Source organism: Hemicordylus capensis, chromosome 3 (assembly GCF_027244095.1).
Source record: "Hemicordylus capensis ecotype Gifberg chromosome 3, rHemCap1.1.pri, whole genome shotgun sequence".
Lineage (NCBI taxonomy): Eukaryota > Metazoa > Chordata > Lepidosauria > Squamata > Cordylidae > Hemicordylus > Hemicordylus capensis.
Genome location: NC_069659.1, coordinates 248899181 through 248971269, shown reverse-complemented (window position 1 = coordinate 248971269; position 72089 = coordinate 248899181). Strand labels below are relative to the sequence as shown.

General features: G+C 43.0%; 1 long non-coding RNA gene across 1 annotated transcript; it reads left to right on the top strand.

Annotated features, from left to right (window-relative positions):
- Nucleotides 1-22067: 22067 nt before the first annotated feature.
- On the top strand, nucleotides 22068-34496 carry LOC128348723 (uncharacterized). The gene is made up of 3 exons (XR_008318278.1): nucleotides 22068-22206; nucleotides 26012-26067; nucleotides 32490-34496. It is a non-coding gene; the product is annotated as an uncharacterized LOC128348723 (long non-coding RNA).
- Nucleotides 34497-72089: the final 37593 nt, after the last annotated feature.

The window sequence follows — 72089 nt, the reverse complement described above, 5'->3', positions numbered from 1 at the left end:
GCTCCGCCTCCTGCTTCTTCTCTGTGTGTGCTGCTCTTGTGCTTAGTGTGCTGCTCCGCTGCTGCTGCTGTGCTGGCAGGCAGCACAGCTGTGGCCTTTTTGTTAGATCAGAGAGTGGGTGTTGTCTCTCTGAGTGTCCTCCTCTTACTTGCTTGGATAGGAGTGGTGGTAGTAGGTAGGCATTAAGATGGACTGACTAGGTGTTACGTGTTAGGGCGCCCAGAGAGAGGCGCCAAAAAGATGGGGTGGCAATTGTTGGGTTGCTCCTAGTATTATTGGTGAATTTCTGAAGAAAAATTTTTTTTCCATTGGCTAGAATGGGGGTTCGGGGCTGCCCCAGACCCGCCTCTGTGGGGTGGCAGCACCCCCAAAGTGGGTCCGGGGCCATGGCAAAAATGCCCTCAGTCCCTCCCAGCAATCCCCGTAGAGATAGGAGTGATGGTTCTGTTGTTTTTCTGAGGTGTTCTGAGTGAGTGTGGATTCTGTGATAGCAAATGAGAGTGGATTCATGGTGTCTCATTGGAAATCTCATAAGCTATCATAGAATCTACACTCAGAATACCTCAGAAAAACAACAGAACCATCACTCCTATCTCTACGGGGATTGCTGGGAGGGACTGAGGGCATTTTTGCCATGGCCCCGGACCCACTTTGGGGGTGCTGCCACCCCACAGAGGTGGGTCTGGGGCAGACCCGAACCCCCATTCTAGCCAATGGAAAAAAATTTTTTCTTCAGAAATTCACCAATAATACTAGGAGCCACCAATTGCCTTGGGATTTTTGGGGTGGAGGACACCCATGGGTGGCTACCACCCACCCCAGCTTTTTTGCCCCTAAGGGCTCCACATTGTGAGTTATGGGCAAAAATTTATTTTTTGAAAAAAATTTGTAAAAAATCAGAGGAAGGTCCAATCGACTTGAAATTTGGGTGGCAGGTAGAACACAATGTCCCCTTCAAAACCAGCCACTTTTTGTGATCCGAACCAGTTCGGTTCGGATCCGAACCGGTTCGAAACCGAACCGGACCGGGGGGGTGGTCTGGCAAAACCAAAACCGAACCACCCCGGTCCGGTCCGGACCCGGTTCGGACCCGAACCGAACCGGGAGAACCGGTTTTATGCACATCCCTATGCAGAAGATCCTCCCACCTTTTGCCTCAGGATAGATCATAGCTGGTGCTATAAGAAATTAAGACATTTTTCAGCCTACTCTGACATGCCCTTTCCCTCTGCTTCAGATTTAATCATACACTAAATATATGGTGTAATATTTGATAAAGAAAAATTACTTACCTATATAAGTGATGTTCTACTAGAAGGGGTATCATTATGAAGCCAGATGCACTGAAAGCTGCTTCAGATATTACATTTTTCTGAATCAACATGGATCTTAAGAGCCATGCCTGTGTCATATGGATGCCAGTAAATTTCATTTCACATCTCACTCTTAAGACATACATGGGGATGCAGGAAGCCAGACCAAGCAGAGGTTTTTTATTAACCTCCTACACTTTCCAAAGCTGGTTCCCTTAAAACATAAAGGAGTAGTATCACTTGTCACCAGCATTGACTGGGGTCACTGGGGACATCTCAAAAATATGGGGCCTGGAATTGCCCTGTTTGCCCCAGCAACAATTGGTTAACTTGCCCTTGTTAATCTGGGCATGAATCCATTTCAGAATATAATCAAGTCATTTAAAGCAGGCTCCTATTCAATATGGGTTGTATACCTGTAGATAACTACACTTTGATATCTGTAGATGCTCATGTCAGAATAGAAACAATTTATTATGAACTAGAAGCACACAAAAACCTCATAAAACTACAAACTACAAGTTCACCTGGGCAAATTGCCTTTCAACATTGACTGGCTAAAATGTTATTGTTAGCAGGTCCGACAAATGATCCAAGTTCTATTGTCCTTATTTTGGGCTATTTTCTAAATACAGCAACTCTTGACTTTCCAGTCCAAAGAGGTGAGCTCCGGCTTCATTGGGAAAGTAGAGAACTGACTTGCCCTGCAGCCTAGAGTCCTGCCCATGAATAGGGAAAACCCATAGAACTGGTCAGACAGACTGTGTTTAGCCTCACTGGTGATGTTTATTTTATTTATTCATTTTATATGCTACCCCTCCTAAAGTGGCTCAGGGGTGTTCACACCAAAATAAAAAACACATAATAAAACAATTTAAAAAATGAAACATTTAACCATTTAATTGGTTAAATTAAACCAATTTAAACATTTAAACTCACTAAAATTAAAATTCAAACTAGATATTATTAAAAGCCAGGCTAAAAAGATAGGTCTTTAAGGTTCTCCTGAAGGCCTCCAATGTTCCTCTTATTGGAGCGTGTTCCACAACCTAGGGGCGACAACTGACAACGCCTGGTCCCCAGGTTGCCACCAGATGAATTGGTGGCACCCAAAGATGGACCCCTCCTGATGATCTTAATGAGTGGTGGGGATCTTGTAAAGAAAGGTACTCTCTCAATTAACCCAGACCTAAGCCATTCAGGGCATAACCACCACTTTGTATTTTGCCAAGAAATATATCGGCAGCCAGTACAACTATTTATGAACATGCATAATGTGGTCTCTCTGGGATGCCACAGAGACCGATCTGGCTGCTGCATTTTGAACTAACTGATATTTCCAAACTATGTACAGAGGCAGCCCTACATAGAGCGCATTGTCCAACCTGGAAGGTTCTAGCTGGTGTACTACTGTTTTCAGATAATTCTCCTCAAGGAATGGGTAGAGTTGTTGACTCAATGTAGCTGCTAAAAAGTGCTCCTAATCACAGTGTCAGCCTGAAACACCAGGGTGAGACCCAGGTCCAAGAGCACTCCCGAGCTACCTCTTATCTCTGGGAGAGTGTAAACTTTTCCAGAACAGGAAGTTCTATCTTTTCTTGCAGATTTCAACCCCCAACAATGAACACCTCCATCTTGCTTGGATTAAGCTTCAGTTTATTATCCCTCATCCAGCCCATTACTGCCTGTAGACAGGCATTTAAGGAGCTGATGCCATTTCCTGATATTGATGACAAGGAGAAATAGATGTGGGTGTCATCCACATGTTATTTATGTATTGTATTGTATTTCTATACTGCCTGCTATAGAAATCTCCAGGTAGTGTTCAAATTAAAACATAAAACAATATAAAACAGTTGAAATTCACAAAACAGGTACAATCTCAATAAATAAAAAATACATTAAAATTGTTGATAACATTCAGCATATTGATAACACCCTGTACCAAATCCCCTGATGACCTCACCCAGTGGTTTCATGTAAATGTTACAAAGTATTGGTGCCAGAGTGGTGCCCTGAGGGACTCCATACACTAGCTCATGTTTTGAAGAGCAACTTCACCATGCACCACCACCTGAAATCTACCCAAGATATAGGAGTGGAACTACTGTAAAACACAGCCTCCTATCCCCAAATCCCTCAGGCGATCCAGAAGGATACCATGGTTGAAGGTATTGAAAGCCACCGAGAGATCCAAAAGAACCAGCAGTCACACTCCCTCTATCAATTCCTAGGTAGAAGCTGTCCATCAGGCCAACCAAGGCTGTCTCAACCCCATAGCCGGCAATAAAGCCAGTTTGAAATGGGTCTAGATAATAAAGCCCACTTGGAACTGGTCAGTCATCACCGTCTCAATCATCTTACCCAATCATGGGAGGTTGGAGACTGGCCTATAATTATACACCACCAGGGAAGGTAGTCTTCTTGAGAAGGGGTCTAACCACTTCCTCCTTCAAACAAGGTGGCAATCTGCCCTCTCTCAGTGAAGTATTAATGATATCAGCTAGGTGAGCTCCAACAGCCTCCTTGGAAGATGAAATCAGCTATGTGGGGAAAGGATCCAAAAAACAGGTGGCAGGTCATACTGCTCCAAGCAGTATGCTCCAAAACCTTTCTCCAAAACCCATAGGGTTTGGGGAAAAGGTCTTGGGGGTTTATTTTATTTATTTTATTTTATTTTTGCATTTTTATACCGCCTTTCGTTAAAATATAGCCCCAAGGCGGTTTACAAAAGTTAGTGGGAAAGGGTTAGTGGGAAAGGTTAAAAAAAATTGCTTAAAATTGCCCGCTTGCCCCTTTCTTTTGTAGATTGAGAGGTAGGTAGCACACATCATGCCCTCCCACCCAACACACCTTGGTGTCCCTAGGAGCTACCCATGGGAAACAATGGGGTGTTTTGAGTTTCTCCATTGTTCCTTATGACCGGAACAAGCTGCACTCACAGAAGGCACACAAATTTTGCACTGCAACTTGCAATGGATTTGGCAGCACTGCCTTGAAAAACACTATAGAAGCACACAGCTCTGTGGGCGCCAGGAGTCGAAATTGACTTGATGGCACACTTTACCTTTACTTACTTCCTAGCATTGCAACAGCTGCCACAGCAGCACTCTTAGCAACAAGCATAGCCATAAGCTCAACTTAGAGCAACTTTCTCCTTTGCATGGGAAGACCAGTAGTGGGTTAACCTGCCTTTCACAGGAGCCATTGCCAGTCTTCTCATTGATGAGTGCCCGATAACCTTCCCAGGAATCCCTGGTTCCCCCGAACACTGTTTAAAACCACCAGTGTCCTCTATGTTCACAGAAGTTTTTGGTCTCAGCAGTTTCTTCCTCCTGTTGCACTGTGGCAAGGAAAGTACATGTGGCACAGAGTTGTGCCACTGTTCTCAGTTCCCAGGTCTATAGAAAGCTGGCTCATAAGACACAACTGCTGTGGTCCTTAAAAATGATTGCTTTGGCCCCGCTTTGGATTTTTCATTCTTGGAATGCCTTCTAGCCATTCTGACTCCTCAATTCTCTCTTCCCTTCCAGCAGACTCATTCACTGCTTTTGAAAACCTACCCTGATTCTGTGGGAACTGATATTATGTGGTAGAGTCTCAAAGATGCTTCAAAGAATTCTGGAGTGCACTCTCCATCCAGTGGAATGAACTGGAAGCAATACATGACCCTAGACTTGCACACTGCTTCCAGCATGGTGGGTAGCCCTTGAATTGTGCTGTGCTGTCTTAGTGCCATGCTGACACCCTTCCAGTAATCATGAAGAGCTTTATTCTGACAATCATTAGGCAGATCCACTCTAGCTCTGTACTGCAAAAGAAGCTATGAATCAGCATTATGTATATTCCTGGGTTGCGTGTCATGCTGAGATGCACCAATTATGCACCAGAGTGGCCAAAGGCTTGAATTCATAAAAGTGAATTACTTAGAAGTGTTCCAGGTAGTTTCAAAGCTCCAGACTAGTAGAAAATGCATTAAAGACTGAAATATGGATTAGTATCTGTTCCAACATATATTTATTTCTTACTATGTGAAGTTAAGCTCCAACACTGCAAACACTTATGAAAGAATGTCTCCACTACAAAATCAGAGCCATCGTATGCAGAAGCATAACTAATCTTGTTACCCAGAGCTCTGTGTTATCCATACATAAATGCTTCTTGTCCTCTCAAATTGCTGCAGATTAACTAATGACGGCAACCTTTTTCATACAAGACTGGTCACAATTAAAGCTGAAAAGCTGTTAATAAATCACAAGCTATGGATGACCATTGCTCATATGTTAAAGCCAACTGAAGTTGACAGATGATGTTTGTAGTTCAGTTCATTTTGTGTATGTCTCAGTATGTATGTCAGTTCAGGGCTGCACTGAATTTTTGCAATATTGGATTTGCAAAAATCCAATATTGGATTTCAGATGCAAAAATCTCGTTTCAATGGAGCTAACTTTCCATTGCTCTCTTTTGAAAAATCAATTTTTGCGTTGAAAAATAGTTGTCCTTGGTTTAAATGGTTAATAGTCACTTCTGAAATTCAGTTCCCACAGTGCTTCAGGTTTTGCATTGATATTGTGGTATCTCATACTGGTTGCTGCTCCTTTTTTGCACTACGGTTCTATAGTGATTCAGATTCTTCATCAGTGTTGTGGTCTCTCATGTTCTCTATTAGTGTGCTCTATTTAAATATGTGCAGAGAATGATATTTTATTCTCCTTTTTGTGTTTTTGAGTGAATAATCATGTGATAAGACATCAAGTTCACACATTCAGCTGTGAATATTCAATTGTTAAGTAATCAAGTAATGAAGCATCGAGCGTGGTGTAGAGTGGTTAGAGTGCTGGACTAGGACCGGGGAGACCCGAGTTCAAATCCCCATTCAGCCATGATACTAGCTGGGTGACTCTGGGCCAGTCACTTCTCTCTCAGCCTAACCTACTTCACAGGGTTGTTGTGAGGAGAAACCTAAGTATGTAGTACACCACTCTGGGCTCCTTGGAGGAAGAGTGGGATATAAATGCAAAATAATAATAATAATAATAATAATAATGATGATGATGATGATGTACATCCATGCATGAATCAGCCTTAAGTCATTTTAATGAAGGTTTCATTCCTGAATGGTTTGTTATAATCCCATACCTGCCAAAATGTCCCTAATTTCCCATGCAGGTGAATGGGAAAATAGGCACATGTTGGCAGTTATGCAATCCTGTCCACATAAAATCCAAATAAAAAGGCTCCTACAGACAATCTTACCTTCTCCCCATTGCTTGTTCTAAGCATAGAAGCTGAACTATAACCTTCAACATCAACACAAAAGCTACTCTTCTGTTGAATAAAGCTTTACAGTTTTATTAATCTTACTTGCCATTTCATTTGCCTTTCTAATAGCTTTCTTACTACTATTCTCAAGCTTTCCACTGTGTCTGTGTGTGTGTGTGTCTGTGTAGGGGAGGCATTTACAAAAAACTAGGGGTGTGTGTTTCGTTTTGGATACAAAACATTTTGTGCCCAAAACAGGCCGTTTCAGCTGTTTTGTAGCTGAAACAAAACATTCAATGCTCAGAACAGAAAATTTTGTAGCCGAAACAAAACATCCCTGTTTCAGATTCAAAATGTTTTGTTGTTTTGGCTGTTTTGGAACTCAGTTTTGCAATTGTGAAAAGTCTTTCTCCTTCAGTCTCCATTTTGAGTTTTGACATCTGTTTGAATTTCCGGCCCTTCCAGACTGCAGATTGGCCAGCGAAAGAATGGGCTGATCTTCTGGAAATTGCCTCCTTATTCCTTTTAAGGAAATTGAAGGGTGAAATTTACCTTCATTGCCCAGTGGGGCAGTGTGCATTTACCCTCATTGGCCAGTGGGGCAGTGTGCATTTCATTGTTGTTGTTTCACACTGCTGTGTGTAGATCAATTGCATTTCTGGGGGGGATGGGCATGTGCATGACCTTTGGAAATCTGCCTGGTTCTTTGCAAAGCTCTGCTGTTGTTGATGATGTATGATGTTGATGTTATTTTGGGTGGATTCAGGGCAGAAAAGGGGCTTTGGGGGCGGAAGAGTGGGTCGGGTAGTAGTGCCCCAATGGGTGCCTGCTGCCACCCAGATTCCAAAGGAATTGGGGAAAGGGCTGATTTTTAAAGAATTTCTGAAGTTGACATGTCTTTGGGGCAGAAAGAGGGCCTGGCGGCAAAACAATGGGTTGGGTGGCAGTGCCCCGAGGGGTGCCTGCCACAACCCAGATTCCAAAGGAACAGGGCAAAGGGCTGATTCCTTAGGAATTGTTGAAGTTTACACATCTTTAAGGTTTTCCCCCCAGGGAATAATGGAGGTTTCAGCAGACCCATAACTCCACTTGGGGGGCACTGGGGTGGCCGGGAGTGAGTGGTGGTGTAGTGCACAGAGGGTGCCAACCACCCCCATGGGTTGCTAACCTATGAGGTGCTGGCTTCTGTTGTTTCTGAGGTGTTCTGAGTGTAGATTCTCTGATAGCATATGAGATTTTCAATGACAAACCATGAATCCACTCTCATATGCTACCAGAGAATCTACACTCAAAACATCTCAGAAACAACAGAACCCTGTACCCCGTGGGTTAGCAATCCTTGGGGGTGGTTGGCACCCTTTGTGCTCTACACCACCACTCGCTCTGGGCCACCCCAGTGCCCCCACAAGGGGAGTTATAGGACTGCTGAAACTTCCATCATTCCCTATGGGGAAGAACTTTAAAAACATGTAAACTCAATTAAATCATTAAAAATCAGCCTTCTGCCCAATTCCTTTGAAATAATTCTGGCAGCTTCCTTGCCCCCACTGGGCTCTAGCACCCACCCTACTCTGCTCTGGGCCACCCCTTGAATGTGATGTGAAGCTATACTGATGTGAAGCTATACTTTTGCTGAAATATCCATTATTCCCTATGGGAAAAATCTTAAGATTCAAAAATTCACCAAAAACCAGCCCTTTGCCCAACTCCTCTGAAATTTGGGTGGTAGCTTCCACCCATTGGGCACTACCACCCCACACCCACCCACTAGTTTTGCTCCAGGGCCATTTTTTAAAATACAAAACATTTCAGATTCAGATTTTGCAATTTCAAACAAAGAACAAAATTGGGGTGTTTTGGACTGGCTGATTTTGAACAAAGAACAAAATGGGGGTGTTTTGGATTTGGGCCAAAATCAAAACAGGAAAAAAACAAAACAAAATGCACAACCCTACAAAAAAATCTTAACTGGAATTCTCTGTCCCAAAAGCTTTAACACTGAAGCAATAAATGGTAAAGAGGGATCTGACAGGCTGTGCTTGATTACCAGCTTTAAAAAGTTGTTCTACATATTATTATTTCTTGTTTACACAGTCAGACAGGTGTTATTGACTGGTTTGTTTTATCCAGACATCGAGTCTTTCCCAAGGACCTGTGATGGCTGAATTTTATTGTCAATTGTTATAGATATCATCGCAGAATATAGGCTGTTCCCAGTAAAGCTGCTTTTTGGAATTGGCTGATGGTGATTTCTGTGGCCCCTATGGTGCTGAGGTGCTCTTCAAGGTCTTTTGGAACTGCACCCAGGGCGCCAATTACCACTGGGATTATTTTGGTCCTCTTTCTGCCACAGCCTTTCAATTTCAATTTGTAGATCTTTGTATTTTGTGATTTTTTTCTATTTCTTTTTCTTCTATTCTGCTATCCCCTGGTATTGCTATGTCAATTATTTTAACTTGTTTTTCTTTCTTCTCAACTACAGTTATATCTCGTGTATTGTGTGGCAGATGTTTGTCTGTTTGTAGTCGGAAGTCCCATAATATTTTTACATCTTCATTTTCTTCAACTTTTTCAATTTTATGGTCCCACCAATGTTTGGCAACAGGTAGCTTGTATTTTTTGCAGATGTTCCAGTGTATCATCCCTGCTACCTTGTCATGCTTTTGTTTGTAGTCAGTCTGTGCGATCTTTTTACAACAGCTGATTAGGTGGTCCACTGTTTCATCTGCTTCTTTACAAAGGCGGCACTTGCTGTTTGTTGTTGACTTTTCGACTTTTGCTCTTATTGCATTTGTTCTTAGTGCCTGTTCTTGTGCAGCCAGTATTAAACCCTCTGTTTCTTTCTTCAGGTAACCATTCTCTCGTATTGACCATGCAGGGGCTTATTTTTCCATTTTTCTACTCGGTTCTTGACTTGTTCTTTCTTGTAGGCCTGTTTTCTTTCATTGGTGTTGAATAGTTTCATGTTATTGACCATCTGAAGTGCATCTTCTTCACTGTCCTTGATATATTCTTCAAGGCCTCTTTTCTCCTCCTCTACTGTTTGATGGACTTGCAGCATTCCTCTTCCACCTGAGCTGCAAGGGAGGTATAGCCTATCGACATCACTGCGGGGGTGCAGAGCATGATTGATGGTCATTATTTTCCTGGTCTTACGATCCAGCATCTCTAGCTCTGCCTGGGTCCAGTCTATTATTCCTGCAGTGTATCTGATAACAGGTATAGCCCAGGTGTTTATGCTTGTATGGTGTTCCCGCCATTGAGTTTGGACTTGAGGATTTTTCTAACTCTCCTGATGTATTCACTTCCAATTTTTCTTTTAACTTCAGTGTGTGCGATGTTATCAGCCTGGAGAATGCCCAAGTATTTGTAAGATTCTTTCTCTTCCAGGTTCTTGATCTTGCTTCCATTGGGCAGTTCTATTCCTTCTGTTTTTCTTATTTTCCCTCTGTTCATTATTAATGCAGCACACTTGTCTAGTCCAAACTCCATTGCTAAATCGCTACTGAATATACGGACAGTGTTTAGCAGTGATTCGATTTCTGACTGGGACTTTCCATACAACTTCAGATCGTCCATGTACAGCAGATGGTTGATTTGACTTGATGTTTTAGATGTTTAGTATCCGAGGCCTGTTTTGTTTAGTATTTGTGAAAGTGGGGTCATGGTGATTACAAACAACAGAGGGGATAGTGAGTCCCCTTGGAAAATGCCTCTTCTAATGCTAACCTGTCCAAGTGTCTCGCCGTTTATTGTTAACTGTGTACTCCACATGCTCATTGCTTTTTAAAATAAATATCTGAATGTTTTTGCTGACACCAGTTGTTTCTAAACATTTTAGTATCCATGTGTGAGGCAATGAATCGAAGGCTTTCTTGTAGTCAATCCATGCAACACTTAGATTTGTTTTTCTTCTCTTGCAGTTTTCTAAACTCATTTTGTCTATCAGCAGCTGGTCTTTTGTGCCTCTGGTGTTCGGGCAATTTCCTTTCTGTTCAACTGGAAGCTGTTTGTTAGTTAATAAGTGTTGCATCACTTCATCTGCTATTATTCCAGTTAATAATTTGAACATGGTTGGCAGACAGGTTATCGGTCTATAATTACTGGGAACTGCACCTTTTGCTGGGTCTTTCATGATGAGATGAGTTTTCCCAGTTGTTAGCCATTGTTCAATATCGCCTCCTTGCAAAATGTGATTGAACTGTTTTGATAGTTGTTTATGAAGGCTTGTTAGGTGTTTACGCCAAAAGCCATGCAGTTCATCGTCGCCTGGCGCAGTCCAATTTTTAATTTTCTTTGCTCTTTCACTGATGAATTCTGGTGTTATTATTAGATCTTGCATTTGTTGGTTACATTTTTTTACCTCTTTCATCCAGCCTGCTTTTTTATTATAATCTATTGGATTGTCCCATAATTTCCCCCAGAATCGCACTGCTTCTTCTTTATTTGGTGTTTCTACGTTTCTTGCAGTTTCTCCTTCTATGCTTTGGTAGAAACGTCTCTGATTTGACTGGAATTGGAGATTCTGCCTGTGTTGTGTAGTTCTGGCTTCATATCTGCTAATCTTCTTTGACACTGCTGTTATTTGCTGCTTTATTATTTCCAGGACTTCTGTAATTCTCCTTGTATCTAGGTGGTATTTTTGGATCAGATACTGTTTGGTGTTTTCATTCTTCAGCTTCTTGTCTTTCATATCTTTCAATTTACTAGCATCTGATCTAAGCCTGGAGATTTTATTTTCTAATCTAATCTTCCATTTAGGTGATGTACTACTTTCTTTTTTTACAGGTCCATTGATCTTATATCCGAGCTCTTGTGTTGTAATTGTTGCTGCACTGTACATTAGTTGGTTTGTTTCTTGAAAATTATTGGTTGTTATTTCTGCAAGTACAGCATTGACATCTTTTAATACCTGAGCAAGTTGTTTTTTGGCAACTGTTTTTAGAGCTGGAAGTCGAATCCTGGTGGTTGTTTGGTTCATGTGCTCAGTTATTTTTTACTTTAGTTCTTGTTGCTTTTCTGTTAAACGGCATTTGGGTTTTTGAGGTGAAGGCAAAGGGGCAGTTGCCTTGTTTTGATTTTGAAGCAGTTCAGCAACAGTGGCATCCTCGATTTCCAATACCTCCTTCACCTGCGCCTGAGCAACTTCTTCAGTTGGTGGTAATTCATCTTCCATATCTTGAGCCTGTGTTGCTCTTTGCAGTTCTTCCAGCTCAACTCCTGTGAATACTTTATTTCTTATTATGAATCTTCTCTGTTCTGCTAGCCTTTGTTCTGTTATTTCTGTATCTGGATGCATCTTTTTCCAAATTTGGTACATTCTTTTTAAATAACCTCTTCTAGTTGGACTAGACTTGTAATAGCAGATCATTATTTCCTTGTTGCCATTTTTTGTATATTTTTTTCGGTTAAGCGATGTTTCTTCCAGTAACCTTGCAGTCTCCAGCCCTGGTTGCTCAACTGAAGATCCTGAGTCCTTTCTGCCACTTGCCACCAGATGTCCAAGGACTATAGCACCTGGCGTGGACCTTGTTGACCCAGGCAACGACCGATCCGGTATAGATTTATTAAAGTTACGTCTCACCATATTGTTGATGGGAGAGGCACTCTTTGTCTGGCTCCTCTGGTGAGACCTGTCCAGTATGGTTGGACCTCTGGCATAGCTCTCACCTTCCTCAGAGCACACAAGCCCCACAACCACGCCAAGGTAGTGCCTCACTGGGGGCATATTATTGTTATTATTAATAATAATAATAATAATAATAACAACAACAACAACAACAATAATAATAATAATAATAATTCAATTTCTATACTGCTCTTCCAAATATGGCTCAGGGCAGTTTACACAGATAAATAATACATAAATATGAGCACTTTGAGAAATTAGAGCCGCAGACTAAATTAAGAATGCAAAACAGAAAATAAGCCCTATACCTTGGATTTACATTGCAGAGCTGGCGAATGAAATAACACAATGTGAGCTGTTTCATCTACAAAATTGTCTCAGGGATGTGGCTCAGGAAATGACCAGAGAATTGACCTTTCACACACAGGGTATATATTTTGAAAATTCTTGGTAAGAGGGACAAAATGGACCACCAGGGCTAGTTTTGCACCAGCGAGGACTTACCAAGGAAGCCAGATGTAAATCAAGGTCACAAGCCAGGAAGTTAGTTTATGAAGGACTAAGTGTGGGTCAAGTCGAGTCACAGGCTAAGGTCTACACTGGGGGAGGTCAGGTATACACAGGAGCAAGGCAAATAGCAAGAGTCAAGCCTCCACCAATGGCTACCAGTAAGGGCATATTTTTTCCTGTGATCCTGTGATAGTGGCTGGTGATTCCCTCCAGTGAACAGTATATACACAGAACTTTTTCTTGTCCACTAGGATAAAAATTGTCACTGGGATGCTGCCTAGAATTTCTTTGTTTAGCACGGATAGCATTAAAATCGCTCCGCTGGAAAGGTAAGCCATGCCATTCTCTCTTCTACCTTGCCATTTGTTTAGGTTTATGTCTACCCCATTACACCCCAGGAACCTGGGGCAGGAAACAAGATAGTTGAAAGCAACGATCCACTTAGGTATGCAACCCTGTGCACACTTTCTTGAAATTAATTCTCCCTGAACCCAGTGGGATTTACTTGCACGCAAACTGGGCTCTAAATCAATGCACTTGAAATACTGTATATGCTAAAGCGAATGTCTGAAATTTGGTTACCATCAATCTGAATGTTGACAATTCAGACACATTTTGGGAATGGCAGAATGCCCTGGTGAATATCCCAGCTTGTCAGACATACACGGGTAAATGCAGACAATCTCATTTAGGTAACTGATAGTATTCACTGGTGTATCTCTGAGTTTTTGGACATTCACAAAATGTCAAAGTTCTTCAAAATTCTGAACGTTCACTTTAATGCACACACTAAAAAATAAATTGAAATTCCCTGTGCTTGCCTGACCCCAGCCATTAAGGCACACAGACGCACACCCAAAGCAAGACATTTTCCAGAAAATGCTCAGAATCAGACTTTGATGAATCGCAGGGGGAAAGTTTCAAAAATGTGGGTCAGCCACTAGAGAGATGACTTGGAAAGATAGTAAGAGCTAAAACTCCTGCACCAGCAATCTGTAGAGAGAAGGACACAGATGGGGGTGGGGTGGGGGACAAACAATGTCTAAATGCAGACTATAATTAGGGCAGCATAAGCAACAGGAATTATAACACATTGCTAGAATAATCTTCAAGAGACCTTTCTGTAACCATAAGAGGGTGTTGTGTATCAAAGTTACATGCTCATTGTGAAATGAATCTGCAGTTTATAACTAGAAATAAAATAATTTCATATACATAGAATAAAATAGAATGAAGAATTGATTTAGGCTGTACAATGTCTCAAAAACTGAGTAACACGGGCATTTAAGGTAACTGCTCTACTGTCTAAAATGACACTATTGTTTATGACTCTGTCATCTGATTAATTCATTTTGAAAGACCGTTTCTGTTCTAAATTACACTGTCACAAAGGTAGTCAAGTTATATAGGGCAAGATGTTAAAATTAATGTATTTAAGTTCAGGATAACCTAGAAAAATGTAATTTTTGTGTGTTTGCAAATATTCTAAAGCTCCAACTATTCCTTATGGGATGCTACATGGGCTGGGTGGAAAGCTAGCAGGTCTGTTTGTTTGTTTGTTACAAATGTGACTTCAAAGCAATCAGACGGAGGTTGCTATTAGAATTGCAGCCAAACATCACCTCAAGCAAGATTTCAGAACAAACTTGGAGTTTATGAACTACAATGAAAAACCAGAGGAAGGTGGCCAAAAGAAGATTAGCAAAAATTTCTCAAGGGGATTTCACACATCTAAAAGAATAACGATGATAGGACAAGATTGTCTATTGAACTTCTCAGCTGCTGAAAAGGAAAAGCAGAAAAGCAACAAAATTCCTCTGGCACATTTCAAATATTTAAACGATGTAGACTGCCATTCCCATGGGTGGCCAGAAATTGTACGTTAAAAATGCCTCAGTTTGCCACCCTTGAAGTAGAGATCATATACTGCTAAAGGATTATGGCATGCACAACATTCAGAAACTTAGAAGCCACATTTCTTACACCTGCTCTGCAGAGACAGACAGGATCTTCTGTGAGAGGTATTGACAAAGCAATTTTTGGCTATCTATTACAATGGCAGACTGTCTCGAGGTGTGGGAGATGTGATTGCTGCTTACTTAAAGCAGCACCTCAGATGGGATTAAGGCACTGCACCTGGGGATCCTCAGCCACAATAAATTGTGACTGGGGATGATGGGATTTGTAGTTCAACAGCTGCAGTGCCAAAGATTGTCTGCCACCAACTTTAGCCAATGCATGGCAGATTTCCTTACCTTTCATGTCCTTATTCTCTAGTTCAAGGATAGCAAAATGAGCTGGTCACATGTGTAATAGAGTTGTGCGTTTGGGTTTTTTCCTGTTTTGTTTTTGGCCCAAATCCAAAACACCCCCATTTTGTTCTTTGTTCAAAAGCAGCCAGTCCAAAACACCCCAATTTTGTTCTTTGTTCAAAATGGCAAATTCCAAATCTGGAACATTTTGGATTTTAAAAAATTGCCCTGGGGCAAAACTAATGGGGGTGGTGGTAGTGCCCAATGGGTAGAAGCTACCACCCAAATTTCAGAGGAATTGGGCAAAGGGCTGGTCTTTGGTGAATTTTTGAATTTTAAGATTTTTCCCATAGGGAATAATGGATATTTCAGCAAAAGTATAGCTTTACATTGGGGGGAAAGGGGGTGGCCCAGAGCAGTGTAGGGTGGGTGGTAGTGCCCAGTGGGGGCAAGGAAGCTGCCAGAATTATTTCAAAGGAATTGGGCAGAGGGCTGATTTTTAATGATTTAATTGAGTTTACATGTCTTTAAGGTTCTTCCTCATAGGGTATGATGGAGGTTTCAGCAGCCCCATAACTGCACAGGGGGCACTGGGTGGCCCAGAGCGAGTGCTGGTTTAGAGCACATAGGGTGTCAACCACCACCATGGTTTGCTAACCCATGGGGTACTGAGTTCTCTTCTTTCTGAGATGTTTTGAGTGTAGATTCTTTGGTAGCATATGAGAGTGGATTCATAGTTTGTCATTGAAAATCTCATATGCTACCAGATAATCTACAGGCTGGGCTCAGGCTGGCAACAAGGCAGGCATAGGCAATGGCATGGCATCTCTCAAGGGGATTAAAAAAAAATTCTTCTGGAACAAAAAAACAATGCAGCAGATAAATCCATTCCCAGGCTGGCATGCCAGCATGCATGCTGGCATGCAGTAGCCATAGCAGGCTGGCAGGCTGGGCTCAGGCTGGCAACAAGGAAGGCAGGCATAGGCAATGGCATGGCATGACATGACATCATCATGGCAACTTGAGGCATGCCATGCAATGCAAACTAGTTCTCTCTCTCTCTCTCTCTCTCTCTCTCTCTCTCTCTCTCTCTCTCTCTCTCTCTCCAATGAGGCAGAAAGGCAGAATGGTGAATGAGTAACTAACTTGTTGAATGAACTGAAAACCCCTCCTAGAACTCCTACCCACCCTTGCCCATTCTTCAACCCTTCCCCTGGCAAATGTGGGGTCAGTAAAGAGTGGCAAGAGGCAAAAGAGCCAATGGGGAACAAGGAGGAAATTGTCAGCAGGTCAGCCCATGCTTTAGGTCACCGATCGGAAGGCTGGAAGGGCAGGGAATTCAAAGAGATGTCAAACATAAAATGGAGACTGACTCAGAGATCACCACAAAATGGAGGTCCGAAACAACAGAACGTTTTGTAGCCAAAACAGGGACATTTTGTGTACAAAACTTTTGGATTTGGAAAATGGATGTTTTGTTTTGTCTACAAAACACCTGAAACAGCCCGTTTCAAGTACAAAACGTTTTGTACTTGAAATGTTTCGTACATCCCTAATGTGTAATATGCAGGGGACCCACATGTTATTGCTGGTTTGAATGGCATGTGAATTCAGTAAACTCAAGGATGGTCCAATGGAAAGCACCTAGTTGAGTTCATGCCACAAAGAGCTACAGGAAAGTCTTCTACCAACCATAGGGAAATCAGTCAGAGAAAATTGCCTGTTGGGTTAACTGGGATACACAGGGCATGTTGTAGCAAAATTTTGCTACATCGCAATTAGAATTTGTAGTTCATTGATTGATGCTAAAGTTAATGATTGAGTTAATGTTGAATGCTGGAATAATGTTTATTGTTTGTATTGTTTTGTTTTGGCCATTGGCCGTAAATAAAGTATCTATCTACAGGGCATGCATGAAAGCTCACTATGATCTGGAAAGTTAGAAGCATGGAGGCATGGTTTTAGAGTGGCTCCAATTATTCTTGGTAGGCCAGATACAGAAAGTGGTGCTGGTACTTCAAGGCACCATTTTATCCCCCCCTTGCTGTTCAATGTCTACATGAAACTTCTGGAGATTATCTGGAAGTTTAGGCTGATGTGTCACCAATATGTAGCTAATACCCAACTCTACCTCTTGTTTCTATCAACTATTCAACTGAATCAACTAAAACCACCCTGAGCCATTTTTGGAAGGGCGATGTCGGGATTTCCTATCCTCCTCTGTGAGACATGGTTTTTTACCCAGTCAAACAGCAGTGTGCCAAGAGAAGCAGGGGGCTCCAGGCACCTGGACAACCCCAGTAATTCCCTTTCAGAAGTCAGGGAGAGCTCAGAGAGGTGGGCAACAGCTGCTGGGGGATGGGTGGGTGCAGCCCAAGAGACAGCAGAATGGTGGAGATGGAATAGCAATGATATCAGCTCCACAGCTGCAGATGGGTGTAGAAATGCTAATGAAGTGGGTGGAGTTGGAGAACAAGTCCCCTTCAGAGGCCAGAGACTGGGTTGCCAACCCACTTGCCTGGCCAGGGAAGAAGCAAGCTGGAAGGGGGGGGAGTGTCCTAAATGTAGGGCTTTATTTAAGACAGGGGCTGCCAAAGATGAGAGGATCAGCAGGGATGGGGTTTGTTAGTCTGGTGGACTTCCAGAGAGGAGCTCAGACCTTTGCTCCTGCTGATAGGTAAAGGAGTGGAGTAACTATACTTCCCTCCTCCCCCAACTCTGAGGCAATGACCATGCCTATAATTTAGTGCAAGAGGATGGGAAGGTTAATTAGATAATTCCTCCTCCCTAAACATGGACAGGTGATATATTAAATAAATAAATAAATAAATAAATAAATAAATAAATAAATAAATAATTTAAAAATAAAAATAAAAATAATCCTAGGGAGACAGTTGAAACCCTGAACTGGTTCTTGGAGGAAGTATTGATTTGGATGAGGGCAAGCAAATGGAAACTGAATCCAGACCAATTGGGGGTGCTGTTGGTTGGGTATTCCACTAATCTGGGTGAAGATTTACATCTAACACTGGATGGGGTAGCACTCCCCATAAAGATTCAATATCACAGTATTTGATCCTGGATCCAGCACTGTTCCTGGATGCTCAGGAGATTTGCAGTGATCAGGAGTGCCTTTGATCAGTTTCAGCTGTTTCACCAACTGTGACCCTATCTAGAAAGATTGGATTTAGCTATGGTAATCTATATATTAATTCCAACCAGGCTTGACTATTGGAATGCACTCTATGTGAGGCTTGAATATGGTCTGGAAACATTAAGTGGTACAGAATGCAGTTCTGAGATTACTAACAGGCATGAGTCATCATGAACACATTTCACCTATCCTGAAATAATTGCATTGGTTACCAGTTAAGTTCTAGATCGAATTCAAGGTACTGGTTCTTACATGTAATGCCTTATTGTATATGGTCTGAGTCCAAGATTCCTTAAGAACCATCTTTGCCCATATGTACCTGCCTGGGCTTAAGATCCTCATCTCAGGCTCTGCTTTCTGGTCCATTGTGGTTACAGAGTTGATTTGCAGGTACCAAGCCTTTTCAGTAGTGATACTGCCATTAGGGAATTCCTTACCCAAGAGGATTCACCATGCCCCCACACTTATGTGTTTTAAATTGGCCTTGAAGATTCATCAGTTTTGGCTGGTTATTAACTGAAACTTTCAACTGAGATTTTTTTAAATTGAAAAAATCTTTCAAAAACATTGGTGGTGGGGCGGGGTATTATTCTGCTACCAGTTCTTTGATTGCCTGATGCTCCCCCCTCCCCCACTTTCCTTTATGGTTGGATTTGTTGTTTTATGTTTTGTTGTGAATTATGTTGTATTTATGTATTTTTAGAAAGGTGCCTTAACATGTTTTAAATATTTAACTAAATGCAATTCACAGAATCTAAATGACATATCAAGATGTGGGTTGGGCAGATCTGTGTAGCAAGCCACATGCTGAAGCATACATGCATGCAATTGTTTCAGTGCATAAAGGTAAAGTGTGCTGCCAAGTCAATTTCAGCTCCTGGCTCCCACAGAGCCCTGTGGTTTTCTTTGGTAGAATACAGGAGGGGTTTACCATTGCCTCCTGCTGCGCAGTATGAGATGATGCCTTTCAGCATCTTCCTGTATCGCTGCTGCCCGATATAGTAGTAGCAGGGATTCGAACCGGCAACTTTCTGCTTGTTAGTCAAGCATTTCCCCACTGTGCCACTTAAAGTGTAGGTTGCATACCCGGCTCTTAATGACACTCACATATATGGCACTGTTGCAAAGCTTTGAAAAGCAGGCTTGGGTTGGGCACTGAACACAAGCTGCCAACAACTGGCTGCTTCCTGCTGTGCATCACACACCTGCACATGTATAAGGGAAGGCCAAATTTCAGTGGAAGAGCATATGCTTTGCATGCAGAAGGTCACAGATTCAGGCCCTGGCATCTCCAGTGAATGGATCTCAGGTAGGAAGACTGAGATCCATTCACTGGAGATGCCAGGGCCTGAACCAGTGACCCTCTGCATGCAAAGCATATGCTCTTCCACTGAGATTTGGCCTTGAGATCCTAGAAACCCACTGTGAGCCAGAGCAGACAATACTGGGCTAGTCAGACCAATACTAGGCTAGGCAGTGGCGTATCTAGGGTGGGACAGCCATGGCACATGCCCTGGGTGCCACTTGAAGGGGGTGCAAGTGCCACTGACTGCCACTACCACTGATTACAAAATTCCAGTGAGCGGGCGCCCCGCGCTGCTTGCCACCGCAGCATCTCCAGCTCCGGGCACCTGGCCGCGCTGCAGCCAGCCATGCCTGCTGCCCTGCCATGGCCATCATTGGCTGGATGGACCTGGCACCCACACACACACACACACACACTCGCGCTTGCACGAGCTCTCCAGGCAGCAGCGGATGCTCCCATTGGCTGGTGGTGGAGCACCCCAAGCTGACTGGGCCACCCGCAGCGCCGACGCCGGTTTGATTTCTCCCAGAGCAGGTGATTTTCTCGAGCCTGCTGCGCTGCTGCACGTGACTCTGTCTAGGACACTGTCGACATGCTGAGGGAGAGACTAAGCAGCCTGGGCTCGAGTTCCTACTGTTTTTGCCCACTGTGCTGCATACACACTCGACAAAAGGTAATATACTGACTCTATCAATGATCCAACCAGCCGCTCCTCCTCCGCCCGACCAACAACCGAGTTTGACATGTTCGTTCTGACCGTTTCAAAGGCAGCAAAAGAGCTCCTGCAGCAGAGGAATGAGGAGAGAGGAAGGAAAGGGGAAGGAAAGGCAGAGGGCGAGCACGTTGTTGCGGCACTTGTGGTGGGGAAAGGAAAGCAAAGCTGCGCTGGAATGAATGAGGTGTGTTGCTGGAGGAGGGAGTGTTGTGTTGTGTTGCTGGAGTGGAGTCGACCTCACCTCAGATCAGGGGCACACTCACCGTTGCTCTGTCTAGTGACTGGTCTCAGACACTTCCCTTCGCCCAAAACCCTCCTCAGCCAACCTGCAGGGGACTCAAGTAATCACCCCCACCCCCACCCCACCACCTCTGTGCCTATTTGTTTGAAGTCTTCTTTCTTATCCTAGTTGTCCTTGGGCACAACAGGTCTTGGAAGGGAGGGTTTCAAAACAGAGAGACTGAAGGCACTCGGGAGGCTTCAGAAGGGCTGCCAGAAAGGGCAAAATTAGGCTAAAGTACAAGCCCCGCAGAGAAATGTCAAATTGTCCTTTTAAGGAACACGTTTCTCATGACTGAAGGAAACATAGTTGATCTCGCTCACACACATACACACGCACACACTGCACAGAACAGAACAAAACACATCCTCCCTTAGCCCAGCAAGCTCCAAAGACCACACGCCCGGCCATGGCTCCGCTCCACACAGCTCCCTGGACAATCCCCATCCATGGGTGCCAGTCACCCTGCCTTGTCCATACAGTTGGTTCCCCCGTCCCTGATGTGAACGTATGCATGTATTTGTGCTGAGCAGCATAGAAATGTTTGTAGTCGCAGTTGCAGTGGGTTCTGTTGGAGCAAACCAATGCATCACATGCTTTCACAGGTTGCTCAGACCATGCCCTGGGACATTCTATGGAGCTTTGGGTCGCTTTCTTCTATGTTTTCCTAAAAATGAAAGGCAGGCTCTGCAGCAAGCTGCCAGTCTGAGTGGGCAGGGTGAAGCTGTCTAACCCTTCCCCTGCCTCTCTGTCTAGTTTGTAGCTCAAAATCCACCCTCTCCAAGGCAGCTGGTGGAAGAAGAATTAAGCTCTATCCTTACGTTTCCCTTCTCAACTGCAAACTGTCCCCCTGCTAAAATCTTTTGCTAAAGAGATGTAACTGTCTGGCTGTCATTGCACATGGCTGTAGAGCAGGCCTGCTCAACTTAGGCCCCCCCAGCTGTTTTTGAACTACAACTCCCATAATCCCCAGCCACAGTGGCCAATAGCCAGGGTTGATGGGAATTGCAGGCCAACATCTGCAGGAGGGCCAAAGTTGAGCAGCCCTGCTGTAGAGTAACAATGATGCACATGGGGCATCATTGTGGGGGTGGGGCACGGTTGTGTATGCATGTGGTTAAATCAACACGCATTGATCTCCAGCCTGGGCAACCTCCTTCTAATTGTCTTGTATCGATTTATTGGAAAGTTGCTGCCAGTCAGAACAGACAATACTGGCCGAGATCGCCCAAAAGTCTGACTCAGTAAATAGCCACTCCACATGTTTAAGAAGGCAAGCATATTTCCAGCTAGTTCATTATTAAAAGGGGAAAAAATTGTCGTGAGTGTAGTTGGGAGCAGATTGCATTTTTAGATCCAAAAAGGCCAAGACATTTCTCTGCCCCAAAGGATGCCCCTCAGAACCCCTTTCAACTGGGGCATGACTGGCAGTTGGCATGGGCATCATCCATCCCGTCCCCCCCCCCGCATTGCCCTCTTATTTGGCCTTGGTGGGGCTATCAGTCTGGCACTGGAAACCACCAACAAAGATGTCTCTAAAAATAGAGCGGTATCTGAAGCACTTGAGATGGAAGCACACAGCGCTGAAATAAAAATGTGCAGCTAGGTCATTCAGCAAGTTAAAATTAATACTTTCATATTTGAGAGCCTCCATGGGTCAAGACAGACTCTGTGATCTTGCTCTGTTGAGTGTAGAAAGAGAAGAAACTGAAAAAACTAACTTTGATCACATCATAGACCAATTTGCATCAGTGAAAGCAAGGAAGGTGCAGTTATAATTTTCAGGTAGTGCCATAATTTGTTAATTAAAAGCTTAACGAGCTTGACTTGTATTTTTGAGTTGATATTATGGTAAAGTTATCTGAATGTTGGTTGTCAGATGTTTGGACGGGGGTGCAATTTCAGTGCTTGCCTTAGGTGCTATTTTCCCTAAATATGCCTCTGCAGACAGACAGACAATAAGGGGCTAGGTAAGCCAATGCTCTATGTACCAAGGAAGATCCATATGTTTTCCCGTCATATTTTATTGTTTACTGTTGCAAACACCAGAATACTTTATTGTCACATAAATTGCGAAGCAGTCTGAGTGTGTGTGTTTTTTCAGCTGAAGACTGAAATTGTATGCCTTATTTATTCTGGAGTATACTGTATATGTCTTGTCTTTTGAAGTATTCAAAGATGGTGAGCAGCATCCAGACTAGATTACTCAAGAGTACTACCCAGGAGTTATTCTACAGAACAACTTAATTTCAGTAGGGCTTCTCAGGAATTACTCGACAGGACTAATTTCAATAGGACTACTCAGAAGTAATTTAATCTGGATGCTGCCGAGGAAGCACAAAGACAGCACAAAGATAGCGCAGACACAACTAAATAAATTCCACCAACTCATCAAATGTATACATTAATGTGCAAATAATGTATAATCCTTTATCGTTCACTTGGAAGGTTACAACAACATGAGGATTGATGACTGAGACTCAGAGTAGCATTACAGCATATGCAAATTATAACAGTGTGCTAAAAGTATAACGCTACCTGTATTTCATATTATAATGTTAAAGACCATACAATCAGAGTCACACATAAGAGAATTTTGCCTTTGGCTCTTACATTAAGTTAATTAGAATCCCTGGTTCATACTGCAGTATGAGAATAAAATACATTTTTAAATTTCCATTTTTATTACTGCTGCACTAAAGATTTTACTAATGTCTATAAAACACACACATTCGTCTGGATTTCTTTGACCCTAGGCTTTTAACACTTAAAATGCCCCCTCACTTTAGGAGCAAAGGGAAACCTAAGCAAGAGCTCTAATCTTTCATAAGCCTTAGGCAGTCTTCATCTGAGATACATAGTACTCTGGAAAGCAAACCAAATCAAGCCAGCAGAATCACAGTTTATTGGCACATTACTGTAATGTTCTTCCCGGATGCAAGTATATATTTCATAGCTTACTTCACAGCATATAACGGAATCTCAGGAAAGAAAACAGTCTGCTTAGGTATTTTTAACTAAGCAGCTGACGGTAGTAGTTAAAAGCTTCAAATTCCTTTTGCTGCAGATTTCAGGATACTGCAAGATAAAATGTTTTTAGAGTGAACATTGTCAAACGTTTGTATTTTTGCACCATCCACTAATAAAGCCACAGGGGTGATAAAGGGTTAATAAAGCCACCCTGGGTGAGTGCACCATTTTAGGTTTCAGTATCTGGTGGTGGTGGGGGGAGGTGGGGGTTTGTGGAGGAGGGGACCAACACTGACCATAACGAAGGCCTACTCCAGGACTTGGAATCGATTGTCAATATAAAACTGCCAAAAAGAGGGTGGGCAGGGGGAACAGTGCATTTTAAGAGTATGTGTTGTTCCTTTTTATGCCTCAGAACAAAAACAGATGCAGGTGCTACTAAAAAATGTCATCACATGTGCCCCCAAATCTAGCGAGTACCTCTCATGCCAGCAACAAAAGAAAGTATTACATTGTAAAGGGCTAACGTACTGATGCAAGAGGAGAATACAAAGGCAATCTTAACCTCTACTACCACTCACTACAGAAAAAGAATGTCTTGATGATTTGGAGGAAGAACTAAGTATATTTCAGCCAAGGGCAAGCCCTTCTTTCAATGTCAGTACTGCAAACACATGAAGAGAGGGCCTATTGGCATGTGCTAGGTGCCTTACTATACAGTAACTACCATCACTATCTCCAACATCTCTTGAAATAAGCATATAGGTACACAAGTTAAATCAGCAAAGGCCTCACAGCAGTTATAAGAAAATCACGTCTTACTAGACAGCTGATGGTATGCCATGTTACAGAAATATGCACTCCACTCCTGTAAAAATGTTGAATTTCTTAGATTACTTGCAAAAATATGAGATTCAGTTCCCAGGGAAAGCATGCAGCATTTTACAGAGTGAATAAAGGTATTGCTGGATGATATTCTTTAGTGCTACATTTATCTCCAGCCCTGCCATCCTCCCTCTTTCCTTCACATTAAATGAAAACCTGAGCTTTTTGCAAAAAGGAAAAAAGAAAGAGCGAGCTACTTTGGGGAAGGAATTCAAAATGGCACATTTCTACTTCGTAATTGTTGTCATTTCTCCAACTGTTTAGAGTCCTCTCAATTACATACAATCTAGGCTGGATGAAACATTGCTGCCAATAATAAGATTGTGCTTTTATGTTTATGAAGTGCAAAAACTCATCAAAACTGTTTTATTGGACAGCTATAACTTCTCCTTATTTAGGCATCTTATCATGACATCCTTAACATCTTGTCATTACATCCAGTTCTGTTTACATTAATAAATTAACTTGTAGTGCAAGCTTATGCATGTCTATTCAGACATAAATCCCACTGAATTCCATGGTACTTACTTCCAAGTAAGCATACATAGGATTGCAGCCTTATGGTGCAAACCTTTGCATATTTACTCAGAAGCAAAGCCAATGAAGTTTAATTTCTGGTGAAGCTTGAAGTTGGTGGGGCCAATTTGGTTTTTTCTTCTCATGCCACTACAACACACATACCTTTTGAGGGGGGTGCACACTTTTGGATTACCACTGTATGCCAATGAGAAGCCCTTAAAGATTCAACAGGTAGTAATACAGCATCAGCATGAACTTAATAAGTAGCCAACTGATATTGCTTAACTCCATTGCTCCAGCTAACCCACTTTACAATACTTTTATCATGGTTCATGAAAATAAAGGCCTATGTGGACTTGGCTAGGCTTAGTACCTTGAATAAATCACCCACTGGGTTTCCTGTTACAAGAGCCAGGCAGGCCCTTCCCCGGGTTAATATTGTGAAAACATTTTGGGGGGAGGGGGAGGGGATCGTTCGAGAACAGCTTCAGTAGGAGTTGCCAACCCTAACGAGATCACTGATTTGAAAATAAAGGCCTACTAGCCTAGGCCTACTTACCTTTAATTCCATCCACTGGAGCCAGGCCTTTTTTCTGTGTCTAGAAACAGCAAAGTAAATGTGGGAGGGGAATAATCTGCTCTTTAGAACTGTGCCTCTTCTTCCCAATATGCCAACTGGTTTCTGTGTGCATGGACCAGCCCATACAGTAGAAAGCTGACCAATCAGAGAAAAGTTCTATTTGAAGGGGCAACCGAGGGGCTGCCCTGCCCAAAATTACTTTATGCCATTGTGCCATATGTGATCGGCTGAAAATTCTATTTGCTGGAAATTTATATTGACTGATCATTTGCCATCTCAGCAATTTCCATGGGACTCTTCCTGCCCAACAGGAGGCAAGGCAGAGAAGCCAGTTTGGCCCACCCTGTATTGAGAAGACTGGAGCAAGAAAACCTTGTCATGTGATCTGTAATCTGCAGGTCCCTTCCTCTGCCAGCAAGAACCTAGACTCATGATTCAGACATGAGAGAAGCAATGGGAAAACCAAAATAAAACCAGGATTAAATACTCAGCAGTGATTAAGGTCACACAGAAGTCCTTGTTTAATTGATTTAATGCAATTAATTTTTTCAATTTAATTTCTTTCTTTCTTTCTTTCTTTCTTTCTTTCTTTCTTTCTTTCTTTCTTTCTTTCTTTCTTTCTTTCTTTCTTTCTAGGGACTGGCCCCATTTGGCCCGAAAAAGGAACATCCACTGGATTTGCTCCCTCGGAAGTAGGTTTAGATCGCAACCTAAACATGTTGAGAATATATTTATTATATATGCGTTTGCCTTTCCACAGTGACTTGGGCCTTCCAGAATACCCTGAGGCCCCTCAACAGGGGTTGCCCTTTCATGAGGCAAGGTGAGACAGTTGCTTCAGGCAGCAGATTACTTGGGCACCAGAAGAAATGCCCAATGCAAATCACCATCACATGCCCCCAGCCATCACCATCAGTGTAGCTCTAAGACCAAGCTGACCCTTGTGAAATAAGGGATTGCCTCTCCTTTTACTCCTTCCACAGCTTGCAAAAAGCACCAGAAGAGAAGAGAAGGCTGCTTGGCAGCCGTCTCTCCTCCATGTTCCCCTTGCATTTCAAAGCTTGCAAGGGCTGGTTTTGAAAGGGGCCTGCCCCCCACCAGAGATGTGGGGCAAGGCAACATTTTATGTTTCACTTCAGCTGCCACAGTACTTTGGGCTGCTCCTGCCCCTCACCATAACATTTCAGACTACAGGTCTCCCTAATTTATAGTTCCTTATGCACAAAACAGTGACAGCTGCATGTATGCAGTGATTTGCAAGTATTCTGTGTGCTTGCTTGCTTGCTGGAGAACTCTCAGAGGGTTGGGAGCATCAGAAGGGATCCTGATTTTTATGTGTTTGAGAAATACTTGCCTAGGATAAAATGGCACAGGTTCTACCTTTCCTGAATATGTCCTTAGGAACAAAAACAGCACAGAAACCAACCAGAAGGCAGGCATACACTCATCCGTGCTTCACCATCTTCTCAACAGGGAGGCAACATATTTCTCTTTAATGTAAAAGTTGCTTTCCTTTTCATGTATCAAAGAGAAGCATTGTTCCCAAATGTAGTCATCCCTGGCCATGAAATATTTAATCAGACTCTTGGGTGAACTGTGGGATGCAAGAGCTCCTTGGCTGCTGTGAATCAGAGTAGTTCCATTTGATTTCACCAGGTTTTATTTTCCCCAGAGCATTGCGTGCAAGTACTCCTTGACCGGAGATGGGCCACGTTAATTGAAGACCGCTTCAAAAGCAATGGTTCCTGCACCGTGGGTTGTACAAGCCTTGCTTTGCTGTGGGATGGGGAATGATTTTCATTGTTAAATATGTTAAATGAAAAGGACTGTGGTTCAAGACTGCTGGAAAACCCATCTTTGGCCATGGCAACCCTGCTTTCTAATTTCCGGATGCATGGAGATTGGCTGTGACTTATTAAGCAGTGAGGAAAAGGCCGTAAGTTTTAAAGCAGATTCCAGGGCCCAATTCTAGGAAGCCCCAATGCAAAGCATTTTAATTCTAGCTGTAGACATATTCTGTCATCATGTGTTCTCTGTGTCACTACCCCCTTTTCTTGATATAGATATTAATACCACCCCTACTTTCTGGTTTCTCTCACTAATAAACCACTGTCCCATTTTGTCTCTCATTTTGCCTTTTGAGGATGACTTGCTACAATTAGGTGAGTTGCCACAGCTGTCATTCTTCAGGGCCCAGTTTCCTCCCCTAAGCATTAAATATCTGGTGTTAATGCATTTTCTCTCCTGTGCACATTCACAATGCACACATATGAACCATACAGTGCCATACAGTGTGCAGTCCAACACCTAGGGCAACTATGTTTTTGAGAATAATTCTCTAACCACAGAAAAATGCACCTCATGAGATTTATTTATTTTTTTTAAGACTGGAGGACAGGTGACTGTAGAATAAATGAAAAGAGCATGCAGCAGATGAAGGGGAACTTTCAGTGATATCTAATGGGGTGGAAGCTGGCTTGGGCAGTGATCCTTAATGTGAGAATATGGGTATTCCACATGTGTCCCCATGTTATTAATTTTTAATATGTTATTATTTTTATTAATTTATAAAAGCACATACATGCCACCTTTCTGGTCCAGAGTAACGGGCAATCCAAAAACAAAACATATTCTTTAAAAAATAACATAAAACCAGCAACAGCAGAGGAAATAACATCTTCCAATCCAGAGGGGGACGCGCGCGCGCGTGTGTGTGTGTGTGTGTGAGAGAGAGAGAGAGAGAGAGAGAGAGAGAGAGAGAGAGAGAGAGAGAGATTTAATACCATTTCTTTAAATCCTACTCATATGAGAATCTCTCGTAGGTTCCCTATCCCTATTAAGCCATCCTTTCTATGTAATCTATTGAATACTGACTGATTCAAGCCCTTTTACAGGTGCTCAGTGACCATTGTGCAGGGGGGGACAATTGTCCCCAGGCCCCAAGGCTCCCCCTCGCCCTTGGCCAGGGTGCCAAAGGCCAAAGCACTCACTAGCTGGGAGCATGAGGCATGCCCCTCTCCTCTCCAGCCAGTGTTTCATGCTGGCTGGGAAGGGATGGGCTCTCCTCTCCACTGGGCATTGCCCCCCCCCGCATCTGATGTCAGCCACAAGGGGGTGGGGCCAGTGCAGAGAATGGGGCTGTCCCAGCGCCGGCATAGTTTCATTTCCCCTGTCAGCTATTGGTGGAATCACTGAAAGGGAACTCATTTCTGGAGGGCAGGGAAGCTGCTGGTCATACTTTGTCCCCTGGCCCCCGCAAAGCTTCTCACACCTATAATGGTAGGTTAACTCTTTCTCTTTGAAAAGTATCGCAGAATCACATAATTTTAAAGACTGAAGGCACGCTGGAAGTCTTCTAGTCCAAGCCCCTTAACCCCTTGTTCAGTGCAGCAACAGCTATAGCAGCATCCTTGACAGATGCTGTATTTGTAGTGCGGTATAGTGAATAGTGTGCTGTATTTGGCTCAGCAAGCCAAGCTCCCATTTTACAAACATATCATTTCATGCATTCAGTTGTTCCAGGAAACTAACTGAATGACTCATATAAATGTGTTGGGTAGGAGCATGGGTGCACACATCTCCTCCCCTTTCATCACACAGAAGGGCTGTCATCCAATCATGCTGTGGAACAGTTGGACTGAACTGCCCATAGATGAACAGTTTGAACAACCCACCCCCCATATGATTAGGCAAGAGCACACCAAGTGAAGGGGAGATGCATGTGCCTATGATTCTCTGCCACATGATAAAAGGGAGGGCACCAATCACAATATTGCCCTAAGTGATCCAATAATTAATATACTCCCCCTCCCCCTGCCACCCAGTGATGATGCTATTTATTTTCTCTCAACATTGTGACTTCTACTTTAAGGCTCTAGTATGAACTGCATCATTCATGGGCAACAAGCACTCCTGCTTCACTAATTTATTTTTATTAGTCATTTCTCATCATGGACAATGGGTGGGGGGGGGGGCAGGGGTTTGTGCCAAAACCCATGCACACATGTCAGTACAATCCAAAGAGAGATTCCCAACAAATCTAATCTTTTAATCCAGATGGGAGCAAATGAAGACAGCCATGATGCCCCCATTCACAGAATTTCAATTTATACATATTTTCCATTCATGGTTAGTTGAGGCAGGAAAACTGGCACCTCTTCAAGAAATATGATCTTCAGCATGCTCCACCAATTCCCATATGCTATCAGTTCAGATGCCTGCCTCACAGACAAGGCAGGTCAGATGTCTCTAATAGACAGAGACCCACAGTGAACAATTCATGTAGACATGTGCTGCGCTTTTAACCCTGATGGCTCAGAAAACAAATCTCAAAGACAATAGCAATATATGCTGCTATCTCAGAAACCATAGTATAAAGTCAAAAGAAGCCCATATTCATCAGATATTTTCCAAACCTAAGGCTTCATTTAAAGTTCTCCATATTTTTAGAGTTGGCTTTTTCCATAGTTTTCCTCAAATGGGGATGAAAATAAAAGAAGTATTGCAGTGTGAGTTTGTGTGTATGCTTTCCAGAGATCAAAGTGCTTCATATACACTAAGGCTGTTCACACAAGCAAGAGCTTACCTGCCTTCTCCCCATATGAGCAGCAGCTCCCTTGGACACTGCCAGGCTACATGCCCACACAATCAGTGCAGAGACGGAAGTCCTTCTGCATCTCAGAGTACACCACAGGAGCAGTGGAACAGCTGCTCTCAGCATTGCAGCTGCTCCGCTCTGCACGGCCACTCCTCCCTGGTAGCCAAGATAGGGCTGAGAGAGACTCCTGCCTGCAACCTTGGAGAAGGAGCTGCCAGTCTGGGTAGGCAATACTAAGCTAGATAGACATAAGGCAGCTTCCTATGTTCCTAGGTCCGGAGCAGTTGGGAGTGGAGGGTTCCCAGTGCACCCGACAACACAAGCTGCCTGAGAATATTCTCATGTTGTGAGAACAGCCCCATTATCTTGTAATCCCCAAAACAATCTTATGTTACTGTCACCCCCATACTGAAGATAGTGGGAAGAATGGAAGCTCAGAGAGAGTAGCTTGTAGGGATGTGAGCAAAGTTCTCTGAGCACAGGCTCAGAGAAAACTTCTTGGACCTCAGAAAAGTTACCCTCCCTCACACAGAGGAGTGAACATTCCAGACTCCCAAGAATTCTTCTTTGAACTTGGAGAAGTTATTCCCTTCATCCTCATGAGTATGGGTGGAAAGCCTTCATTCCCCCTGCACAGAGCCACTGCCGATTCTCCCACTGCCCAGACTGGTAAGTAACGGGCTTACCAGGGCCTGACAGGAAACTGGTAGGAAGATGGTGGAGAGCCATTCTTCATTGGCTCAGCCAATGCTCTGAGTTTTTGCTGATTTGGGGAGAAGACCTCAGATCATTACTGAGGAGTTCATTCACCTCTAGTTTGCCTATGAACCTAGTGAGTTCATGCCACTTCAATCAGCGACTTCCTGATCTGCAATTCAGTCTCAGCACTTTGCTGCAACTCTTTTCAAATAATATGAGGTAGCCCTGTGAAAGTTATTTAGATAATAGGGTTGTGTCAAAAGGGATGCCCACCTCAACTTCACTCCCCTATTCACAGCTGGGAGGTATTTTGGTGATTTAGGGTGTATGTGTTAAAGGGGGCCTTACTGGTGGCAGAGCTGCTCCTTTTGAAAGATGGCAGATGCCATCTTTTCTCCCACACAATTCCCTGCAGAACAATGTTACACAATGATGTAGTATCATCCCATGGGTTATTGTGTGTAAGAATGATGGTGGCCACCAGCTTTCAAGAAGGGTGCCACTGCTTCCAGGGAGACTGCTGCCACTGAACAAGTGAGGGACAAACTAGGTGAGTGGGGGTAGTGGGAGCTCTGGCTCCCCGCAACATGCATGCTAAAACCATAGATGATACACAAGTAGTACTTTATTTAAAATATTTTATACTAACTTTCTGCCACATAGTGGTGTGCACGGCAGCTAAGAACATAAAAACCATTAAAACAACAATGCTATAAAAACCCAACAGATCAAACAAATCCATATCTCAAAACAGCAGTAAAGGAAAATCAAACCAGGGGTTTAGCTATAATTTAGTAGATGGGTTCAAAGAACCCAGGCCCCCAACTCCTGAGGGTCCCCCAGGTCCACCCCTCTCTATTTTATTCATTATCTCCTTCACTCCAAGCGGCCACCATAGAGAGGGTTGAACATGAGCCCGCTCTCTCCTAATTATGCCCTTTGCAGTGCCAATAAAGTGTTCTGCTGTGACACTTTCAAATAAGTTTGATCCTTGGAGAGAGAAAGCATATAATATGCAAAGCTTAACTACTGGAAAAGCAAAACTTAAATCTGTTCAAACCCTCACTTTGGAATGGTCTGAGGAACCTCATGATTTCAATATTTACAAATTAGTTCTAAAGTGCAGAAAGAAATACAAAGACAAGGTGGTAAACTTAGCGATTTAACAGAATTTGAAGTACTAAGAACCAAAAATGCTGGTCATTTATTGGGAATTGATATATAAGTTGCTGTTGAAATATGATTCAGAAACAGAGCAGATAAAAGACTGCATGATTAAGTGGATGCAAAATTTAAACAGGACAATTGATATTCAACAATGGGAACATCAATGTATGTGAATATTAAATTTACAGCAGATATACAACTTATATACCTACTAAACACACAGAGTTGTCCTTATATATGATTATTGCTGCCAGGATTCTCTATGCTGCCAATTGGAGATCACAGGCAGCCCCGACCTTGGACAAATGGTTACTAAAGCTATGGGAATATGCCTCGATGGCTAAGATCACTGCTTATTTATGGAATACCTCAGATGAAATATTTTCATTAACCTGGGAACCTTTCATAAATTACAATTTAGCACAGGGTCAACATCTACCCCCAAGATTTCAGTTTTTTAAAAAATATTGAGGGCTGATTAACACATTACTTATATCTTTCTGTAATATCTGATGTGATAGGGAAGGTTGGCAAACGGTGGAAGCGGAATCCCGGATTGTCATATGTAACTGTTGGAAGTTCAAGAGATGATAATGTAATCATGTTATTTCTTTTTAATTCATATATATATATATATATATATGTATAAAGGTCACCTGAAGAGGTCTGTCTCCAGCTACCACTGGTGTGTCTGATGGTGACTCAGAGGCGGGCCTTCTCTGTAGCCGCTCCTGGACTGTGGAATGCACTCCTGGCAGAAATCCGCAATTTGAATTCTTTATTGGCCTTCAGGAGAGCCCTTAAAACCTATCTGTTTGGCTTGGCCTTCCAGGATTTTTAAACAGTTGTAATTGGTTTTAATGTTGTAACCTGGTTTTCAGGGTTTTTTAATTGTTCTGATTGCTTAATTGCTGTTTTATGATATTTTAATTGTTAATTGTTGTTGTTTTACACTGTTTTATAATTTATGTTTTAATTGTTAATTGATTTTAATGGTTTTGTTTTAATTGTAAACTGCCCTGAGCCATTTTGGAAGGGCAGTATAAAAAATTGAATGAATGAATGAATAACAGTGCAGAGACCATAACAACAATGCACCATACGGACAAACTACACTAACTTTACTTGCTCATTAATAAATTGTCAAATGTCAACAAAAAGCAAGAGCAAACAGGACAGCCTTCAGATGACACCTAAGAGCCCCTGGTGGCGCAGTGGTAAAACTGCCGCCCTGTAACCAGAAGGTTACAAGTTCGATCCTGACCAAGGGCTCAAGGTTGACTCAGCCTTCCATCCTTCCGAGGTCGGTAAAATGAGTACCCAGAATGTTGGGGGCAATATGCTAAATCATTGTAAACCGCTTAGGGAGCTTCCAGCTATAGAGCGGTATATAAATGTAAGTGCTATTGCTATTGCTAAGTGCTAAAAGATAGAGGGGCTATTCACATGATGGCAAGGGTGGGCAGGTGTGGGGGGGAGGTGTGTTCAACCTACCTTCCCCCAAATGATCATGTTGAGCCTCTGTACCATGCAAGCCATGTGCCCACATGACATATGCTGCTCCTGACAGCGTGGATCAGCAGAGGCTGGGACTCATTATCCCAGCCTCTAAATATCCCACAGTGCACTGCATGCTGATTGCAGGGCACTGGGTGATTCCCCCAGGCAACAGGCACTCTAGGCACCTGTCTCTGTTCCAGCGCATGCTATACAAGCAGCTCATGCTGACACATGATCAGCTGGGTTAAGGGTGTGTTTGTGCCCTCAACTGCAGCTAAGAGCCATGCTTCAGCAGTGTGTCTGGCACTGTGGGGCCACTGGGATCCCTGTGGATCCTGGCAGTTCTTATGGCAGCCAAGCCCAGGCTTGGCAGCTTGTGAGAACAGTCTTAGTGGCTGACATACTGCTCAGCATTCTGTCTGAATATTAATGAAGCATGCATGCAGTTGCGCAATTGCAACTTTTAGATTGTGATCACTTTGGGACAGGAAGCCATTTTATTTATTTATTTTTATTTCTTTACCTAAACCGCTTTGGGAACTTTAGTTGAAAAGCAGTATATAAATATCCATAGTAGTAGAACTAGTAGTGTTAGCACTCTTGCACAAACATATGAAATGGTGCAAACTGAGCCGGGCAATGGACGGCCATTGTACAACTGTGTTTGCACAATTTTTGCAACAGCGTGTACTTTTTGTTAAAATGTACATGGAATGTTGTGCAATATGTCAGCCAGCAGAATTATTGGCTGCACACAAACTAGCTGTAACTCTCCCTTACCCAGTTGAAGCACAGTCACTGGGGTTGAGCCAGCTGCCTGCCTCTTCGATGAGGCAGAAAGGCTTAGTATTGGCCATGGCATCTGGTCCTCCTAGTTTGTTCTTTATTCTGGCGATGCTCGTAAATCATTGCCATGGATGCCTAGAGCTTAGCACAGGTCTTCCTCTGTCTGTTTATAGTACTCTAAATAAATAAATAAGTTATGCAAGCTGTGTGTCTCAGCAAATCCCCTGAGAGTCCCTTCCAATTTTTCGGTATGAAATGTGTGCTTTTGTAGGCCATAACTCACAATCATGTTGCTTTTGTATGTTTACTTGCCTTCTGCAGTAATATGCTAATGTAGTTCACTCAGGGGTTTATGAGAGTTCAATAAACAACATTGTGATTTATTCGGCATCACCGGTAGCCATTGTGCTGCGCAGACAATGGAAAAGGTCACCATCCTGCAGAATTTGCATCTGAAGGTCTCCTTACCAGTTCTGGTGCAGCGAAGCTCAGTAAGGGGCAATTCTAAATATACATGAAGGAAATGCCTAGCTGTTCCTTACCAGCTAATTTGTACAGCCTGAGTTCTAGCCTAGGGGATTGCACTCCCGTGGGCTTGTGCCAAAGCATGCTGAATTATACTCCTAGGACTTGCCCTCCCTCCTGCTGAAATAAATTGGAAGCCCTTCCATATTCCGAATACAAAAGGCACAGGATGCTGTGAAAACATTTTGTAGTGGCAACTCTGGAGTGATATACACAGGGGTATTTTGAATCCAGATATGCACTCAAATATGGAAGAAGATAGAATTCCCTTAGCCTCAAATGTCCTTGGCTGCACTTCATCAGCCATTTAGGTTAGAGTAGCCCTGTGAATATCAATACAGTTTCTATGGAATGGCCTTTCAGAAGTAGGTAAAGCTGGACAGATGTGAGATTTTCAACACCAAAATTAGTTGATATTGAGCATACAACTTTCTTTGCTCAGAGAATATGTTCACCCTTCCATATACAGCCCCAGTGACAGCAAGCACAGGTAGCTGTGGGGATAACTCTATACACACACAGTCTGGGTAACTGCCAGTTCTTCCTGTTCCATTGTTGGCTATGTATGCTCTTCAGGATTTTTTCCTCCTTTGCATAGGTAAGGCCTGCTCAACTTAGCCTCTATCCCCCAGCTATTTTTGAACTACAACTCCCACAATCCCCAGCCACAGTGGCCAATAGCCAGGAATTATGGGAGTTGTAGGCCAACATCTGCAGGAGGGCCGCAGCTGAGCAGCCCTAGCATAGATGCACAAGCTGTGTACAAGATCTTATCTTTTAAAGAAGGACTCTGTGCACATTCAATTGAATCAGAGAGTGTTGGGGTATTCCACTCCTTTTCTTCAGAGCAAAGACTAGCATTGCGTTAGGAGAGACTCATTAGAATATTTCATTTCTTAGAGGTTCCTTCTCCACCCCCCACCTCGCGCGCCCCCCACACACATACTTTTTAATGACACATTATGCAGAGGCGTAACTAGGGAAAACGGCGCCCGGGGCAAGCATTGAAATGGCGTCCCCCGCGCCCCCAACATACTACATTATACTTAGGTTTTTCCTCACAAGCGCCCACCGCTGCTGCCAAGCCAGGCCACTGACTGGCCGCCAGGCACCAGCAAAGCAATGGGGGGGGGCGCGGGCAGCGCGGAAGGGACCGCTTGTGGGGGAGGGGGCGCCGACGCGCTCCCTTGACTGCTGCAGCGCTGCTGCACTGAGCAGGAAACATTTGTATTAAAAAAAATTTTAAAATTAAAAAAACAAATTTGTCATGGCGGCGCCCCCCATGTGACCAAAAAAGATGGCGCCCGGGGCACGTGCCCCCCCCTGCCCCCCCTATAGTTACGCCTCTGACATTATGTAAACTGCTCAGAGACTTTGGGATAAAGCAGGCTAGAAATGCATATGTGGCTCAGTGGTAGACGACATGCTTTGCCTGCAAAGGCTCAAGTTCAATCCCTGGTCTCTCTAATTACAAAAAAGAACACTGAGTGGCAGGGCTGGTGAAGGTCTCTGCCTGAAACCTTGGAGCATCAGAGTAGACAAAATGGAGCTAGAAGGACCAGAGGCTCAACATGGCTGCTTTGTGTGTTTCTGCACATTATTGTCACTGAAAAAAACCCCTCTTTATTTCAGTTAGGGCATTTGGAATAATTCCATGAAATAGAACTATAATAAAACACCACTACTGATGGAAAAGGGGTCTTACAACACTATTATTTCTATTTGTGACATCATATGGTACAAGAACCCATTTCATACAGGAGTTAAATCATTAAAAGGTCATAACAGTTAAAATTAGTGTATCTTTTGAGCTCTGATAATGAAATTTTGTTCAGCATAGTTTTAATATAGGTCAAGCAAATGATCTGGAAAAGATAATTAAATAGCATGGTAGTTTACTTAAATGTGTGGTGGGGGGGCACACACAAAATTTAAAAATTCATCCTGCCTGTGGTTTTGAAGAAGGGTTTTTTCATAATGATTGCCTTTCTTCAGGGGCATAAACCCATGGGTCTCACCACAGAGCTGTGGAGTAAGGCCTAGAGCAATAAATGAAAAGAAAAATCTTCGACTAGGAAGAGACTGCAGCTAATAAATATTTGATCAGATACACAAATTCACACAGTTTGATAATGCCTAGAGGAATTTGCCATCATTTATTAACTTGTGCAATGTAAATGTACAGCACTATGTTTCTGAAGAAACAGAATGTTGATAAAAGCCATTACCTTTTTTTCTTTTCAGCCCAGTATTTTGCCAAATGTAGAAGTATCTGAAATGCTGTCAGGCTTCACATTTGCATGGATGAAACAAGGGAGTCAGACAAAAAGAACCACAAAAGCTGCATGCAAACCAACTGAGCAGCATTTCTATAGTGTCCTGAATGCAATAGCACATGGATATGGGACCATTTCATACAGGACACATGTCCTATTGCTGTAGAATGGAGCAAGGAAATGTACACATACCAGCTCAGCAGCATGTGAAGAGATCATACAAATGCATTTTTAGATGGGTGCACACTTGTTGGGCATCCACAGTTGGCAGCACATTCCTGAGTGTGTATCCATGATCTTCATACAGGATTGTGCAAGTAACTTTCCGACACCACTGTGTGCATGGAAACCATCACACGTGAAGCTTTCCCCTAAATGACCACACTCAGTTTGTGTTTCTAATGCTTCCCCATCTGAAAATGTCCTAGCAGAGCTCATTCCTGAAGGTGTGAAGATGGGACTACTCGAGATTCTGCAGAGCCTGGAATCAGATATGAATGGGGGGAAATCTCGGTTGACTTGGACACTGGCAAGCTTTTCTGTATAACAGAAGAAGCTATTGGCTATCATAAACATCCTGGGTCAAAGCAATCCATTAAGGTCTTTCGTTACTGGGGAAGAGAGGGCTGAGTGGGGGAGCCAGGGTCAAACCTACCTTCCCCCCAGATGAACAGTTGTCTTCTGTGTGGCACACGGCTCATGAGCCCACATAATCTGTGCTGCTGTTAGCAGTGAAGATCACTGGAGGCCAGGAAAATGAAGCCTGCCTCCAGATATCCCTAAATGCACCACACTCCTCGTGTGGTGCATTGAGGGATTTCCCCTCAAGACAGGTGCTGCAGGCACCTGTCTCTGTGTCTGCTTGGGCTGTCTGTAGCCCGAGCACACACACGACCCCAGCCCAGGTGAAATTCCTGGGCTACCCGAGGAGGCAGCGCCAGGATCAGCCTTGATCCTGGCACTTCACACAAGCAGTCCTACCCAGGTAGGGCTGCCCAAGCCTGGATAGGGCTGCTTGTGTGAACAGCCTCTGTGTGAGACAACAGCAGCTCAAGCAATTTCTGCTTCAGCATACAGCATGACATTTCAATGTAGATGCTCTTATCTCATCTGGAAGGAACTGAAGCCATCTTCACGCAATGTATCTGCATCAAGTGAACATGTGAAGGGAAGACTGGTATCCTACTTGCTAATCCCATGGCTGGTCTTTGCACTGTTAGCAAAAGTAACTTTCGCCATGTATGCTATGTGAGCATGGGTGGGACGCTGGCCTTTTGCAAAGTTCCCAGTTGTATGTGAGGAGGACCTACAAATGTACAGCTCTGTTCAGACCTTAGAAGAATGAGTGGAGGCTGGAGGTAGGGAGGGCAGGCACCGTCCCAGTTTTCCCTTTCCATACATGCACTGGAAACAAATATGTCATGTGATAAAATACTTGTGTCAAGAACACTGTGAGTGGAATGGGCCATCTTGCCTTTGGTAGGTTGTTGTATGTTCCACTGCTCTGCTTTGGCTGCAAGATGTTCCAGCATTGCGGAGTTGTCATTTGACATGCCTCCACTCCTGAAGTCAAGAAGTTGACCACTGCTGATTCCAAAAGGAAACGGTTTCTTCCTGAATGAGGAACAGGCTGTTTTGCCTGCTGCAGAAGTCCAGCTGGTTCTTTGCCTTACTTGCTCCCCGAACTCTGTGTCTGGATCCAGGTCTTGTTGTGCCTTGCTGCCCATGCTCACTCTGATCCATCTGCTGCACCTTGCTCCAGTCTAAAGGAAAGAATGGGCATCTTCAGTACTGGATGCCCGCCCAGGCATACACATATTCACAAAACTGTCTCTGTTAATAGCTAAATATTATAATGGAGCCCCAGGTGCTAACTTTAATTGTGCCTATTGCTTTCAGAGCAGAACCACAAGTCATGTGACTGGTACCAAAAGAACTCAGCTCTCCCTTTCCATTGGTAATGTGAAGCAAAAGAGAATGTGTGATGTAACATCATCACAATCTGAGTTTCATCACGCAAACAATGGAAACTTGGCAGGATCAAATACTCCAAGACCAGATCTAGGCTTCAGGGGTCCTTTGGCAACCTTGGACTTTCACACACAGCAGGTTTTACCATGAGTTTACTGGGAGGCTTTACTGCGAACTCAAAGTTGTCCAAAAAACCCCGAAGCAAATAGTGGATTTTTTAACCCTGGATATAAATCGGGCTACATTCTAATGCACAGTGAAAAACCCGAATTGTGTGTGAACTGCTCCCCGATAACTCACAGGAACTTCGGGGTAAATCTGGCTGATATGTGAACACACCCCCTCCATTCCAAAGGAGATGCGAGTTAAAGGGCTTTAAAAGCCCCATGTGAAAAACTTCCAGGATGCCAGAATGAATATCTCACTAAATCACCACCCACAAGCCATGAGCATAGAGGTGGTCTCGGAGATCAGCCATGGGCCCAGGGCAGCTGCCTAATAATGCTGACCCCTGATTCTGGCCCCCAAAAACAGGAATATAAGGGTTTGAATGAATAAGGGTATGGGTGAAGTTTAAATAAGCGTTGAATGATCTTTCTGCATTTCCTGAGCAGGCAAGTCTTAGAAACCTTGAAGTGGTAACCTTCTTTGCGAAGGTAGGAACACCTTCTGCCACTCAATCCAGCCTGCTTTTGTCAATTAAGGGGGCTCTCTGACAGCTTCTGAAATAACTCTCACTTAATCCCCAAGGAAAGGACAGACAGCAGACTAAGAAGAGAGGTGTTTAAAAGCAATTTGGAAGGATTAGAAGACCTTTGTGTTGGAAACCAGACTTACTGGGATCTCGTTGGGGCACAGAAGAGGAAGTAAATAAAATATCCTTTTTAGGATTACTTGTCTCATTGCTAAGGCATGTTTCATTATTGGGACCCACAACATACAACTGATATGTATTATGATAGGATAGGATAGAAGGTGACTCTGAATTTAAGGTGATGCCTTCAATAAAATGTGAATTCAAGATTATCGTTCCCCCCCACCCCCCATATTTCACAGGAAAGAACAGAGGGGAAAAAACTCATTTTGGATTTGGGTAGATACAGAGGCTCTACACACAACTGGTGTGTAGAGCCAGGAGGGGTTTGGTAGGGAGAGTGGGTCAAGCCTGCTCTCCCCACACGAGTGGCTAGCCCTCCCTGGGTGGCTGAATCGGCCGCGCACACGATTCCCGGCTCCATCACGGAGCTGGTAGGGGTGGTGGGCATTGGGGGCTGCCCAGCCCCCAGAAGTCCCAGCATGCCCCAGGCAAGTGCACGGGGCATTCCAGGGAGACCCCCAAAGCCGGGAGGCTTGTTGTTGCCTCCTGGTTGGGGGGTCTCCTCATGAGTTGCTGCAGCACACGATCCTGAAAAATGGGATTAGCAGAACGCGCACTCCGCTAACCTTGTTTAAGGGGAGGGGCACGTAGGGAGGTTTGCTGCCAGGAGCCACACGGCTCGCGTTGCAGCACAGGACCAGGAGAAACCAGGCTAGGCTCCATTAGCCCGCTTTCTCCTGGTTGTGGGAATAGCCTCACAGTAGAGGAAAGAAACCCAGTTTTGCTCCAAGTACTTAAAGAGGGACAAAGGAAGTCAAAATATCAAGGTGATGATTGCAAATGAAATAAATAGCTGTCCCAAGGCAATATGGGGTACATTATGAAGGCGCCTGAAAGTTGCTCAAGCCTTGGAAAAGAAGCAGCAAGGAAATCTCACTTGTATAAGGATGAAGGCGAGGAGGAGGATGGAAAAGGCATTGACTGCAAATATTAAGCAGGCAAGGGAAAAGAGGCACTATGACAGAAGCACTTTTAAAAGGTTAGCATAAATCTAGGAGCCTTAAAATACACTCCTAAAAGTCACTGTACATGATTTGTAATTAGATGGATGAGATTCTGTACAATTTGACATATGTCATAGAACATATTCCCCATAGAACAGCCTTGTCTGGAGAACAGACAATACAACTTTTATAGGCCCATAATGCCAGTAATGTGTGTGTGTTTTTAAAAGCATATTCTTCATTGTTGAAATACGGTACTGTATTCTAACATAATATACATTCCTGGGGCAATGCAGCAGCATTGAAACTATGTTTCTTCATCCTCCATGGCTTTCTTATTAGGTAGCATGCATTTGTATGCCTGGTTGTGAAAGTCATCTGAGGATATAGTCTAAAGCATATAAGAAGTGTCGTGCATTTACTTCAAGTTAAGAGCATGCTTGAGATACCTGATTAGAGAATTTCTGGGGAGTTAGATGCTAAATTAGGTCATCAAAGAAAACAAAATCATAGACTTTACATGAGATTCTGTTTTTGTTCAGCTGAGTGCTGTTTGGATAAACACATTAAAAGACCGAAAAGTCGGGTAATATGTCCTTGCAGATATTTCAGGAACAAAATGTTGATGAGTATATTACATGTGGGAGCTGCTTTCAGTTGCTCCAGATAGCAGCTGCAACACTGTGCGGTTAAGCATTCAAGTCAACATATCACAATGTGGAGTGAATAATTATTTTTTGCATGCCTCTTTAAAAATGGCGTAAATGAAGTTGTCCAGTCCACATGGCATGCAAGTGCACATAAAGAGCTGACCACATCACTAGAAGAGCCATAACGTGCAGCCATCATATGCTCACCAATCCAAATATTTCAGAAAGTGACCAACTTGAGTATCAGTGAAGATTACTGATACTCCAGAAGTGTATTTTTGCTGAGCTTCATCTGGTTCGCCAATTATGCCCTTACCTTGACCAGCAGGCATTAATGACAGTGACCCATGCCCTTGTTATCTCCTGTTTAGATTATTGTAACACTCTCTATCTAAGGTTACTTTTGATGACGACCGGGAAGCTGTAGCGGGTCCAGAATGCAGCAGCTCTCCTACTCATGGGTGCCAGAAAATATGAAAGGGTAACACTTCTCCTACAGTCATTGCACTGGTTGCCTGTTCGCTTCCAAGCTCAATTTAAGGTCCTGGTTCTAACCTTCAAAGCCTTGCAGGGCCTGGCACCTGTCTACCTACAGACCTGCCTCTCCCATCCAGTTACATCCCGTCCAGTTAGATCATCTCAGATGGCCCTTCTGTTGGTCCCTGATTTCCGAGATGTCCAGGGCTCTAGGACCCATGAAAGGGCCTTTTTGGTTGCTGCCCTGCTCCTTTGGAACTCTCTCCCCCTACAGATCCGACTAGCCCCTTCCTTACTGATCTTCAAACCGCTATTGAAGACTTTTTTTTTTCACCAGGCTTTTGCCCTGTAGTTTATTTTTCTGTTCTTTGGTAGTTACTTTAGTTTTTAATTTAGAATGTAATTTTTAATGTTGCCTGTTTGCATGTTGTTGTGCACCGCCCAGAGTCTTCAGAGTGGGCCGTCTATTAAATGTCTCTAATAAATAAATAAATAAAATTACTGTTGTTAATAATATACTATGATATTACTACTATTATTTATCCTATTATTTATCTTAGAGAGCTCCTTCTTCTGCATGATCCCCACTGCATGTTAAGGTCATCTGAGGAGGTCCATCTCCAGTTACCACCGGTTCGTCTGATGGCAACTCAGAGACTGGCCTTCTCAGTACCTGCTCCTGGGTTGTGGAATGCACTCCCAGAAGAAATCCATAATCTGAATTCATTGCTGGCCTTTAGGAGAGCCCTTAAAAACTAATTGTTTGGCCTGGCCTTCCAGGGTTTTAGATGACTGGAAAATTGTTTTAAATTGTTTTGAATGGTTGACCTGGTTCTCCAGGGGTTTTTAGCTGTTGAATTGTTTGAATTGGTTTTATTTTTTTATAGTTTTGATTTTAACTGTTAACTGGTTTTAATTGTTTTTACCTTGTTGTAAACCACCTTGAGCCACTTTGGAAGGGTGGTATATAAATCAATCAATCAATCAATCAATCAAATAAATAAATAAATAAATAAATTTTAAAAAAACTTCCATTTAAGAGAAAGTGCTCAACCTCTTGGGCTCAGATTCACTCATACTCCAGAAAGCATGAACATTTTAAGGTTCTTGTCCTAACTTGTAAATCTTGTAAGCAGTAAAGATGTACAGTTTCACACATTGTACTAGCTATACTGTCTCCAAAAGAATGGGAGAGAAAGTGGGGAGGGAGTGGGCATGAAAGAAATAATAATGCAAAACGGAAAGCAAGAAAGACTAAGAAAACAGAAATTGTGAGAACAAAAGAACAAAAAATAAAGGGGAATAATGACTGAAGATCATGAACTCTCTCTGTTTTATTCTTTTGCAAGCAACAACAGCACAGAGAAGGCTCAGACAAGGTGATCACTATGGCAATTGAAAAACCAAGGGACGAAGGCAGGCACACACTGAATGGATACAATGGGGCTCGGGTTACTGCCAAAACCCTTTCTCTTGGAGCTCTAGAAAGTTTGGATGTGGGTCTCTGAGCTGGCACGATCCCATCAGTCAGTGTGACGCACAGACACCACGTAGAACAGAAGAAGCTGTAGAGTTTCACACATTTTACTAGTTTATTACTCAGACACAATGTGCACTTTAGCCCTATTCATGCATTATGTTCAAAGAATAGTAGTTTGCAAGCACTGTGAGATTCATTAGTAGATACTTCCTGGTACAAATTTGGTATCAGGCATTCTCTAAGAAAGGTAATTAATTTTATGTATTATTTATTTAACATATTTGCAGAGGCGCTCTTACCCCTGGACTTCGGGGCTGAAGTCCGGGGCCTCCACAGGCTCCGGGGGCCCCCAAATCCTCTTTAGTCTGTCCTGGGTTGTGTGGTCACCTGTTGGAGCATGATGATGCTTTTTGCGGGGGGGGGGGGCTCCAAAGGCCTTTAGGTCCAGGCTCCAAAATTACCTAGGTGCACCTCTACATATTTGTATAAGTCTCTAGGCAGTTTACAGCAATAAAACAAACCAAAATATTTTACCAATTAAAACATATTAAAATATCCAATTACAATACCCACTTCATAAGAATGAAACCAGTATATTATTGCCACTGAAGAAGACCAAATATTGGTTACACCTTTTTTTATCACTTTGAGGGACGGACTTTACTACCAACTAACCTGCAGCCACTTATCCTACAAGGATTTCATCATTGAACTGCCATGTATACTTTCTCATATGCTTTTAAAATATATGTGTTGTTAAATGTATGATTATACCCATACATGTAATTTATATAATCCTTTATACTTACTACAACCCTAGGATTAAATACATTAACATCTTGATTTAGGATTCTCTTGTATCATTGAATCCTAGATTTCAAAGTTTCGTTTCTCTTGTTTTCTTACTTTTAAAATGAACACATGTACAGTCATTCACACAAAATCAGTTCATGTGTGCAGACATCTGTACACACTCTCAGCATAATGTCTTAACAAGGCTTAAGCCTTGACCTTGAAGCTCCAATATCCCCTCTCTGTGACACTGGAAGCAGCACTGAACCTGAGAACAGCATAGGGGTGGTGAAACCTCTTACACTGTCCCCACTTTCATTTGGTGTGTGGAGAATAGCACACAAGGTTGTCCTTGCTAACTGAGCAAAGAGGCCCTTTTATTATCCTATATTTAGCTGGGAAGAGCAACTCGCCCTATCCAACCCCAACACAACATTTCTCCAGTGACTGCTGATGATGTCTACCTTATGTTTCTTTTAGATTGTGAAAAAGTCTTTCTTTTAGACTCTGTGCTCTTTTCAGCACAGGGATCCATCATTGTATTTAATCTTTATTTTTCTATGTAAACTGCCTTGAGAACTTTGGTTGAAAAGCAGTATACTATTCATCATCTTCATAGTAGTAGAAAGACCCAAGTTGAGGAGAGGGAGACAAGACTGGGGGCAGGTGGGCACTGGGATGAGTTTCTGTATTGTCATGGGGTAGAAGAAATGACGTTCTTAATGAAGAAGTCTCGAGAAGCGTGATGTGCCTGTGTGGGTGACACAAGAACAGGAATGGAGATAAGTTGGTTATGTGCAGGCACTGGGGCCCTAGGTGCTGGGATGGGTGTATGTTGAAAGACAAAGGTTGGGAACAGTATGGTATGTATTCAGCTGCAACATCTGCAAGACACACACACACACACACACATACACACACACACACACACACACACACACACACACTCTATATCTATCTATATCTACATCTACATCTACATCTACATCTATATCTATATCTATATCTATATCTATATCTATATCTATATCTATATCTATATCAGGGCTGCTCAAATTTGGCCCTCCTGCAGATGTTGGCCTACAACTACATAACTCCATAATCCTTGACTATAGGGCATTGTGGCTGGGGATTATGGGAGTTAGAGTCCAAAAACGTCTGGAAGGCCAAAGTTGATTAGCAGAGAGAGAGAGAGAGAGAGAGAGAGAGAGAGAGAGAGAGAGAGAGAGAGAGAGAGAATCAACTAGGAAAGTGCTTATATATAGAGAGAGGCTATTCTCACGAGCAGCTGAAACCGGGCCAAGGAAGCCCAGTCTGGTTTCAGCTGCTCGTGTGCAGCAATGGAAGTTGTGTGGCTCCTGGAGGCAAGCCCTCCTAACTGTCCCCCTCAAACAAGGTTAGCGGAGCGAGCACACCACTAACCCTGTTTTTTTGGTCGTGTGTCACCGCAGCATGGCTCCACACCACAGCAACCTATAAGTAGACACCCAACCAGGAGCCAGAACAAGCCTCCCAGCACTGGAGGCTTTTGCGCGGGTCATCCTGGAACTTGCCCAACCCCGCTGCCCCAGCCGGCTCCATGACAGAGCTAGTAATCATCTGCGCTGTGGATACAGCCACCCAGGGACAGTTCCCTGCTCATCTGTGGGGTGAGCGGGTCAAGTTCGCTCTCCCAATAAACCCCCTTTAGGCTCTCCATACTGCTCATGTGGAGAGCCTTAGGGAGTTAACCATATATTTATGAAGCGTATATATAGGGGAAGATAAAATTTCATTGGAGTAAATTATGGTGACAGTTGGTGTCTGTCTAGTGGAGAATGCCTCACACCTTAACTCTGGAAACACTGCCCTCTATAATGCTAAGTTTTTAAATAGCACATTTTCAAAGACTTGAAATGGGCGATCTGACCTAATAAAAGCCTGTAAAGTAGGTTAGCATTATTACAGATTGGGGGGGGGAGGTAGGTTATCCCATTTTGTCTGCTTCTTTGTGGATTCAGGAGGAGGTCATAATTAGAATTGCCAACCCTTCAGGATTGGCCTGGAGTTTCCAGGAAGTAGCATCTTCAAGTCTCTGCTGAAAGAATCCTGAAGATTTGAATGGCTTAACACAATAAATATTATTATTTTTTGGCGGGGGGGGGCGATATAGGAAGAAAAATCTCCCAGAATAGCTTCAGTCAGAGTTAGGAACATAGGAACATAGGAAGCTGCCATATACTGAGTCAGACCATTGGTCTATCTAGCTCAGTATTGTCTTCACAGACTGGCAGCGGCTTCTCCAAGGTTGCAGGCAGGAATCTCTCTCAGCCCTATCTTGGAGAAGCCAGGGAGGGAACTTGAAACCTTCTGCTCTTCCCAGAAGTGGCTTCATCCCCTGAGGGGAATATCTTGCAGTGCTCACACATCAAGTCTCCCATTCATATGCAATAGGGCAGACCCTGCTTAGCTATGGGGACAAGTCATGCTTGCTACCACAAGACCAGCTCTCCTCTCCTGAGTTGGCATCCCTAGTCATAATCACTATCTGCAATGTGGCTGACAGGAGATGAAAGCAGAGAGGAAGATTTAAGGAGAGGCTGGAAGTGGGCTGTTAAAACCTCTCAAAGCTGTAAGTATGACTTTATCACAGGGACCAATGTGATCAATTTTGTTGGTGATGAGAGAAAATATGAAGGTTAAAACTATTTAGTAATGGGAAACATTAAGGGTAATGTCAAACATTATTTGAAGTACAGATTGAATTTTCAAAGTGTTTTGGTCTTAAAGCTCAAAAAAACAAAATGTTTGCTAACTTTAATTTCTGATGTAAACATACAACAAGTGTCTCTAAGGTGGAGAAGGCCTTTCAGAAATAGTTTCACACATCCCTAACATTCAGGAGGGCAGGGATTATTTGCAGTCTTCTCTAATGAATAAATTTCATTGCCTTCCTGCAGCTCCAAAGGAGTATGAAAGAACTGTGAAGACAAAAAGAAGTCTGCCGAGGTGTACACATTGATCATGTGTCTCCTGAAGGTGGCATTCAATAAAGACAAATGTTAGCAAGCAAATGACATGGCCACAGGAGCTGGGGAGTCATGAAAAATGAATTAACCTTTTCTCTGCTGTAATTCCTGCAACATCATTTTCAACTCAAATGGGTGTTTCACTGTAATTAGTGGTGTTTCAAGGCATGACAGGTACATCTGGCAAACATCTGTCAGACATTCCTAGGAAGTGCAAAGTGGTTAGAGCTTCTGCAGCATGTGCTGTCATATGGCAGCATATGGTATATCTAAAAAACAGCCAAAGAGAAAGAAACTTTTATACAATCTGTACATTTCTTAAAGGTCAGCACTTGTTTCCCCCCCCCCTCCAAATATCACTGCACATATATGCATCAGTGCTCCCCCCACCCACTTCTAGCTTTGGTCTTCTGCTCTGTCTCAGTGACCTTTCAAATCTGGAAAGTATTATATTTGGAGATTCCCAAAACAAGAACCACCAGATTGTGAGCCCTTTGGGGACAGGGATCCATCTTATTTATTTGTTATTTCTCTGTGTAAATTGCCCTGAGCCATTTTTGGAAGGGCGGTATAGAAATCAAATTATTATTATTTCGTTTACACAGTCAAACAGGTGTTATTGACTGGTTTGTTTTATCCAGACATCGAATCCTTCCCAAGGACCTGAGATGGCTGAATTTTATTGTCAATGTTGTTGCTGTTGTTATAGATATCGTCGCAGAATATAGGCTGTTCCCAGTAAAGCTGTTTTTTGTAATTGGCTGATGGTGATTTCTGTGGCCCCTATGGTGTTGAGGTGCTCTTCAAGTTGTTTTGGAATTGCACCTAGGATGCCAATTACCACTAGGATTATTTTGGTCTTTTTCTGCCACAGCCTTTCAATTTCAATTTGTAGATCTTTGTATTTTGTTATTTTTTTCTATTTCTTTTTCTTCTATTCTGCTATCCCCTGGTATTGCTATGTCGATTATTTTAACTTGTTTTTCTTAAAATAAAAATAAAATAAAATAATCAACATAGCAATACCAGGGGATAGCAGAATAGAAGAAAAAGAAATAGAAAAAAATAACAAAATACAAAGATCTACAAATTGAAATTGAAAGGCTATGGCAGAAAAAGACCAAAATAATCCTAGTGGTTATTGGCACCCTAGGTGCAATTCCAAAACAACTTAAAGAGCACCTCAACACCATAGGGGCCACAGAAATCACTATCAGCCAATTACAAAATGCAACTTTACTGGGAACAGCCTATATTTTGTGATGATATCTATAATCTATAATAATATTGATGATATAATTCAGCCTTCCCAGATCCTTGGAAAGGACTCGATGTCTGGATAAAACAAACCAGTCAATAACACCTGTCTGACTGTGTAAACAAGAAATAATAATAATATGTAGAACAACTTTCTTAAGCTCGTAATCAAGCACAGCCTGTCAGATCCTCCCTTTACTGTTTATTGCTTCAGTGTTAAAGCTTTTGGTATAGAGAATTCCAGTTAAGGTTTTTTTGTAGGGTTGTGCATTTTGTTTTTGTTTTTTCTGTTTTGTTTTTGTCCCAAATCCAAAACACCCATTTTGTTCTTTGTTCGAAACCAGCCAATCCAAAAACACCCCAATTTTGTTCTTTGTTCAAAATTGCAAAATCTGAATCTGAAAAGTTTTGGATTTTTAAAAATGGCCCTGGGGCAAAACTAGTGGGTGGGGGTCGTAGTGCCCAATGGGTGGAAGCTACCACCCAAATTTCAGAGGAATTGAGCAAAGGGCTGGTTTTTGGTGAATTTTTGAATTTTAAGATATTTCCCATAGGGAATAATGGAGGTTTCAGCAAAAGTACAGCTTTGAGGGGAAATGGGTGGCCCAGAACAGAGTAGGATGAGTGGTAGTGCCCAGTGGGGGCAAGGAAGTTGACAGAATTATTTCAAAGGAATTGGGCAGAAGGCTGATTTTTAATGTTTTAATGGAGTTTACATGTCTTTAAAGTTCTTCCCCATAGGGAATGATGGAGGTTTCAGCAGTCCTATAACTCCACTTGTGGGGGCACTGGGGTAGCCCAGAGCGAGTGGTGGTGTAGAGCACATAGGGTGGCAACCACCCCCATGGGTTGCTAACCCATGGGGTACTGGGTTCTGTTGTTTCTGAAATGTTTTGAGTGTAGATTCTCTGGAAGCATATGAAAATGGATTCATGGTTTGTCGTTGAAAATCTCATATGCTATCAGAGAATCTAAACCCAGAACACCTCAGAAACAACAGAAGCCAGCACCCCATAGGTTAGCAACCCATGGGGGTGGTTGGCACCCTCTGTGCACTACACCACCACTCACTCCCGGCCACCCCAGTGCCCCCCAAGTGGAGTTATGGGTCTGCTGAAACCTCCAATATTCCCTGGGGGGGGGAACCTTAAAGATGCGTAAACTTCAACAATTCCTAAGGAATCAGCCCTTTGCCCTGTTCCTTTGGAATCTGGGTTGTGGCAGGCACCCCTTGGGTCACTACCACCCGACCCACTCTTCTGCCCCCAAAGCCCCTTTTCTGCCCCGAATCCACCCCAAATAACATCAACATCACACATCATCAACAACAGCTGAGCTTTGCAAAGAACCTGGCAGATTTCCAAAGGTCATGCACATCCACAAACCCCCACAGAAATGCAATTGATCCCTTTGAAGGCCTATACAGTGTGGGACCCAGGTGAAGGGAAAAGGCCTTCTTTTCTGGAAAAGCATCAATCAACTCTTCCTTCTGTACATAGAGACACCTCTTAAAGTGGTGATTCTTTTCTGTTAGCAGGGGGAGAGCACTTTTGGGACAGGTAACCACCTTATTTATTGAGTGAGTTTAGTTTAGTTTAGTTTAGTTTAGTTTAGTTTAGTTTTCTATGTAAACCACATTGAGAACTTTTGTTGAAAAGGGGTGTATAAACATTCCAGTCATCATTATTGTCATTGTCATAGTAATAGTAGTAGTAGTGATGGGTTCAGGGTACCCACAAGTAACTATTTAATTAGTCGAAAGAGTTTAAAGCTTTATATTAAATCTGCTCAGTACAAAAGCTAAACAAGCAAACTGTTACGATTTGACAATTAGAGTATATATATTCCCATGAGGTTACCTGTTTTAAATGCATCTCACAAGTTTCCAGCTGGCCACCTTGCCTACCTAATTTCAGATCCAATCTTTACCAATCCAAGTAGATCCATTTAAATAATCAGCTTAAGTGGAAGGACCAGAACACTCTATGGTTGTTCAGATGACCCATGAGGCTGGGGCTAGGGTGGGCTGTGGGGAAAGGCAGGACACAATCTGCCTTCCCCCGCATGAGCTAGGGCTCACTTGGACAATGACACACTTCACACCCACACGATCAGTGTGGTGGCCATGTTCTGAGGGGGATCTGGAGGAGGAAGTCCTCCAGTATTCCACAATGCATTGCGTGGGCAGCTGAGAGGCTGGCTGTGTCAATGCAGCAGCTCCTGGCTTCCTGGCCGCTCGACAGGCAGCACTCTATTTTTGAAAGGGAGCTAGGCTGCTAGGAGATGCTGCATATAGCACTGATCGCAAACATGGTCGGGGCTGGGAGATAAATGGGGGATGCGTGGCTTTAACCTTAGTTAAAGCCTAGGTAAAAAAATTGGGTCGCCACCTAATGGCACAGCAGGGAAATGACTTGACTAGCAAGCCAGAGGTTGCCGGTTCAAATCTGCGCTGGAATGTTTTCCAGACTATTGGGCTGCAGCGATATAGGTGCTGTAAGTCATCAACCCATACTGAGTGGGAGATGGCAATGGTAAACTTCTCCTGTATGCTACCAAAGACAACCACAGGGCTCTGTAGGCGCCAGGAGTCGACATCAACTCGACGGCACACTTTACGTTTAAAAAAATTGGGTAGCCCTGCTCTGGAGCAGCAGGGTAGGATCGGGTCCCATGGCTCTACACGAGCCTCACTACCCAGGTTTTCCTGCTCCTGCTCTGCTTTGGCTGGTCATGAGAATGATCTTTCTGTGTCTCTTTTTTCATACTTGGGTGGCATTTTAAGGAAGGACTGTGCCTTGTGCAAAAGGTTCTGATAGAAATTCATTAAATACATTTGATTGGGGAAGCTGCCCCTGTCAGACTGAAATACAAGGATAACGTGTGAGTACATGCGTGGAGAGAGCCAGTGTGGTGTAGTGGTTAGAGTGCTGGACAAGGACCGGAGAGACCCGAGTTCAAATCCCCATTCAGCCATGATACTAGCTGGGTGACTCTGGGCCAGTCACTTCTTTCTTAGCCTAACCTACTCACAGGGTTGTTGTGAGGAGAAACTCGAGTATGTAGTACACTGCTCTGGGCTCCTTGGAGGAACAGCGGGATATAAATGTAAAAATAATAAAAATTAAAAATAATACATGGAACTTAATTTGCAAATCCAAAATAATATAAGTGACTGTACAAAGTATTGACTGCTTACATAGTACAGAAGTGAAGGTGCACACAACTTGCAATTTCTACACTTTTTGAAGCACAAGTGAAAACTTTAAGCACCTTAACTCTCTTCTTAAGCTGAAGTTTTTTTTTTCATATTTGGATTCTTTCCTAGACATAGAGAAGTGCACAGAGAAAACCTCGTCATCCATAAGCAAACATTGTTCTATTATACCTCTTAAGGAAACAAACATTACACTTTTTCATCAGGGTATGGGAAGAAATGGAAAGGGGAAAACTAGGTGCCTTTATATTTCGAGAAACTGAAAACAGCTCATGAGCATAAATAACTGTGTTTAGAGATATTGCTTTATTGTTCATTTAAAAAAACCAGTTGAAACTTATTGCCAATATCACAGTGTTATTTAAAGATTTAAAACTGAGTCAATCTAATGGGGAAATAATTGCCTGAAATTCTCAGAGGTGAAATTTTTAGAAGTGCCTCAGTAAGTGAGAAGCCTCAATCCAGCTCAAGCACAATGAGATTTCCTTGTGTTAATTAACATCAAACTAATGCCTGCTGTATGGTGAACATTTTTAGTTTGCCTCATGTCTCTGAAGCAAAGTCAAAGATGCAAGTCAGTGCAGCAGTAATGGCAAAACAAACCTTGGAAGTACCTTGTTTGAATCTCATCTCTGCCATGAACACACTACAGTAAGTAGCCACAGGCAAGCCACTCTATCTGCAATATGGGGATAAAAATACTGACCTATACCCTTCAACTGCCCAGTTTCAACCATATTTTTCACAGTCCTTCTGTCCCAAGAAAATCCCACCTGGTTGCAGTCTGAATGTTCAGAAAAAAACTATGTATGATGCCCCTTACACAGCTGTTGTAAGGATTGCAAAAGGTTAGCAGTCAACATGCTCCTCAGCATTACAAGTGCAAAGCAAGAGATGTACCCTTGCAGAAAAACTGATGCAGAGCTTAGCCAAAGACCAGCCATGCAACTGATCACATGCACAAGGGGAAAGGGGCACAATGTTTGCAGCTCTCTGCTCCTTCTAAAAGTACTTTTTGGCTTCCAGAAATATGTCTCTGAGCACTGCATCGCCCCAGGGACATATTTCTGGAAGCCAGAAAGTACTTTTGAGCAGTGGGAACAGCAGTTAAATCATAGCCCTTCCCCCTGTATGTGTAGTCAGCTGTGTGGCAAGTCTTTGGCTGAGCTCTGCAGCAGCCTTTCTGTGAAGGCACTGCTCTTGCTGTACTTTCATAATGTGGAACATGTCGGCAAATATATTTACAGTGCTTTGAGAACTCAACAAACCCAGAGAGCGCTCCCCACCCCCACCATACTCTGAGAAGATATTATAGAGTATTTTATAGTCTTTGCCTGGTTGAAAGACAGGAAAGAGGTGATAGGAATAAATAGTTTTTACAGTGAAGAAGTATACTATGGGTTAACCAGGAATTCTATTTGTCTAATACTATAACTTTATATTTAGGATCTGGAGCTGGGGTGATATATGAAAAATTCTTTGTGAAGAACTTCTGGCCCAAATTTTGGGGAGTTCAGGGACAAAATACGTTTGAAACCACCACCTCCCCAACTCACCTTATTTTGCCTCCACCCTTTAGCTGTGGGAGCACTTCTCACAACAGTGGCTGAAGGCTGCCTTTCCCCCCCTTTTTTGGCTCCACTTGGAACAATGCTATGCCATTGTAGCATTGTTTTGAGGGGAATTGTGTGTGGTGGGGTGGGGGTGGCAGCCACCAGGCAAGAGGAGAAGTATTGCTATCACTGGTAAAGCATCAATTTCCCTCTTCAATGACTGAATTGACCCTCTAACTTTGCTGCTTATAAATGGGGTGTCAACATTGGGAAAATATTTGTCTCAGCCTTATTAGAACAGCAGACATTTGTCTGCATTCCTGCCTAAGTATATTAACATGAATTCATTTAACACAGGGGTTCCCAACCTGTGGAAGCCCAGCCAGGGCTTCCTTGTGAGAACCGCAGGGATTGGGCCCAATCCCAGTGGGGCAGTGTCACCTAGCCCCACTTTTAAACCTGGCCCTTAGCCCTTAATCCAGGCTTGAGAGCCCTTAACCTGGCCTCCGGGATCGTGTGTTCGTTGGGGCTATGTTCAGCACCAGTGGACACAGAGATGGGTGCCTAGAGTGCTCATCTCCTGGGGGAATCCCCGTATGCATCACACATGTCATATGGTGCATTGTGGGATATCCGGAGGTTGGGATGCATCGTCTCAACCTACTGAGCTCTGCACTGCTGGCAAGCAGTGCGGACCATCTGGGAGTACAGTTCACAACACTGTTACACAGACCAGAGCTCATTGCGGCGGGGGGCGGGGAGAGGTGGGTTCGATCAGGCTTCCCCCACACCCATCTGCCGCCCCACCCACCTGGTTGTGTGGACAACCTCTAAAAATAACAATTGTGTTTGTTGTGGCTGTATTGCCATTCCTACTACTAAACATGTAAAATGTGATGAACAGACACACGCCCTTAAACATGCAGGGCTATTTGCTGATGAGCCCTGATCATATTATGTGTCAGCTGGGTGATCAAGGAGCTAGCCAGGATTCCAGCTGGGTAAGATGGAAGTGAAGAAAATATGCCTAAAAAGTCAGATATCTTTTTCGCATGAGGCATTCCTACAATCGCAAAAAGTTGACTGCATGGACTGTGCCACTTCTTGTCCGTGTGAGCCATTTCAGTGGCTGAGAGATTAACACAGGATCTTGTCCTTGGTGCACTTGGGCTACACAGACTGGATACGTTCCCATTATTCCTTAAATTAGCGCCATTACATTTTGTACTTGAGCAAAAATAGCACATGTTTCATCTCAGTTGTAAAGAAAACATGCTGCTACAAATTAGCACTTGCTTGAAATGTGGTAGCCGAAAGGACTGGACCTCCATAACTGATGCACTGCATATGTATTTTGTCCTCTGTATGCCGAGTATAAAATGCTGTGTTAGGCACTGTCCTCATTTCCCTGAGGGCTGCCAATGATGAACAATGATCACACACAGAGTTGTCAGTCGCTAAATTATTGAAAGAGGGAAGAGCTCAGTCGCTCACTGGGTGCCAGGCAGAGAAGTGGGCAGAGTCTGACATCACTTGATAAATTATCTTCAATGTAGGATTGTTGCTCTTTTCTCCATGTCCTTTCAAAATATAGTTATGTCGTTTTTGCAGAAATTTCAGCAAAGTTCTCTAGATCATGTCTGAGCCAATCTGAGACGAGCAGCAGACCATGTGCCTGTCCCTACTTATTTGGATCTACCTCTCAGTCACTCTCTTTCCCACAAAAGGAGAAAGGTATTGAGCCAGAAAGAGAAAGGTACTGAGCTGATACCAGAAGAACATGCTGAGAAAGGGGAATGGCTTAAACTTTCAAACAGGGTAGACATTTAAAACGAGTAATGTTACAATAAAGCCTTCTTCCACTTGGCTTCTAGTTTCTCATCCTCATCTATAACTTATCTCTGGAGACCCAGAGAAGGAGGTAAAAGCCCTGCATTTTAAAATCAAATCCTGAGAACCAACAACACTGTTACACAGAAAAGACATCAAAAATCACTCAGTCTATAACTACATAATTAGTCTTTGCTGCTGCTATTCTCAGACTGCTGCTATGTATGCAGCCAGATTAATTCTAAGGTGGGAAAAGAGAACAAGGGGGGAATACAGACACAGAGCTTTATTAACTATGCAGCTATGTTAACATCCATTCTCAAGAGAATGCTAGTGTGGCTTTCAGAAATTGCGGGGGGGGCGCACTTTCTCTCTAGAAGCAAGATGCTGGGTAGTTGGCTTACTGATGACAAACAGTTTGTTGAAGATTCAGCTATGATCTTTTAATCAAGATCTTCTGTCTTTCTATACTTTTTTGTATTTTTGTAAGGAATCAGCTGTTCCCCACACCTCTCCACTTCATGTATTCCTGCATTCATTTGTTCTTCAATGACTTGCAGATACAAAAATATATATACTTTGCTAGTGAGCTAGTTATTATTGATTTTATATGCAACTGATTTTTATTTTATTTTTTCTGGCCGGAACCCAAGCCTATAGGTGGCTTACAGCATTACCATAATAATATTTAATACATTAAACACTAAAATAACCATTACTGTATCAATGCAATCTATCAGCAGCATAATTATATGCAACCGCCCAGAGATGAAAGTTTGGGCAGTATATTAGATAGATAGATAGATAGATAGATAGATAGATAGATAGATAGATAGATTATTTTTTAATTATTTTGTTACATCTGCTGGCCAACCATTCCTTTGTTAGGTCTTTTGTAATCCAGAATGGTCAGTTGCTGCTTCACCATCGGAAATTTAGGGGATCATCCCTTTGTAGCTGGGGGAGTTTCTCTGGGTTTTTGAACGAGATAGCCCATCAGGGTTTGATGGTTTGGCTCCAGCTGAAGGAAGGGGAAAGATTCGGGTGTGCGTGAGAAACAGCAGTGAAGGCTGGCCAAGTCACTCTCTGAGGATCTGCATTATAGAAGCACCAGTTGATCTCCACTTATGCTTGTAATAAAGCATGTATTACAAAGATACTGTATGAGTAAGTCTCTAGCCTTCTCGCATGCAAAGGAAACAAACCTCAGTAGTGCTGCTCTTAGAACTTGTCATAGTCCAGAAAGTGGGGAGGACACAATATGTTCATCACATACACACCAAATCATAGCAAAAATGGATTTAAATAGCACTTACTGGCTGACAATGAAGCACCAGTGCAATGGGAGAAGCATCCATGCATCTGAAAAGTTCTACTAACTCAGTTCCACTGCTGACTCAGTGGTAGGGGCAGATTTTGATGAACTCCTCTTCCCCAGGAGCCTTTCTGTGCCACCCAAAAATATGTCCATGAAGGTCATACAGCCCTTAGGGACATATTTTCAGGTGACACAGAGGGGGAAAGCGAGGTTATTTGGGGTGGAATTGAAGGTTATTGAAAGTACACACACACACACACACACACACTAGCACCAGTGCAGCATTAGTCTGGAACTCTTTAGAAGCATTGATCCCACACTGGTGTTTCTCTCATTGCACCAGTGCTTCACTAGTCAGAATATCAGCCACTATCTTTAAACCAATTTTAAAACAATTTAAGGTCTTGAAATTTTTCATTTTTGTTGACAATGAGCTCTCTGCAGCCAAGGAGACTGTGGTTGACATGCCTGAACTGTATGTTTAATAGAAATTTTATGGGGAATAATGATTGGCCTGAGAGCCAGCTCTGATTAGCACATATTCACAGTGCAGTGCTAATAGCCAATAATGCCACCATTAACCTCTGTCACCATTGCTGTGTGGATAATTCATGTTAAATTGACAGGATTTACACAAATGCAATGATCTGAACTCCAAACAGCACAAGGAAAAAATGCAACATAAACAGGAGTAAGTTCACTAACTATCAGATATTGGCCTAAATAATATTCTTACTTACATCAGCAAGCAGATTGCTGTTAGTGGGAGAACAGCTGAACTGCGAAATGACTTCAAGGTGTATCATGCTGTGTTATATGTGTGACACAGCAATATCCGACAGTAGATAACAGAGTAGGAGTGGACAGTTCATGTTTAGTAATGCAAGTCTAATTTGGAGAGTGAATGCTAGGTACTGACCATTTATTCATTCAGTCATTCATTTATTACATTTCTATACTGCCCGAAACTTGTGTCTCTGGGCAGTTTACAATTAAAATGATGTAAAACATCAAATCACTTAACAATTAAAAACATATAAAACATTTTAAACCCAGTTTAAAAAAAAAATCTCTTTTAGAACCATAGTTCTAACTAAAAGCAAAGGTGAATAAATGTGTCTTCAGTGCCTTTTTAAAAGTTGCCAGAGATGGGGAGGCCCTTATCTCAACAGAGAGTGCATTCCAATGTCCAGGGGCTGCAAGTGAGAAGGCTCATTCCCTAGTAGCCACCAGACGGGCTGGCGGCATCTGCAGATGAACCCCTCCAGATGATCTTAGCAGGCAGTGGGGCTCATGGCGAAGAAGACGTTCTCTTAAATACCCAGGGCCTAACCTGTTTAGGGCTTTATAGCAGCACCTTGTATTTTGCCCAGAAACATATTGGCAGCCAGTGTAATTCTTTCAACACAGGAGTAATATGGTCTCTCCTAGATGATCCAGAGACCAACCTGGCCTCTGCATTCTGGACCAACTGCAGTTTCTGGACTACGGACAAAGGCAGTCCCACATAGAGCACAATGCATAGTCCAGCCTAGAGGTTACCAGCATATGTACTACCGTTTTGAGGTTGTTCATATCAAGAAACGGACGCTGCTGGCGTTATCAGCCGAAGCCGATAAAAAGCACCTCTGGCCACCACCTCAACCTGGGACAACAGGGAGAGGTTCAGATCCAGAAACACCCCCAGACTGTGCACCTGTTCCTTCCGGGGGAGCATGACCCCATCCAGAACTGGCAGATCAAAATCGTCTCTTGAGTTTCAACCCCACACAATAAGTACCTCCGTCTTATCTGGATTCAGTCTCAGATTATTCTCCCTCATCCAACCCATTACTGCTTCCAGACAGGCGTTTAGGGAGGTGAGACCATCTCCTGGTGATATTGATATGGAGAATTAGATCTGGGTGTCATAAGAACATAAGAACAGCCCTGCTGGATCAGGCCCAAGGCCCATCCAGTCCAGCATCCTGTTTCTCACAGTGGCCCACCAATTGCCACTGGAAGCCACAGGCAGGAGTTGAGGGCGTGCCCTCTCTCCTGCCATTACTCTCTCCTGCCATCAGCATACTGATAACATCCTGCACTAAATCCCCTGATGATCTCTCCCAGTGGTTTCATGTAGATGTTAAAAGAGCATTGGAGACAGTATGGAGCTCTGAGGGACACCATATGAAAGTTCAGATTTTGAAGAACAGTCTCCAAGAGGCACCATCTGGAATCTGCCTGTGAGGTAGGAGTGGAACCACTGCAAAGCAGTGCCTCCCACCCCCAGTCCCCTCAGACGCTCCAGAAGGATACGATGGTCGATAGTATCGAAAGCCACCGAGAGATCCAAAAGGACCAACAGAGTCACACTCCCTCTGTCAGTTCCCAATTGGAGATCATCCATCAGGCCAACCAAGGCAGTCTCCACTCCATAGCGCGCCCGAAAGCCAGTTTGAAACGGGTCTAGATTATCAGTTTCCTCCAAGACCTCCTGAAGCTGGGAGGCCACCACCTTCTCAATCGCCTTGCCCAAACATGGAAGACTGGAGACAGCCTGTAATTGCTTAACTCTGAGGGATCCAGGGCAGGCTTCTTCAGAAGTGTTCTAATGACTGCCTCCTTAAGACAAGGAGCCATCCTGTCCTTCCTCAGAGAAGCATTTCTGATCTCTACCAGGCCCTCTACAACAGCTTCATTGCCAGATTTTATAAGCCATGTTGGGCAAGGATCAAGAGGCCAGGTGGTAGGCGGCACCATTCCAAGCAACGTGTCCACATCCTCAGGGGTCACAAACTGAAACTGATCACCACATAAGAGGAGCTACTGGACACCTCGGCATCAGATTCTGTAACAATTGTGGAGTTTGAATCTAGTTGGCCTGAATACGAGAGATTTTGTCAGTGCCAACTTCAGTGCCAATTTCATGCCAATTTCAGTGTGGAGTGGTCTCCTAAAAGAAGGTGCCCATAATGGCCTCTGCCACAGGCTACTCATTACTCAAAATTGCTGTGCTTCTGAAATATCAGTGACAACCTTTCAGTAATCCATTTGTTCTTCAGGTATGATTTATATGATAATTTGCAGACCAGCTCTGTTGCCTGAACTGAAGTTTCACCTGTTGTCCCTTAGTTTGTGGCAACCTGCTTATGCCAGTGGACCACATCAATTTCTGGCATCAGACATATGGATGCTATTTATTTAAAACTCTCAAGGTCCAGAAAACCCCACCAGACTTTACAGCTCCAAAGCATTCCTTATTTTTTAAAATGCCCATCCATCCACTTATCTTGGAAGACAAGTATGAGGGTATTTACAATCTTCTAAATCAATTTAGCATGTCCTTTTTAATATGTCAACTATACTAAGCACAGCATTCATGGGTCCAGCAAATCCACATAAAGCAAAGCCCCATAAAGCATACTCACACAATCAGTATGTCAACACATATTCCATTCAATTGCACATGACTACATAGAAACATTTTCATGTGATAGCTGGCTGCTTTCACAGGACAGCCATTTCCATGATGAGAGCTGTCCTTGTAAACAGCTACTTGATACTAAAACTACTTTAAACAGTTTTTTACTCAGGCACATGATCCAAGAAAACACTTCTTGTTTGCAAGAGTCCATAGAAATAAGCTTTTGGTAGGTGCTCCTAAGGTTGGCGGAGCGGGGAAATGCTTGACTAACAAGCAGAAGTTTGCCAGTTCAAATCCCTGCTCATTTATTTCTGAGACTCTGGGAAACACCTATATCGGGCATCAGCGATATAGGAAGATGCTGAAAGGCATCATCTCATACTGTGCAGAAGGAGGCAATTGTAAACCTCCCCCGCCACCCGTATTCTACCAAAGGAAAATCCACAGGGCTCAAAATTGACTTGACAGCACACTTTACCTTTACCTCAAGTGTTGAAGTTCACAGAAGTCCAAGCATGAAAACCATCTGGAGACCAAGTAATGCTTAGAGGCTGTTCTCATGTGCAGCCTTACCTAGGCTATGGATGACCAGCCTGGGTTAGGCTGCATGTTAGAACTGCTGGGATCGGGCCTGATCCTGGCAGGCCAGCACCGCCTAGCCCAGCTGCTAGCTAAGGGAGTGAGTGCTTATGTGCGAACCAGTCTGCTTCCAGAGCAGGGCTAGAGTGCCTGTCTCTTGGAATCCCAATGCATTGTGCATGTCATGCGGTACATTGTGGGATTCCCAGAAGGTGGGATGCACCATCCCAGCTTGCATGGATCATTTAGGAGCACGGTCGGTGTTCCCAGAAAGGTCAAGTGCCCATTTTGGGGAAGGTGAGTTAAAAAAATTTCCCCACCATTCTGCCCGCCCAGTCACGTGAACGACCTCTTAGTCTACAATGCATTTTCATTACTCTATACTTGTTCTGACAATCATTAGCTGGGTAGGACGAGCATCCTACTCAGGAGTATCAACTCCTGGTATTTTCAGGTAGGGCTGGAAGAAATGCCTTTCTAAAAGTTGGGGAGCCATTGCCTGTTACTGTAAATACTGAGCTAGATAGACCAATGATTTGACAAAGAGAACTCATAGCTCAAACACATTGAGCTATTGTTGGCTGAGGTTCATATTGCGGAATATAGACAAGGTGCCATAACTCAGTGGCAAACCGCATGCTTTGCATTTAAAAGGCTCAGTAGGGCTGTGTGAAGCAACCCAGTTTCAATTCAAGGTTAGCTCAGCACTAGTCTGGGGGTCTTTATTCAATTCAGGGATTTGAGGGGTGGATCTGCCCATTTAAATTTGGAGCCAAAGCTTACACATGGAATTGAGCCTTTGACTCATTGTCCTACTCCCATGCAAGGCCTTCCTTAGGGCGGTGTGACTGATATGGTCACCCCAAGCCCCAGGCCAGAGAGTCCCCGCACTGGCAAGCGAGCAGCCTTCCCACACAGCTGTTTTTAGCAACCATATAGTCGTGCAGCTGCTGTTCTCACCACCTTTGCCCTCCCTGCAAAATCCCATCCCCCTTCCCCCTCTGCTGCCTCCTCCTCCTCCTCCCCACTATGCCACCTCCTCCTTCCTCCTCCAGCTCTGGAGTGTGATGTCAGGAGAGTACAAAGGCCCCTTTCACAAGACTTCTAAGGAGATCTGCAGAGGGAGCTGGAGGAGTATGGTGGACAGAGGAGGTTCCCAGCATCTTAAAGCCATGTCACCATGCTCCCCCATCGCTATAGGTAATTACTGGACATAGGGAAGAGGTAGGCTGGCTCTATTTTTATTTTTAGCCAAATGCAGCAAGGTACTAGCATTTTCTGTGGCATCATTTTAAAATGAGTCCTGGAAATAGTGTTTTTTTTTACTCCTTCCCTTGCCATCTTGGGAAAGGTGTATGGTTTCCTGGGAACTAGACTTTTCTGGGGTTGCAGCAATGACTGCAGAAAAGACTACAATTCCCAGGACACCCTTTGCCTTTCCCAGGACTGCAGGGGAAGATAACATTTCCAGGAGATGTTTTTGAATGACACTACAGGAGACACTGCCACTACTCAGATAATAGTATCTGGCCCATGTCCAGTAAGTACATACAGGGGTCAGGGAACGGTGGCATAATGGGAAGGAGGGGTCAACATGGCCAGATTGATTCAGAAGCTAGTTAGCTTGGTTCAGCCAAGGCTGCTTTGATTTGGATTGAACTGGTTTTATTTAGAATGGAAGATCCAGAGGCTTCATTAGGCAGAATTTCTTCCAAACAGAACTGAAAACTAAAACATCACCCACTCCTACTTAGGGGCGTATATAGGGTAGGGCAGGCAGGGCACGTGCCCTGGGCGCCACTTGAAGGGGGGTGCCATTAAAAAAAATTTTTTTTAATGGCTGCTGAAAACAAAATGGCCACCGCACATGCTCAAATGGCCTGCCCAGCCCATGCCAGGACACGCAGAGGCCATTTGAGCATGCACGGTGGCCATTTTGTTTTCAGTGGCTATTTTTTTAAAAAAAAATAAAAATTGGCCACCGCACATGCTCAAATGGTCCCTGTGAGGCCGTAGAGGCCAGCGGGGGGTGGGACCTTTGCAGGCACCCCCCACGGCCTTTAGGAAACCCCCTGAAGGGGCTACAGGTAAAAAAAATTAATTTAATATAAGTCACTGTACACATATTTAGTTTGGCACTATGTACAGAGAAAGGGCTTGTGAATACTGAGCTGAAACATATGGGCTAGGATTGTATCTAGGAGCTAGGATTTGCTCTTACTTTGCTTCTTGTGATAAGTGAGATAAATGTGATGTCTTAATAATACGGCTATTAATGGTACGTTTGTCTTTGAATCAGTGTGAAATCCTTAGTATTAAGGCCCACTGGGAGTTTCTTGCTCTCTTTCTCTCATTTTAACTGTCTTTCTGAAAGACTAGAATATATTCCAAGCAGTGACACAGTTTACTCTGCATATCCTTTAATTATTTTCAGAGTATCTGGGAAAAGTCAAATTCTCCATTTATTTTTAAAACTTATGTAATAGTGATGCTACAATGCATAGAACATAATTAGACAGACACTTCTGTTCAGTTTTCCAAGTACACCTCCACATAGTATTTGGGTATTTCATGAGCCCCAGCATACTGAAATTTGTAGTTTTCCAGCAGTTTTTGGTCTGGCTACGTCCACTGCTAAATAGTTTTTGAAATATTAAAAGATTAACGAGCTTGACTTGTATTTTTCAGCTGTTATTAAGGTAAAGTTATCTGAAAGATGGGTGTCAGATGTTTGGCCAGGGGGCGCAATTTCAGTGCTTGCCCTAGGTGCTATTTTCCCTAGATACGCCTCTGCTCCTACTCCTTAATATCTATCTAGATCTCAGATAACAGTGAAGGGAAAGCCCTCTGTCAATACCTTGGAGATGTCTCCTGCCAGTCAGTATAGACAGTACTGAGCTAGATGGACCAATGCTCTGATTTAGTACAAGGCAGATTCATATGTTCATATTTGTTTTATTTCTAGGATTTTGTTTTCCATTTCTTTCTTCTTGTTGTGCCTAAATATTATTCCTCTTACTGAGACTAATTTTCCACATTTTTAAGTCATGCTGTGGCTTTGGTTCTGTGATACGACCATATTTTATTGTTGGTACTTTTGATAGGATGCAATTTATTATTTCTGATGATCTGTCACAGGTAGCCCAGTGAAGAAAATCATTGTTGTAATACCAATTTTGTGTTCTCACTACAATTAATAGAAAAGTAGGTCAACAACTACTTCACACTGATTACATTAAATGCAAGAGGGGAAACTGCATAGCAATAACCATTATATACTTGTTATGTTGAGAATATAACAATACTCTTTTAGCTTTGCCAACTGCTTGTAAGCTTAAAAGGGGATTTGGATACATATAAACATCCTATTTCAAGAGTGCACCACAATGAAAGCATCATCTTTCCTTTGGAGTTTCAGTAATTGCCATGTGATAAACATGCAGGCATAGATACAGCTAATGAGTGGACTTAAATATAGAAACTAGTAATTAAATCTTGCTTTCTTACCACTCTAATTGGTATTTAATTTATGCACCTGATTTTTCAGGTGCTTGCATGCACTCATTAAACATGACCTCCAAGAAAGTGAAGAGATACTGGGGAGGAGAGAAGACAGAACGACAGGTCTGCTGAAGTGAGGGTTAGCCTTTTTTGACTATGCTGGGAAAAGCTTCCCTAAGTACTATAATTACCCAAGACAGAAACAGTAGGGCAGCTTCAGGAACGTTTCACATTAGGCAACATTACAGCAGCGTCAGTTCCACTGCAGTTAGAGACTTGTCAGCATTTCTCTTCTAAATCTTTGTTTATAACTTGGTTTAAAAAATGCATTCCAAGCACAAATGTCTGTTAGCCTACAAGAAACTATTGTGCGAGGTTCTTTTTCTTTTTTAATCTCTGTCCTTTTTCCTTTGGTGCCTGTAACTCTGGTCAACAACTAATTTTGACAGAGGGCCATTATGAGGAGGAAGAGTGGGGTATCCCAGGTCCCAACTGCTCAAGGGCCTGACAGTAAGTTCTATTGCCATAATCACTGCTCTCACCACACTCTTCTTTTTACCTCTGGATTTACAATTTGGAAGCCACATGAACATCCTTACAGGGGGGCCAGATTTGGGCCAGAGGTTCATGGTTGTTGCCTTCTATTGTAAGTATTTTGAAGAAATCAATGGAATAGAATGTGTGAAAATTTGGGGCATGTAAACCAAAATATTATTTTCCTCAGTGAAAGTATACATGGTGTCATGTTTAAGGTGTTGGACAAAAACTGGGGAGAACCAGGTTCAGATTGCCAGCTGGCTGTGAAGCACATTGGGTGATGTTGGGCTAGTTGCCATATCTCACCCTACTTTACCTCACAAGCTTTACGTGAGGATAAAATGAGAGGGAGAACTATGTTCTGCTCCTTGGAGGAAGGGTGGGATAAAAATGTCCATCATCATCATTATCCAGACTGAATGGGTTAAATAATTTGGAATTAGCTAAGAATGCCTATGCATGACTATAAAATGGGTTGTATAGTAAGTTACAATGCACAATTATTTTATTTCCTATTCTATAACCCAGAATGATTTTAGTAGCACTAATAGTGTCCCCAGTTCACTAAAAACCCTAGGTAAATGCTGTGCTATTAGGAGAAAGTGCTTAATTCATAAACACAGCTTAAATATTACATGTCTGCAAATTACACAGAGCAAAGCTGTCACAAGCTGTGCCTCCAAAGAAGCAGGATTCCCAAAGGAGAAATTGTTGTTTTCATAAATAAATTGTGTACACAGGGATCTTCTTGTTCTCCAAACATCCATGTGATTAATCTTTAAGTATCTTTGTGTTACCAATGCAGGAAGCGAATGCCTTAAAATTCTCTTTGTTTCCTCTCCAAGTTAAGAGAAGAGATGTCTGAAAAGACAACTATGTTCTCAGAAAAAGAAGGTAATGGAAACTGTACAACATTAATCCAGTTATGTGAAGAAGCCTAGTTGGCTCTCATTGCAAATAAGATGGCCCTCAAGTACACAGGCAGCCATCTGCCATGGTTCCACCTAGCCTTTTCCTAGTAGCCTTTTCCATGGACTTTTCTAGAAAGGCAGCAAGTGGCATCAGTAGAAAGCTCCATGTGACAGTGCCATTAGAATGGGAGTTGCATGTTTTATTACTAAGCATCCATAGTCTCCGTTCATTTCAGCTGATAATCTAGTAGACCACCTAAACCGAGGCTCTAGAGATAAAAAAAATATTTCTAACATAGCTGTTAGAATCTAACATAGATCTAACACATATTTCTAACATACAATTCAAAATCATAGGTCCCTTATAAAACCTATGATGGGGCAGACTTCATTTTCTACAAAATGATACCAATGGGGGGGCTGGGTGCAAGAGATTCCACATATCTGTCTTTGTCAATGCAAGTCTCAGATATTTCAACGGAGGCTCAACTTTATTCGGCACAGTCCTTAGTAGTCAAGGAGCTCCATTCCCCATTGAATGAATGGAGAAGTCCAAATGCCCAGAAGCTTCATGTATGTACTGAGAAACCTCCTTGGAGGAAGAGCAGGATATTAAAAAATGATTAAACAAACAAAAAACATACATGGGGCTCTGGGGACATATGGCGGTTTGCCAATATTCTGAATAAGTACCACAGCACTTTGCTAGTAAAACATACATGACCCTCTTTGTTGTGTTTACAAACAATAAGAGCCACCATGGTTGTTGTTTTTATGCAAGTTTATGGGTAGGGCCTGTACATGTTTATCAAATATAAAGCATGTAGTAGTCCAGACAGAACATGGTGAAACAGGCTGTTTCCAGATTGGCAAAGGAGTAAGACAAGGCTGTATACTTTCTCCGTATTTATTCAATTTATATGCTGAGAGAAGCTGGATTGGAAGAAGATGAGCATGGTTTTAAAGTTGGAGGAAGAAACAGCAATCATTTGCGCTACGCTGATGACACCACTCTGATAGCTGAGAATGCGGATGATCTGCAAGCTCTAGTAATGAAAGTCAATGAGAATAGCGAAAAAACGGGACTATGACTAAATGTCAAGAAAACTAAACTAATGACAATGGGTACAGCAACCAGCCTCAGAAGTGATAATGAAGACATTGAAGTGCTGGGTAGCTTCTGCCTTTTAGGATCAACTGTCAACACTAAAGGATCCAGCAGTCCAGAAATATGCCGCAGACTAGCACTTGGTAGGGTTGCAATGAAGGCCTTGGAAAGATTATTTAGATGCCGTGATATGTCTATACCTACAAAGATTAGAATCGTTCAGACAATGATTTTTCCCATGACACTCTATTGATGTGGAAGCTGGACTTTGAAAAAGTGAGATAGAAAAAGTATTGATGCTTTTGAATTTTGGTGCTGGAGAAGACATTTGAGGATACCATGGACAGCCAGGAAAACAAACAAATGGATCATAGAACAAACCAATCCAGAATTTTCACTTGAGGCACAAATGACCAGGCTCAAACTATCATATTTCAGACATATTATGCAAAGACCCAGCTCCCTTGAGAAGTCCATAATGCTGGGAAAAGTTGAAGGAAAGAGAACAGGACGACCAGCAGCAAGGTGGATGGACTCGATAACGACAGCAATGAATGCACCACTGAAAGACCTTAAAGGCCAAGCTGAAGACAGATCATCCTGGAGAGAATCTATCTATGTAGTCTGTAAGAGTCAACACCAACTTGATGGCACTCAATCAATCAATCAATCAATCAATCAATCAATCAAAGAAAGTACAGGTTGAGTATCCCTAATCCAGACATCTGGAATCTGGAATGCTCCAAAATCCGGAAACCACCATGATGTGTGCCCGTAGCACCGACTCGTTGCAGCTGAGTGCCTCGTAACAAACCAAAAAACAAAATGCCCCAGCTCACTCGCTTGCTTTGGCGCTAGAGACAAAGGCGAGCAGGGGAGAACAAGCCCAGCAGCTGGAGCAGCAGCCACTGCCCCTGCCAAAGTGTAAATCAAAGATGGGAAGGGAAAGTAGCGGAGGGGGATGAGGGAGGGTGGGATGATAGGGGAAAGCCACCCTCCTCTACTCCCTGCTCAGTTTGGCGCCTGCTCTGTAGGCATCTGTTTTGGCGCTCTGTTGGTGACTGCTCTGTTTTGTAAAGGTACATGACCAGCAATATTATTGCATTTATAATTTTCTCCCAGTTAGTTTTCATTACATTTACAGCTGCCTGTAGTTATAAATTCAATGCTTATTTGTTTTTATACTTTAAATAACCTCCCCCATAAAACACTTTGTACAGTAACCTTTCGTGTTTATACTTGGATCCCATGCCCAAGATATCTCATTACAGTATACAAGTATTCCAAAATCTGGAAAAGTCCAAAATCTGGAACACTTCTGTTCCCAAGCAGTTCGGATAAGGGATACTCAACCTGTAGTACATATGAAGTGAAATGATGACAGACTCACGCGTTATGCTCTCATTTTAAAAGCTGGATAAGGTTATCTTAACTTTTGCTCTGAAATGTTACCTCCAACTTGAATCCTACAAAGAAATTCAACAGGTTATAGAAGTGTGCAAGTTCCCTTTGTCAAGTCTCTGTTGCAGATTCAGAAGCAATCTGTATCTGCTCAAAATTGTTATTACAATTGTGATCTGAATTAGTTTAGCAGTCAAATCTATTCTTTTATCCAAACTTGGTTAGACAATTCACTTTTACAACAGACTGGGGATTTCACTTTGAGGCAAAGTTACTTGCAGCAGCTACACAGTAGTAATTTGTCATAAATTGTGTCTGAATACTTAGTAAAAACTACATTTTGTTTTATTTGAAAAATAAAATATTAATGGCTTAATTAAAGAATGAGCTCATGTTATAGGCACTTTTAGGACACAGGAATTGTATGGTCCAGTAATGGATTCACTTTAGATTGTGTCTGTGATTTAAAACAAGCTGCAGGGTTTAGCTAGAGATTGGCAATCAAATTAAAAAGAGCCCTTTTACCATATGTTCCAATTATCCCTATTTATTTATTTTTTTGTTCTCTCTTGCTGGTAAATTATTGTCCTTATATATTGTCACTGTTTTTGCCTTTTGGGGGGTGCCTTGTTAACATTTTGTTCATGTTAATTGCTTGTGTCATTCTTAAGGCTTTATTCCCCTCCCAGGCTCTAAATAAAGCTAAATATCTGAGAGGGCAGGTGGATGCATTTTGCCTCTAGTGCACATGTAGGCCAATGCAGGCACATGCACATTAACAGTGCAATCCTATGCATGTTTACTCTTAAGTAAGTCCCATTCTGTTCAGTGAGGCTTACTCCCTAGTCAGGGGCTGCTGACATACAGAGCAAAAGCACCAGTGCAGTGAGAAGACGTTCCCAACTAACTGCATGACACTACTACACAGTGGAAGGGACAATTTTTTCCCCCAATTCCCCCTTCCGAGAGGTGTTCCTAGGTACTCAAAAGATCCAGAGCCCAGGGCCACTGCCCTCCCTTGTGATAATTAATCTCAATTATGCCCCCTCCCCCATAAGTATGTCTGACTCCGCCCCAAAAGGAAACTGGAGGAGGCAAATGTTTCATTGGGGGTGAAAGCCTCTGTTTTGTCGCTAGCACAGAACATTTTAGGGAGGAGACAGTGATGAGAAGTGATTGTTGCTGGAGCAGCAGCAGAGGCAAACTCACTCCCCGCCCCCAAACAAGAAGGAAGTGGCTGATGAGATTTCAGGGCTCTGAGCCATTCATTGTGGACCCAAGTCCCATGGGTACTAATGATGACTCTAACGATGACTCGAACGTTGACTCTGTCCCTTCCTCAGAAAGCCTCTGTGCCACCCCAAAATATGTCCATCTCTTGCTTTCCTTTGATAAATAAGAGTGATTTTCCCCCTTCTAAGTAAAGCACCACATTTATATTGTCTTTTGAACACATGGAATATCTTACCTTCATATATCAAGCATTCATCTTAAATTTAATAGTAACATCTGATTTTTTTTTTAAAAAATGCCAATTAATCTTTTATTTCAGAGACTTAAACACCATTATTTATTTAGCTGCTTACTCCCAACAGATTAGTGCATTTTTGCAAGCAACAGAATATAAAGACACTGAAGGTCTACAACATATTGATGTACCTAGTAATGCCTGCGAATCAATGCTAAAATGATCAGAGCATGAACCATGAAAATATAAGGGTATGGCCTTGTTGAAAATGTAGTTCAGGGACGCAGCAGCACTGCCCTTTTACATCTAGACCTTGATTTAAGAAGCATTGTGGCTAAAAGCTTAGGAGTGTGTTGCTGCGGCCACTGCACATTGAAAGGTTGAACTGAAATGAATACAGGGTGAGACACTCTTCATTTCAGTGCAGCACTGGATAGAAATTCTAGCTAGAAATACATCTCAGGGTCTAACTCTCTAAAGTTCTAATTTAGTTCACAGTTATCATTTCATGTCCAGACGGATATAAAACCTCTGTACGGTTACATTTGCACATTGCCCTTCCTCCAGTAAATGCAGCAGAATTCTATCCTGAGACATAGGTTGGATTGTCTCACATCTCCCTAGTTTAGGGGGACTGAACCTGCGTTTCTCACCTCTATACTCCAAACACACTGCTTATTACAACAGTACTCCAAGTGGCGCAGCGGGGAAATGCTTGACTAACAAGCAGAAAGTTGCCGGTTCGAATCCCTGCTGGTACTATATCGGGCAGCAGCAATCTAGGAAGATGCTGACAGGTATCATCTCATACTGTGCGGGAGGAGGCAATGGTAAACCCCTCCTACCAAAGAAAACCACAGGGCTCTGTGGGCTCCACAGAGTCTAAATTGACTTGACTGCACACTTTACCTTTACAAGAGGCCCACAGATATCACAGGTTTAGCTCCTGCGGTTTTGACAATTCACAGTCAGCTTGTTTGTACACATATCACAGGATAGCTTTTGTCTTTTTCAGGGTTTTCTAGTTGAGATTTAAAATTTAAAGGGAATTGCCAAGCCCGCAAATAACCAAGTCTGCCCCCATAACTAAATATGTGTGCAGGGAATGAGCAGCCTGTTCCATGCCACTTCTCAGCTGAGAACGGATTGGGGATTTAACTTTTAAATCCACATCCTGCTTTCAGTTGAGAAGGGCATTGGGTGCTCAGTTTGGGGATTTTAAAGATAAGCCTCCAAGCCTGCCTTTCAGCTGAGAAGTGGCACGGGCTGCTCATTTGCGTTAACGTTTAAATCCCTAACACAGCAAATACGTATCTCACACCACTTCTCAGCTGAGAACAGAATGGGGATTTAAAAGCCACTTCTCAGTAACCCAGCCTCATTTGTTAGTCCATGCACTGGTGGACAATACCTCCCTAAAGGATGGTGCATGAACCCAGATCTAAGAGCATAGAGAGAAAGGTATGGTTCAGGAACCTGTTCCCCGAAGTACACTAGCCCAGGTTGAGTATCTCAGACTTAGGAGTGATGGCATCTTGGATGTGCTTGTACATCCTCAGCATAGGCGAAACAAATGCACAGTAGACCCCGAAAGGATTCATGTTACAAATAAAACACAGGGTGCAAAGACTTGTGCAGCTGGGGGCATTTGAAGGTGTGAGTGAGTGGGGAGTTAAGCACTCCTGCCATGTCTCCCCTGCAAACGTCCCCCGGATGATTTGAAATTCTCCTTCCCATGCGCTGCAGAACCAGAAGCAAGCCTGTCTGCAGCTGGGGTTAGATACTTCCGTGAAGGAATATTCAAAGGAGAAACCAGTTTCCCTCTGCAAGTGCACCCCCATCCTCCGCCCCTACATTTGCATTTTCAGTCAATGTGGATTTGGGAATGTGCATTGTTGTAGCAACATCCTCAGGACAATTGTGCCTATTTCTGAGCACAACCATTGGCAATAACATCATGAAATTCTACTGAGGCCTAATCAAGAACCAGGTAAGCCAAGAAAGCAAGGAGAATAACTCAGATCCCAGTTCACTTCCAGCTTTCGACCTATCTTTCACCTTCTATGGCCTCCCTGAAAATCTTGCAGGAGTTTTCCTGCAAAGGACCAGTGAAGGACCTCAATCATCTCACCTCAACCAACCACCCAAAGCTACACCTCAATAGGAAAACATGTGTTTCTTTTTGTTTTCCACTGAGGCAAGGGAATCTATCTGTTTTGTAAACTCAACCATTGTGGGGTTTATTTTTCTTAATTTCTTTCTATGATTATATTGCTTTAGCTGCAGTGCTTATGGAGGGATATAATTTTGGGCAAGGCATGGCAATAAAAAAAGATAAATGGAAGAGATGAACTCCCCAGGCAAAGTGGCAATTAATACAGCAGGAGGATGCAAACACAGTGGAAATGGGGACATATAGAGGAGAAAGGGGAGAGACTAAACAAGACAGAAAGTCCAGCAAAGCTTTAAGGATTAATATTATACAACCTGCATAATCAGAGTCTCTCTTACTCAAAGCCTCTGATGATATGAACTCACTGTTTTTCCTCCCTTCTCCAGCAGCCACACATTAATATAATTCTATAGTTAAAACACTTCTGTTTTATCTGCTTTGAAAAAAATATTTTCACAGGCCACTAGGACAAATGAGGTTATTCTGTTTCATGAACAGTAATATAATTTCTATCATAGCTCTTCTCTCTAACCCACATTCCACCAGATTTCACTTCACTGTTAAATCATTGGATGGGGACATGTTGGCCTAAATTAAGACAGAATTCCCATTGAGGTAAGTGGGTCTCAGATCTGAATCTGTGGATCATTGCAGATATATCACCATGGACAGTCCTGGCTCGTATGCATATGGTCCTGCATAAAGC